Source organism: Nesoenas mayeri, assembly GCF_963082525.1.
Source record: "Nesoenas mayeri genome assembly, chromosome: 14".
NCBI lineage: Eukaryota > Metazoa > Chordata > Aves > Columbiformes > Columbidae > Nesoenas > Nesoenas mayeri.
The window spans coordinates 2,697,999-2,759,722 of NC_137556.1; the positions used below are offsets into that span (position 1 = coordinate 2,697,999).

Genomic DNA, 61,724 nt, shown 5'->3' on the forward strand with positions numbered 1-61,724 from the left:
TCTTCTTAAAGGAAAAGTTCAGCTGCTCAATGAAGAAGGACCTTAAGTAGTAAGTTGAGTAGGCATTAATTTATTCTACTGTCTATTTAAAGTCCAGTCTCACAGTAATGGATGGATGGCATAATATATGTGATAATAATAAACACATACTACACTGCAACAAGACTTACAACTTACTTTTTCGTTGCCTAGTATTTAGAAAGTCCTGTCAATATGTAGCTTACTAAAATCCTAAGAGGAAGGGCTGAGCTTTCATTACTGATTATACTTAGCACAGCACTTGTATTTGAATTCTTCACCTACATGCACATCCTGTTCCTTCAGAAAGATTTCCTCACATGATGTTATTTATATTTTTAAATGCCTTATAACATTTTCTCTTCATTCTCTGCAATGTTTTTTCCTTTTCCTGAAGGGCAGTTGTGTTTAATGCTTCATGCAGCCAGCGACACACCCTGCACAACACAACACATAATCAAGTAAACACGCCCTGCGAAGCAATGCGCTCACTTCAATACTCCCCAGCCCACCCTGACACAAGCGCCACAAGAATATCCTGTGAATAAACGCACGAGGGTAAAATCTGCCACAGAACATGGCAAACAAAAAGCCACAGTTTGGCTGGGAACAAACACCCCTCAGTAGCAGAAGGGGCATAAGTGAATAAGCACTTTGCCTTCCTCAACACTCACCGCACATTCCCGATGGATGAACGAAACCCAGTTGACCTAAACGATGACGGGACGTACCCAGTTCTACCTTTAGCAAACAAAGCTGCTCATGACCCAGTCACAGCACCTACAATACGTTCGCAGTGCAACAGCCAGAGGCGAACATAAAGCTCAGCCGTGTGTAAGGAATCACAAACACAACAAAAGGGGGATCACACCGGAGTGTTACAGGACGTTGTGTTACCCAAAATCACGCTGAGCGGGTAAGGAGCAAGGTGACAGTTTTCTGAGAAAGAGGAAATGTTGAGATTAGAAAATAGAGATAATAAACCTTATCAAGGATTAATATAAGCTCTATTAATGTGAAGTTAAAACTAAAGAATAGCATATCATCTAGAAATCAGGAACATCTAGGAAACATGAAGCCAAAACATTTTACCTGCATGACCAAATTCATGGAATAAATATCCAGGAAGATGATTCAAATAAAGTACTTTCTGGACTTTTTTTTTGTAATATGGGGAGGAGACATCAGTTTTGTTGCTGTGAGGCATCAGTTAGGAATCCAGATAGAGTCATCTGTGATCTGATTTATCTATAAGAAAGTGAACTGGAATGAGGAAAATAGTCTTTTTTTTTGCAAGAATTACGAACACATAATTAGGAAGGAAGGGCTTGTTTGCTAATTTCAGAGCTGAACCCAATCTGTTCTGTAGTTTTTGGTCAGCCAGTTCAGCCCTCTGCTTCAGCTTTTTCATTGATAAAAGAGTTCTGAAAATATTTACTTACTGACATCAGAGTAGCAGTTTGGTTCAATTAATGTTGCTAACGCAATTTCAAGGGGGAAAATAGATAGTTTCAGGGCTACTGTTTTCAGGAAAACGCTGGTTTACTGCTCACACGAAAAAGAGGGTTAACTTTTACATCAGTATCAGTTTACTCATTCCAGTTCTGCTGATGTGACAAGCACCTCAAATAAAGCCCTGCTTTTAGTTCCCAGCCTCATACACAACGTGATCTAAGCAGCCGCACCCAGCTGGACAGAGGACAAATTCCTGTCCTTATCTCAGCCTCGCTAGAAGCCTTATGTAATTAAACAATATTGTGACGAGGGTCTTATCTCAGGCCATTAACTTCTTCTTCCCTTGGCAAGGACGTGAGCTGGACTCCCTTGGAAAGCCGTCCTGGCGCTGCTCTGAGCCCATTACTTTCTTCAGTTTGACCTTTTAGTTGCAAGAAAGAAAAAGATAATCTTCCCAACGTGAGCTCTGACTGTTGTATTCCTGAACCTCGAGCCTGCAAAAGGAATGACCCTTCCCAGCCACCTCAGGATTTCTCTGTTGTACAAGTGAAGCGATTTTGTGACCACCTCAGGAATCTGTTGGCTCCTGAGTTTCTGCTTTTGCACAAGACAGTTAATAACTGCTAATGATACCGGGGCCTTGCCAGAAGCCCAGATGAGTACGTGGTTGTGTAACTCTAACCCGATAGGCACTGGTTTGTTTGGGTTTTTGTTCCACTACAGACAGTACCCTCTGGCTATGCCACTGTAATTGGTTTGACCTCATGAGAGATGAGAATTGTCTCATTAATTTCAGCGGGTTGCTCAGTTTTGGAGCACAATGCAAAGTGCAACAGGATTTCGCGGCTGATCAGTTAGCAATCTGCTGAATATGCTTGCACAATGCAGTTGGATAATCTAGATGTCTGAGATCAAAAAAACCCAATTAGGTATTTTTATCTATTCCCTGGGGGCTTCTGAGGGATTGTGCCCTGTTATCTCATCCCTGGGGATTCCTCCAGTCCCAGCCTAAATTATTCTCTATTGCTTTGAAAGACTATGGCATTGATTAACAGCTCTGACTCTTTGGTAGTTCTTCTTTGCTTGTTTCAATTTGATCTTTTTTTTATCCAGATATGGGCCTGGTTTCTGGGTCAAAGGAAAAAATTGAAAGATGTGAATTTTTAAGTACAGTGATGATGACAGCAGGAGGAAGAAAGCTGCAGAATCAATTAGAAAAGCAGTACGTTGCACACAGCATATTCAGATTGCTGTCATTTCCCTCATTTGCTTGCCCTGCTTTTAGACTTGAAAGGCAAGTTGTATTTTATTCCTGCATTGTAGTCTCATGTGCACCGTGAGTGACAGCTCTTCTTAATACAGTAGTGGTCACACTTTACCTGCAGCAAAAAGTCCCTGACTGATGCACTTAGTTGGCAATAATTTTAAGGGAGGGACCTGGGTTGGTGTATGGAGCATTGTGGAGTTTGCCATGTGCATTTCATTTAACCCAGCAGAGATGCAGCCAGACAAAAGCATTGGTACTTCAGGCAAAACGGCAAGACTGTGGAATCATCTCCCCTAAATAATGGGGAGCTTTTTCTTGTTTTAACTCCCTGGCCTTCAATAAAAATGCAGAAAGATTTACACAAGAACCACACTGGCACCAAAGGAGTTCATCCTCTGCGGGGGAGGGCGTGGGGGGCTGCATGTCACCGGGCTGCAGGGCTGCATGTCGCAGGGGTGCATGTCCCAGGGGTGCATGGCTGCATGTCGCAGGGGTGCATGTCGCAGGGGTGCAGGGCTGCATGTCGCAGGGGTGCATGTCACAGGAGTGCAGGGCTGCATGTCGCAGGGGTGCATGTCGCAGGGGTGCAGGGCTGCATGTCCCAGGGGTGCATGTCCCAGGAGTGCATGTCGCAGGGGTGCAGGGCTGCATGTCCCAGGGGTGCATGTCCCAGGGGTGCAGGGCTGCATGTCGCAGGGGTGCATGTCACAGGGGTGCAGGGCTGCATGTCCCAGGGCTGCATGTCCCAGGGCTGCAGGGCTGTTCCTCCTTCCTTTATTGGCACTTTGAAGCGTAAGACTTTCCCCAGTCTGTCACCACAGCCTGACTCTGTCTCGAGACAGAGAAAAGGCTCCGCCACAGACGCAAACATAAGCTGTTATTGTTGCGATGCTGAGCGTGCAAGAGATGCCCGACAACACCTGAACCACCGCAGTCCTGTCCGCAGGCAGCTCCTAACTAACACGGGCAGCAGCATCCAGGTAGCAATGATAGGACAAGAGGAAACGGCCTCAAGTTGCGCCAAAGGAGGTTCAGATTGGATATTAGGAAAAAATTCTTCATGGAAAGGGCTGTGGGGCATTGGAACAGGCTGCCCAGGGCAGTGCTGGAGTCACCATCCCTGGAGGGGTTTAAAAGGCATTTAGACGGGGTTCTTAGGGACATGGGTTAGTGCTGCAGTGAGGTTATGGTTGGACTCGATGATCCTGAGGGTCTCTTCCAACTGACATGATTGTATGATTGTATCCCCGGAGCCCTGAGGGGCAGCAGGCGCTGCCAGGGCCGGCCCGGTGCTGAGCACACCCGCGGGGCACCCGCAGGGAACCCGGACGGTGGGCTGAGCGGGCAGGCGGGGCCCGGGGGGCTGAGGGGACCACCAGAGGCCGGCAGAGCCGTGGGGTGCTGAGGGGATCCCCCGGGGCTCTGAGCAATCAGCGGTCCTGGGGCGCTCCCGGCGCTGCGGGTGCCCCGGGGTCCCCGGCTCCCGCCGCTGCCCGTAACCCGGCGGCGGAAGCAGCGGCCGAGCTCCAGCCGCCCAATGGGCTGGTGCTGCGCGGCGCCGGGGCCCGTCACTTCCTGGCCCTGCAGCCGGCGGCAGCGAGGCGAGAGCCGGGGCCGGGGGCGGCGGGGCCCGCAGCCTGCCCGGCGCCCGCCACCAACATGCCCTTTGACTTCAGGAGGTGAGTGCGGCCGGGTGCGCCCCCCCCGCCCCGCGGGCCCGGCCTCGCCCGCCGCTCCCCGCCCGGCCTCCCGCGGGCCCGCCGCCCCCGGCCCGGGCAGGCGGCGCAGGCGGCGGTGGGCGCCCCTCGCCCGGGAGCAGCCGCTGGGGTGAGGCCGCCCCGCAACAGCGAGGAGAGGGCCGGGCCCGTGAACCCGAGGTGGAGCCCGAGGGAGGGAGGGAGGGATGGGTGCATGGATGGGTGCACAAGTAGGTCTGGGCAGGGGAGGGACGTGGGAGACCGGGCGGCCCTGTTGTTATATAACGGCGTTGTGCAAAGCACGAGGGGTGTGTGGAGTTTCGAGCTTCCCCGGGCGGGAGGTGAAACGGAGAAATAACTGAGTCAATTATACTGTTAAGCAAGTATTCTTTATTTTATCAGCGCTGGAGAGCTCTGGGGATCATCCTCCATCAGTGCTCCAAAGACTGGATGCTCTTGTGTTGCTTATATTCACATAATTATCACATATACATTACAATTTTTGGAAATTTTGACATACAGTACATCTATACTAAGAAATAATTGATGATGTTATAATCGTTTAGTTTCTCACTTACAAACATCTGTTAATTATTAGTTAAATATTAACTAAGCACTCTGCTTCTAAACAACGTATCACGTAATCTCTTGTCGTGCAGAAGGAGCTAAAACTTGAAAAAGATCCCCTCGTTTTGCAGGTGGTCAGAAAGCGTTGGTCATGTCAATTGGTGAATGATGGGTAGGTCTTTTGTAACTTAATCACGGAACAGGTTAATTTAGCATCTTCAGAGGGGTGTTGGGGTGAAGGCTGTGGATCTGTTCACCTCCCACGGCAGCTTCCAGAGCTCGGTGGTTACCGTGACCAATGCTGGTGCCTCCAGCCTTGGTTTGGGCACTTAGGGCAGGTGTGAGTTGTGGGATCTGGCCCCTGTACCCTCGTCAGTTTCAGATATCGAAACAAACGAAAAACATCCCCTTGGCTCAAAAGGAGCAGAAATAGCAACTGTGGATTCAAGAAGTGTTCAAGAAGAAACTGGACAACATCCTCAGATACATGGCGTGAACTGCGGGCTCGTCCTGTGCAGGGACAGGAGTTAGACTCAATGATCCTTGTGGGTCCCTTCCAGCTCAGGATATTCTATGATTTGTAACTTTCTGAATTCATAGGTGCTATGGGGAAGACACACAGATGGGTCTTCTCATGTAGTTTTTACTAGAGCATTAGCATTGTAATAAAAAATGCATACATTTGGGGGAGTTGAGAGATATGGTTGTTGCTTCATGCTTCTCATGTAGGACCATCATGAACCATATGTCTGCACCCCTTTGAGATGACAGCGGGAAATGGTGATAATTGCCATTCTTTGGTTCTCTCGAACAAAAGTTGTGTACTGTATTTTTGCTGTAATTCTAAATCAGGCCTCTCATTTATACAGGGTGACCGGGTTCTTGTATGTGACCCATGGGGCACTAGTGAACATGGAGGCAGTTGATTCTGAATGAAAACTTGCTGAAGCTGGAAACAGCATCTGCTGGATCATGTGGGATCCAGGGCTAAGAGCCCCATTTCTGCTTTTGTGTAAAATTTGATAGAACGATTCTTCTCAGCTTTGGAGATGTTCTGCCGGCTGCAGATCCCATTGCCGTCTCTTTTCAGACTTGTACAATACATGAAAAATAAGGGATTCTGGGTTGTGCCTATCACTTTGTAATAGCAGATAAATGAAATGTTATTTCAGATGTCTTTGAAGATGTAATTTTTGCTGGGTCTCAGAATGTGCATGTGGAAACACCGGCTCACCAAGGGTGATCATCTTAAGAGACAGCACTAGTGCTTCACTTTGGAATGGAACAAAGCCATTAAGTAAAGACTGAGTTGCAGAGTTTGTGTTAATGAGGCACAAAAACACAGAGGCATCAGTTCAGATCTGCACTATAAGGATTCACAATTGCAAATAACTTCTTTGTCATTCAGGTTGGAGGATTAGAAATAGACACTTCAAAGCACCTTCTCAAATAACATGAGCTTACTGAAGTTCAGCTTTTCTGCAAAGCTGAATTGTTAAGAGACCACCATTGATAACGAGAACTTTGTATTTGACAGTAGAGGGAAACTATAGTCACGTGTAACAAACCACTTTCCTGTTTTAGAAGCTTGAACAGAGTTTAGGACCAAAAGTTTTACAAAGGTTAGAGGCTGCATTTAGCTGTTGTGGTTTTTGTTCATTGTGCAGTCAGTGGAACAAATCTGTTGAGGTTGGAAAATGTTACTGTCATAGGTAAAATATGATGCATACATGAAAAAAAAAAGGTACGGTTACTTCCTGACAACTATAGAACATACAATAAAGTACTCTTAAAGAAATAAGGTTACCACCTATAGTAAGTTTCTGAATGAAGTGATGTTTTCCATCATGTAACATGCAAGGATTTTCATTCAGAGATTTCAACCAGGTGTTCTCTGTGACAGGGACAGTTTGGTGCTCTGTCTTTAGCACACACTTTAAAGTGGCTGTTACGCCTATGGATGGTTAGATTGTTAAGAAACTTTAAAAAATGTCCCTACGTGTCTTCTGAAGTCCAAAATTCAGAGGTTCCAAATGGAAAGACATTGTGTTCTGTCACAGATTTCACAGGTCTGTGCGCTAATGCATTTGAAGAAATCACCGTCCTTAGCTGCCCTGCTCGGGAAGGCAAGTTGTTTTTCTGTTGCATTCTCCCCTCAAATAGAGCTTTTGTTTTTGGTATTTTAGAGTGGCTGGACATTGGCAGCCAACGTCAGTTGTACAGAGTGGCAGAGTAGAGCAGCTGGAGGTTTGGGACACAAAACAGCTGTAGGAGGACCAGACGGCCACAGGCTCCTCTGGAGAACATAGAGACATGAATGACAAGTAATGAAAACAGCCTGTGACCGAAAAAAGTCTCTATTCTTCCCCAACTAAAAGTCAAAGAAAGCATTTCCATCCATGTGACTAAGTCTGTTTCCTATGTCCTGGACTTACGGGTTCATATGTGGCCAGACGGATGAACACAAAGTGCTTGAATATGTTTTATGGAGGTTGTCTTTGGGCCATAGTCTGAGGCACGTTGGTTGGTATCAGATATGGAAATAGCTTGTTTTGTTACTTGTGCTTTTTTTGTGTGGTACTTTCTTTTTTACCTTGATTTTCTTGGTTCATTGATGGTCCTCTTTGCTAATATGAAATGCATTTAATTTATAAATAAAACAATATTGTCACAGTAAAGTAATTGCAAGTGAATAATAATTATTCTGTCCCAAGTATCTTTAGGGTTTTAATAATACTTAGTACTTACCTAATGCTTTTCATTTTTCAAAGCATTTCCTTTGCGCTAATCTCTACAGTCCTGCTGTGATGTTGGTGAGGAACCAAGTTTCCAGATTGGAGCCTTCAGCACAGGTCTGTTAAACACGTCACGAGACACCAGCCCTCCTGCAGAACCACTAAATCAGTTTGTATTTCCACAAGTCCTGGTTCTTTCTTATTTTTTAAAACCTATTTGGCTGCAAGAGAGAGACACGTTTTCCCTTGTTGCCTCCCCTCCTGGTTTGTTAGAACTTGTGTCAGCAAAGCAGCTTCCTACCTATTCAATTGGGGATTTTGTTGCTGGAGCTGAAAGGGTATTTCCCCCTTGAGCCTTTAAGACCCCACGCCACCTGCGTACTTGTGGCATCTGGAGATGGTTAAAATCGTAATTAGATTAAACTGTAAGCCTGGGTCATGTTGAGCGGTGCCTGTGGGCCAGAAGATTGCTCACGTATTGTGTGATGGGTCAGCGGGGAGGTTGAGCTTCAGCCGTGAGCGCTGGAATTCAGACTATGCAGGTGTTGAGAATTACAGAAATAAAGCCAAAATTACTCCTGCCCACTGGATGTGGTGTAGGGAGACATTGCTCCTCAGTCTGGTGGCTTTTCTTGGCATCTGCCTGTTTGCACGAAGGAGTTACCGGTGGCTTTGTAGCAGATGCTGAAACTTCAGAACTATTTTGGGAGCTTTAACTGATGAGACTGAGAAAAACTAAAATAGTCCACTCTGAAATCAAGTTTTTGTTCTAATTGTGGGCAATTCTCAGTTGTGCCCCGGACACATTTTTGGCATAGAGTGGCAAATATCTGTTAATCCTTTTTTTTTTAATATTTAACTGAGAAATTCAGAATTTATTTCCCACTGATCATCATGATGTTTTCATTGGGGTGGGTTTTCTTTCTGTTTTTCTTCTTCAGAGCTTGATAACTTAGTGAAATAACAGTACGTTATACCTGGATTTTGGAGGTCGTGGGAAAGGAGCAAGGCTTAGAAGGGATTTAGATTTAAATGCTGATTTAGAATGGCAGTTCTTTGCAGTAAAGACTCTTATTCCATCTGCACAGTACAAGGGGCCCCCACAGTCAGCTGTTCCTTGGCACGTGTGTGATAAATAATACTTTTTACGTGGATATTCTGATTCACATACAAACAACATATTTGTTTCGGGACATGGGCAGGTCTTTTCTTTGGTTCCCGTATGGCTTTTAAAATCAGATTGTCCAGTCTTAACTGGAGCTGACACAATTCCAACCTTATTGCTGTTAGGAGAGCCAGTATGTTTGGTTTGAGTTGGGATGGCAAATAGACAAACTGATGCTCAAGACACCTGACCTGGCCCAGTTGCGAAACCAGTGACACAGGCGGCTCCGGCAACACCGGGAGCTCTGCTTGTCCTCCTTTGATTCCTGACCGGATTAGCGAGGGCAAACCGGTGGATTGTAGGCGATTTGGAGTCTAAGGAGAAAAATCTCTTCCGAACTAAGCAACTCCTTGGACAACAATTTCTCATTCACTTGTGAGCCTAAGGAAAATAGCTTTATTCTAGTCTTCAAGCTTAAAAACTAAGGAACAACGCTGCCTTTTGTAATCATACTGTTTTTCTTTCTACTGCTTTGTGAGGGTCACAACTTAAAATCTTCCTGTAACCCCTCAAATCTCGCTTAAACTTGTATGGCACTTGTTCTTCCTGCTTTGGAATATTTGCCAGTAGTTAAGCAGAAATGGTGACTACATAATATTTTGGCACTGCCTAATAAATATAAAATGTTAGTGGAAATGTACATGTTCGCTTAGGAGTTTTAATTTGAAGCCTCATCAGATTGTGGTGCTCTGTACTCCATGCATCTGCTTACTCTCTCCCCGCACGTTGTTTAACCATCACAGATGCGTTAACACATGCCGGTTCATTTGGCAAAACTACTGGTTGAATGTATTTTAACAAATGAGCTCATGGTGCCGCTCCTCTAGAAGGTACACGGTGCTGATAGCAGCGGGTAGGTGTGTTCTTGGCTGAAATGTTGCAGGGAAGATGAGAGAATAAAGAGCCAAGGCCGGCTCGTACGGGTTCTTGTGCACCCTGGTGTGTAGGGCTGTGTGTGCGGCATTGGCATCTAAAGGTTTGTACGTGCCCTGCACTGAGCTATATGTGGTCACACTCACTCCCACAGCCGTAGACGTTGCCACTTGTACGATGATTTTGTTCAAAATCTTAAATCCTGCCTGTGATTGAGGTGGTAGCCATCGCTTCTTAAATTAAAGCCGACATTTATACCTAGTGCCTGTGACGTTGTTCTTTGTTGGTCCCTTTGCAGGGACCTAGACTTCTTCTCTCTCACTACTGAGGCGATTGCCGCTGGCTTCAGAGCACCTGGTAACTCCGCAAGCGCGTTTTCATCTGGAGCTGCAGCCACGTCTGGCGAGCGTGTTCCACTTCACATTGTGCAATGTCGCTGGTAAACAAGCCCTGTGAATGGTATTGCCGCCACCTTACGTAATTCCCCGAGTTGATTTTGGTGCCAGGCAGTACCATGACTAACGTGGTTTCAACAATGGCCCTTTGAGGGCACCTGAGCAATTATTCTGCAGTCACAGTGGACGGGCCAGCAGAGCTGTACAGACAGAGCCCATTGATGCTTATGCCCCAGATAACTCATTGTGCGTAGCGTGCATGTGTGTAAATATTTCTTCCTAAGTCTCCGTAAGACATTGTTTCTTTTAAAATATAGTTGGAATAGAAAACTTTCCCTGAGTAAGTATGGAAAATTAAGGTCTGGGTTTGCAGGAAAATGTTGTATTGTTCTCTCTGAACTAACTGTCCTCCTTTGTTCACTCGTTGATGACACAGATGCTTTCTCCATGCCATCATAGTTCGTGGCTGTGAAAACGACTGAATCACGCTGTAAACAGAGTTGCAGCAATACCAGCAGTGGAGGGAGAAGCTGTGGCAGTTGTTGAGCTTGTGTTTTGAAGCGTGCATGTGCATTTTTTTAGTCATGTAATTCAAATGGTGGAGGTGGTGAGGAAAGAATAGTCTTGCAATGAGAGAAGCAATAGTGGAATCATCTGGGGGTTTTTGTCTTCAATCCAAGCACAAGCCCTGAAGTGTTGTCTGGATATTCCTGTGCTGAGCCAGCTCTCCCCAAAATGGAAAACTTGTTCTGCCAAAAAAATATTAGCTGCAAGTTTGCCACAATCTACAAAATCTTCCCTATGCTGAAATGTTGCAGTGTTTTAGTATTGATCGCAGGAGACACACAGAGGTAGGGAGGGCAGTTCAATGGATGGACAGAGAAATTTGAGAAAAAACTTCTTCTCAGTAAGGGTGACAGACACTGGAACAGGCTGCCCAGGGGAGTTGTGGAGTCTCCTTCTCTGGAGACATTCAAGACCCACCTGGACATGTTCCTGTGCAACCTCACCTAGGCGTTCCTGCTCCAGCAGGGGGATTGGACTAGATGATCTTTTGAGGTCCCTTCCAATCCCAAACATACTGTGATACTGTGATACTGTGACAGCGAGGCTGCATTTGAATTGTGTGTGTTTGGATGTTTGCTTTGTTTGGTTGTTTTTCAAGGATGTTTCCCAATGACGCGTATCCAGTTTAATCCAGAGAAGCCAGAAAATTTGGCATCTAGTAGAAGAGCCTTCAAAATGCCATGTTAATATAGACAGGCATGTATTTCTACTAACAGGATTTCAGGCAGTCATGTTTGCTGAGTATGTATTTAACAGTCATATCCTAAGGCAGATCACTGGCTTCCCTAATTGCTGTCCATTCCTGTAGACTATGGTGTGTTGTGAATGAAACGAGGTTGGAGAGTCTGCTAAAACACCAGTACGGCAAGTAATGTGAATATAACTGTGTTTTCTGATAAAGGTGAAGTCTCGGAGCCTCACTTGATTCCACATCTCTCTAAATGAGCTGTGACCCTATTGAACTGAAATCTCAATCTGGCTGCTGCATTATAGCGTTATATCTGAACTACCAAACGCTGGTAAACCTGGTCCCCAAGTCCAAGTTGCAGCTCTGTCTTGGGTCTGTGTCAGACACATTTTTGGAGTGGGGTGGCATCGATATGGATATTTCATGGAAACTGAGTCAAAACCAGGACCCTCACTTGATGCCAAATGACACAAGTTGCACTTGCTTGTAGTTAATACAGTTATATACAACTGAAAACAGGACTGAGCTGTAGAAGCATAGACAGAAATTCTCATCTCCTTAGACTGGAATATAAATAGGAGAATCTGAGCTGGTCACTGCAGGTTTATTGATATTATTAGGTTAAATGCTGAAAAAGTACAATATAATTGAATCACTGCTGGATGCTATCTGAAAAGGTCTGGTTTTTCTGCCCCTTAATCTTGTGTATTAAGAATGGCTTTTGTCCTATAGAAATTGCTTTGAAGGAGGACTGTGTTGTGTGTACATACAGCAGTGAATGCCCTTGTTGTGCTGTTCTTAACTCCTTTCAGCTTCAGGCAAGTCGCCATCCCTTCCTGAGCCTCAGCTACTGATTTGCTTCAAGGGCAGATTATTCACTGATTTTGCAGAGCAGTGGCTGAACAGTTTTTCCTTGGGACGCTTTTCTTGGCCTGGTATGAAAACGGAGCTGTTTTCTTCAGCCGTCCTTTTTTCTTCTCTTCTCCAGATGTTGTATTTGTTCGTGCTGCTTTGTACACGTTTCTGATTTGGGTGCTGTGCTAGTGCAGCTGGGGCTCAAACCTTTCAGAGAGCAGCATCCACAAATAAAATGTACAAGGTTCTGACGCTGAGCCTTAGCAGATCTTGTTTCCATGTGTTCAGCAATATTCTCTTTGTGATTCCTAGAAGCTCTGAGAAAGACTATGGTACAACCATTTTATTCCGTAGCTGTGTCCTGGTTTTGCTCTGAGTTGTGTGCAGGTAATTTGTTGGAAATTGCAGCCGGAGTTGGAATTTTGTGAAGATCAGGACTCGGTGTGTGTGGAGGGCTGGAATGCGGAGGGACCAGCAGCTGTGGGCGGCCGATGGAGCCAGAGGAACCTGAGCTGACAGGTCTGGAATTGGGAAAGGGGGAGATGTTCAGGACTAGGGGCTCACAGAGGAGAGAACGGGCGAGGGACGGTGCTGCAGGAAGCAGCCGGGAGGTGCTGGGATGTGCTGGGGTGCTGCAAGAAGAATCTCTGAGCTTAAGGACGATGAAGGCTCCGGAACAGGAGGGATTACAGTTTATGTGGGACATTCAAGGATCCGAACAGTTTGCTTAGTTTGGGGAGCAGCCGTGTGTGTTTCATCCCGGTCTCTGGGCTCTCCAGAGCACAGCACTGCGCTCAGAAGCACCGTCGCTCTTGCTCACAGGCCAGCGAAGGGCTGGAGCCCTTTAAATACCAGTCCCCTTACTTGAACATTTTTTCTTCATGACACTTTTCTCCTGTTTTGATGAAGCAGAGTATAGTTTGCTCACTTTATTAAAAATACATTTCTCTTCCATCCTTCATTTTGACACCTGCTTCACTGCCTAAAAGGAAATAATATGCTTGCTGGCAAGACTCCACCGTTGAGTATTCAAGATTGTAAATACTTTCCTCCTCCTAATTACCTTTGAAATATGTTTAAGCCTAACACTTTTATTTTGAAAAAAAACCCGTGATGTACTACTCCCTCTCTTCCATACTTGAGTGCTGCCTAAAATAGTTGACACTTTTGGCCTATTTCAGCAATAGCAATTGCTGTGTATTCCTGGGCAATAGAGAACAAGCTTCTTACGTACCGAGAGAAAACGAGCACAAGATTTAGAACATGGGTGACAAAAAGGTGTTATGCAGGACAGCACAATGGAGTTGGGGAGGTTGGAACTAGGTCCTTGGAAAGAAATCCATTGAAGCCGAAGCAGAATGTATTCATTTTTGTGCCCTCTTTCTGAAGTGTTGTGGGGATTCATAGTCTCTTGTCCTAGAAATAAATGGGCTGTGGTTTGGTTGTTTTTTTCCTATACAAATCATGTACCTGCTAAGGAACGAGCAGACCCGAGGGTACCATGGTGGAGAGGCCGGTGCCTCTGACGTTATCGCCGCCCCTTTCCCAAATGTCCAGTCAGCCAAAGGCTGGATTATATAATGAATGACAGCCCTCCTGTCTAACCTTGTTTTCTTGTTCTCAGTACTCCTCCTTGTTTCAGAAACTTCCTCTCTTAGTTTCATTATGTTCTTGGAACTAGAATTAAAAGGGAGGAGCTGGCTGGCAAGGAAACCCATTCCTGCATTTCAGTCGCGGGCTTCAAAGTGTGGAGAGTCAGCAGGTCAAAAAACTTACGTGGAGGCTCGTGCTTTGCAAAGTGGTGTGAGTGGAAAGTCAGTCGTATAAGATCTGAAAATTGCAGTCTTCACCTGCTTGCAGGAGAGATAAACTAGTTTAAAATGCCATTAACCCCATCCCCTCCTGGTCCGGTCCTTTGTGTATCGGAGCTTGGTCAAAGTAGTTCAGGATTAAACAGTTTCCAATGCAATTTTGAAGACTTGAGAGTGTGTCCATTAAAGCTCAGCTTCTGCAGTATGTGTGTTAATATGCTATTGTGTGTAAATGAGGACTAGCTGATTACTTAATGATGTTTGCATATTATCTGCTGTTACGTAGGTGTTAATCTTATAAAAGGTCTTAATAACTGCTTGGTATTTACAAGCATTGGCTTATTAGCCCTGCTTTGAATCTATATTTGCATCTTGAGCTTGCATTCAAGGCCAAGCTTTGGTATTTGTATATTCAGTGTTTATTTTCTGTGAAACTGAGATTAACAGGATCACTTATTTCACTTTCCACATGCTTTGAAGTTTGCCAATTCGGGAAAACATTCCTAATCAAGATCGTTCATAAAGCTGCACTCTGGGCACAACCCAATTACTGAACAAGGCTCAGTGCTTGCAGGGCACGTCCAGTTTGTTTTCACAAGCTCTTCTTCCTCCAGCTTTCCTCGCACAGGCCTTCAAAGAAGTCGCAACTTTGATCAGTAATACTTCATCTATTTGCAGGGTTTTCATTTGTGTATTTCAATGTGCTTGATGAAGGGTGGGCAATGTCAGCAGGTGCCAGTCTGCAAAATGAAGACGCTGAAGAAAAACCATTTAATTGACTGGAAGAGGAATTCTGCAGTGAGTCAGTGCTGGGAGCAGGACAGAATTCGGATCTGTTGGCTCCCGCTGCTGCATCCCATCCCATCCCATCCCATCCCATCCCATCCCATCCCATCCCATCCCATCCCATCCCATCCCATCCCATCCCATCCCATCCCCAGACAGCCGCTGTCCCGAGCTGCTCTCTGCACATTATGTTCTCATCTCCCGGCAGACAGGAAACATAGAAATTTCATTTAAACAAAGAATTGCAGAATGGATCACTCGGAGTCGGTAATTCCGATTTTCCTCCCCGGCTGCTGACTTCCTGCCATTGTTTTCCTGGCTGTAAAACACAGTGATGGATTTCACTGACTTTGTTGGAAGGAGACACATTACTTTTCACCTGTGCTGGGTTGTGTAGGAGCTCAGTGTTCTTGCAGAGCTGTGCTTGCCTTTGCATGAGAAGAAGAGCAGCATGATCTAAAGAAAGGATTTAGGAATGAAATCTTGAACTAAAACTCTCCATAAAACCAGAAAAATTAGTGCTTTGTATACATGTCTAGGGAAAGGTGTTAGAATAAGGCACCTCTCCTCCCTTTGGACTGTTGAAGAGTGAATTTACTGGTGTGTAGAAATTCTTTCTTTGCCAGATCTGTGGAACAAAATTCTGGTTTTTGTCCAGCATAAGTACAGCAAGGGCCGTAAGAAGTTGAAAATGCATAGGGAGTTCCAAGTCGCTGCTTTTTTAAAGAGAGATTTTACTTAAAAAGACATGCTGTTCTTGATGTTTCCCCAATTAAAATAACCCCAAAGAGTTCATTCTGACAGAATTTGGACTCTGTAAATCTTATAATTGGCTTTGAATTATGTTTGCGGTGTCCCTGAAGGAGACTCTCCTGCGTTGTGACGTGGCTTCGGAGGGTCCATGGCGCGGGCAGCTTCCCCCGTGCTGTCGTTTGAAGGTCTCCAGCCCTCCCATAGGGGTTGCATCTTCTCTCAGGCCCATGCTTTCCTACTTCAGAGACTTGTTCCAAACCTCTAGTCAGGACAGGTCTGACCTTTTTTTGTAGCAGCTTTCAAGCACCTTCTGTCCATAATCCAACCCACAGAGCTGCTGAGCTCTCCTGTGTCCCCTGTCCAGCCGTCTGCCAGGGCACTCTTGCCCCACTTGTGCCTTTATCATCCTTGTGCCTTTATCATCCTTGTCCCAGATACTACCTGTTCTCCACCTTATTCCCCCTTTTGCTTATTTCCATTATCCTGTCGTTAGGCACATGGAGTGGGGTATCTTATCTTTCAGGCCATCTCCACATACCCCAGGAGACAGCTTGCTGTTCCACTCTTGAATAAAATCGATTCAGCAAGCAAAGAGGTTAATATTTTTCTCTCTGGACCTGCTCACAGTAGTTCTAGAGACGGTTTTAACAACTGGGAACATTAAAAGTCCCCCCAACAACTTCAAACAGGGATTTTATTTTGATTTTGTAAGTCCATGGTCTTTTGTTAATCAGAAAGCACTGTGCGTGCAAACCTAACTCAGCTGTGCTGTTTGTTCGGCTTTTATATTTCTCTCAGCTTGAGCAGTCACATTGAAAACTAAATTGGTGGGTTTAGTTTTATCCATTATACAAAAGTAACAACTTTGCTTTTAAAGATTTTACTGCGAGTGCCATGGGTAGGAAGGAGCACAGGCAGAGGGGTGAGCTCTGTGTTGCAGGTACCTGTGTGCCTTGGGCGGATGTATAAGCCAGTTTTGTTTTGTTTTATATTTTATTTTATTTTATTTTATTTTATTTTTTTTATTTTATTTTATATTTTATTTTACCTCTGAAGGGGTTAACAGCCACCCAAGGCTGAGTGCTGCTCAGGTGCTGTGCTTCATAATTAACCTTCTGCTACTGCCCAGCACTCCAAGGCTGTTCAGGCAGCTTTGCTGGCAACGTGGGGATGAATTGTCCCAAAGCCATTATTTGAGAGCAGTGACCCAGGAAAACAGAGGAGCAGTCACTGCCTTTTAAACAACTTCTTTTTTTCTTTTTAAGCTCTTAGCTAAGTGATTTTTTTGTTGTTGTTGGGTTTTTTGGGTTTAAAATCTTTTGTTCTTCTAGTAGTACTGGAGTATTTAATCTGCTTTCCTGGTTTCTTTAGCAACTTGCACCTTGATTTTTAATGTCTGTCTCAACTGAAGAAGCACCTGCCCTGTCCCAGGGCAGCCGTTTCTTCCCATCTTAGTCTAGTAGCTACAGCCTGAGAATCTGTTTTTCTTCAGCTTGGTGTTGTGGAGCGTGGGGAGGCGGACGGGGACTCGGTCCCTGCGTGTTTCGGTGCGAGACTTGAACATAAGACCTATGGGGAGAAGCTGAGGGAGCTGGGCTTGTTTAGTCTGGAGAAGAGGAGGCTCAGAGGTGACCTCATCACTCTCTATAACTATCTGAAGGGAAGTTCTAGCCAGGTGGGGATTGGGCTCTTCTCCCAGGCATCAGCAATAGGACAAGGAGCCATGGGCTTAAACTCTGCCAGGGGAAATTTAGGCTGGAGATTAGAAAGAAATTCTTTACCGAGAGAATGATCAGGCATTGGAACGGCTGCCCAGGGAGGTGCTGGACTCGCCGTCCCTGGAGGTTTTTAAAGTGAGGTTGGACATGGCACTTAGTGCCATGATCTAGTAAACAGACTAGAGTTGGACCAAGGGTTGGACTCGATGATCTCTGAGGTCTTTTCCAACCCAGTCGATTCTGTGTTTCTGTGATTCTGTGTTTCGGTGGGTGTTCCCATGGGTGCTCTCTCTAAACCAGCTCTAGCGCCGAGTTGCTTCATGAAACCTCAAGAACATTTTGGTGAGCACAGACCCCGTGGTGCCTCGAGCTGTTGGGGAAGCAGGTTTTCTCTTATATGCTTTGATTAGACGCTGGACATCTCTTTGCCTGAGCAGTCAGCAGGTGACAAAGGTACTTGTCACAAAGCAGCGTGCCTTTGGGGGGAAGGTTCCTCTGGAAATACCACCGGGAACTCAGAGAAGGGTGTTTCCCTTTTGCCATTAGTCTTCAGCCTCAATGATTTTGCCCACATCAGTCTCTTTGTAGCTTCCTTTTGATTCCATGAAGTTACATAGAAGATACCCAATATGGTCTCTTTTTTTCCCTTTCTGCCTCCAAGCTACACTGATTTTGGGGGGCAGAAGAAAGCTTCTGAGGCAGATGTTACAGAATTCTATCACCTCTTTGTAACACCAACCTGCTAAAGTTTTCCCTGGAGAGAAAAAACGGAGTCTGTTTGTGCATGGTCGTCTTTGAATGTCAGATGGACTTAATCCAATTTATATTTACCATGACTGAGTCCCTTCCCGCTTCCCATGTCCTTCTTACAAGTGATAAAGCATTTTATGCAAAGTGAATCACCGGATTCTCGACTATAAGTGGTATCTGTGTTAAGAGCCTTAATAGCAGCAGGTATTGAACAAATCATAGTCCATAAACTCTTCTGCTCACTCTAGGGATGATTCTTCTGTGGATAATAGCAGCAGGAACACGAGGAAAGCAAGTCGTGCGGTGGCTCCAGCTGTGGACTGGTTGCGAACCCTTCAGAGCCTCGTTCAGCTCATTTCACATGCACTTCAACGTGTTTCCTGAAGTGGGCCTGAGGTTGCTCATTCTTCTCTCCCCACTTCACACCCGCCTTGGTTTCCTGAACTGCTAATGCACCTCTTCTGTCGTGAAATGACAAACTTAAAAATAGATACAGCTATCCAGATCTTGTGGGAAGAGCTGGTTGTCTGGCTGCATCAGATCTATAGCTCCCGTGGGGAACCAAATAAAGGTGGCTGAACCAACCATCTCTGAATTCTATATCTGTAATACTGCAAAAGACCAGGAATGTTCAAAAGGGTGGATAGGAACCAGTAAGAGGAAGAATAGAAGTGTGTAGGGTGACAAATCCCGAGGTTATGTCTGTGTCTCCAGGGAAAATTCATCCTTCTCAAAGTTCAGGATGATTTGTCTCTTCAATGACAGCTGTATAGAAATAGTTAGTTGGCTGCATTCACCGATGTCTACATGAAGTACTTAAAGAGTCAGGTGTAATTCAGAAGGATGTGACCTAAAGTTGCCTCTGCTTGGTGAGCACCACTGCCTCTGCCTTCCTAAACACTCTGATCCCTTCTGCAGCACTGGGACATCCTGACAAGTGAACATGAACATATAATTCACTCTGAAGAACTATGTTTGAATAGCAGCAGCCCACATTAGTCCAGATACAGCTTTTGAAGCCCATCACTCACTGGCACTTGAAGTGTGCCACGCAGACTCAGGGTTCGGCTCCGGTGAGGTGCCCCATCTGCAGTGTTCCCTCGCTGTCCACTCATGCAGCTGCACCAAGATGGGACCGAACGTGCTTTCCGTGTTTCTCAGAGGCCTCTTGCACCCCTGGCATCGGTGAGTTCTGCCTCAGACCTCACGTCATCACGCTGAGATTTGCCAACTCTCTGTGTGAACCTATTGAATGATGCTTGTGCTGCTCTTTACAGCGCTGCTTGACCCATTTGCTGACATTCCCCACAGGCAGCCGGGAAAGTTTTTGATTACGTCCTCTCAGCGTTGGATTGGGAAAAAAGCACTGCAGCATTCCCTGATGTTAGTAATGGAAATTGAGTCCTGTGAAACTCTGACATGGCCAGACAGCCTTTTTTTATTTCTTTGTTTGCAACCATTCTCTCCATTGAAAGAAATGACAATAGATATGCTAGATGTGTCAGGAAATTCCTTTGTTATACTGATGACAGCCTGTTTCTCTCTTTAGCCTTGTATTTTGGTATTGCAAGGTCCAGCCCTTCCTTTATGAGGGTATGTAGGGGAGGTTTAGATTGGATATTAGGAAAAAATACATCCTGGAAAAGGCTGTGGGGCATTGGAACAGGCTGCCCAGGGCAGTGCTGGAGTCACCATCCCTGGAGGGGTTTAAAAGGCGTTTAGACGGGGTTCTTAGGGACATGGGTTAGTGCCGGAGTGAGGTTATGGTTGGACTCAATGATCCTGAGGGATGCGCTTCCAATGGAAATGATTCTATGATTCTATGACCTGGAGGAAGAGTTTGGTGTTTCTACTTTGCAGCCATGTTCAGGTGATGGACTCAATGATACTCCTTAGCCTTACAAGTCTTGCCTTTCTGAGCAAAGAAAGAAAGTTGCCAAAAGCAAGATATAAGTACCGTGCTGCTTGTCCTGTGGAAACTACATGTGAGCTGTGTGAGCATGAAGTAACGTATCCGTGTGTGAAAGCAGGATAACCTACTGCACGGTACCGCAGGGGGAGAGCGTTCACTCAGGAGTTGCTGCGAGGCAGCGAACATGCTGTAAATCTACACCCTGGTTTCTCATGACAGTTTTGCATATGACTACAAGACCCGAGCGGATATTCACAGCGCGGTACAGTGTGTTGTGCTGCGTTCTGAGCTGGCTGGTGTCACCTCCCTGAACGTCCCGTCTTCCTCCAGCGTTACTAATACCTTCCACTGCTTTCAATGTGCCAGTATCAGAAATCTGTAAGGCGGTTTTGCAATATATAGAGCATGAGGTTCCTCTCTGTTTCCAGGGTACAAATATTCTCGCAGGTGACCAACGCCTCAGGAACCTGGAGGCTTCTTGGAATTTTTCCTGCAGGTGCTTTGCAGGAACATCTGACCCCAGGGCAAGTAAAACCTGTTCCCCTTCACCATGCGAAGACTCCACGGCCTCCTCCCTCATACATTACAAATCATCTGTGGTGTCTAATCCTCATTCTTCTCTCTTCCCAGGACAGTGTAAATGATCCCTGGAACTGCTTTGGGCGCTGTGATGTAGGCAAGAAGCCGGTGGCAAAAGGGATTTGTCTAGTGAAGTCTAGAAGTGAATCAGATTTTTAACCCCCATAGGAGCTATGGCTTTCACAGATTCATGATTTCTTGGGGTTTAGGGTCTCTGTTACAATAGCCCTTGTCAACTTTGCAGATTTGTTTCAGAAGTTTGCTTGATTTACTGATTTGTTAGAATTATATGTAATTAACAAGGCCACCTTTGGGGTTCCATCCTCTACTTACTGCTGGGATCTCACATCTCTTGTGCCTCGCAAACATACTTTTCAAGCTGTCATTGAATCCTCTGCAATTGTTATTTTCTTTTAACTCAGAGTTTAAATCAGAGTTAACAAGATAGCCCTGGTCTCTGGCCATGCCTGCATCTTGTCGTTCTCTTCCAAGTTTAATGTCTTGCTGTCCTTTTGGGCTTCCAACTTGCCCTTCTCTGAATGCGTAAAGCCAACTCCTGTTTTCACCTTCCTGGATCTGACTTAATAAATTGTACTTTCTCAAGCTGTGGCCAGTATGGGAAGATGCCTGAAGAGTATTTTTCTTTTATCCTCCTAATCCAGAGCATGTATTTTCCAAGCAGATACATGTTCTCCCCAGATATGTGCGCATACCCAGTCCTTTTGCTTTTGCTTTGGGAGTCTCTTGGACTCACAGGTATCACATGCTGGTGAGCAGAAGCCAGCCAGCAGTGTTTGTTTCTTGTTCCAAACCTGTCTCATTCCATTCCCTTGCTGTCCACATTGTTTTGATCGTTTCAGCATCCTTCTGCAAGCTTAAATACATGTTCCCTGCTTGCCTTCCCTTCTGCTGCTTGAAGCAGATTGTGGAGTCGTCCTTCAAGCTTCTGCGTTCATCCGTAAGATCTCAGCTGAGATCTCCTCCTTTCTCCCACCCGTCCAGTCTGCTCTTCTTGCCTCTTCTGCATACATTGTCCACTCTTGATTCTGTTATTTTAGTGTCTGTCCTTACCTAAAAATGTGTTAGTTCTCCGAAACGAAGCCATTCAAACTTTATGCGGCCCTCCTGAGTTGTTCAGTACTCTTGGACGTGCCTCTGGACAGCAGGTTCTGGGCTGGGATCCTGGGCTGGGTGAGCCGCATACGCTCACTGTGCTCGTGCAGTGATCCTTACAGTGCATGAAGGGCCTCTCTGCTGCAAATGTGCTGCACTGCGCCCGCAGGGAGGTTTGAGCCTCTACGTATAGACCCAAGAGTTCTCATAACTCCAGGCAAATCCGAGCCTGAGACTTGCTTAAAGCCCTTTTTAGATGCATGTCACGGGAGTAGAAGAGAGACGGAATGTGACGTTGGGGTAGAAGAGATGGGAAGCACAGCAGCCCAGAGCGGGTGGGCTGCATTTTAAGCGCTTAAAGCCAAGCGATAAATGTGTCTGGGAGCCGTCGATCGCTTTCTTTAGTGTCTTTGCCTAATCTTAGCTGTGTAAAACTTAATTTGTGGGATTTGGGTGTTACTTACGTGATTAAAATGGCAGTTGGAGGCGGGAACTCGGCCATGACATCAACTTTCCACTGAGTTCTTTAAAAAGCTAGATGATTCTTTTTTCACCCTGTGACGGGTCATCATTTTCATCCTAGTAAATATTTCTCATTGTAAGAACAATCTTCCTTTTATAGTGCGCACACGCTGCTGTTTTTACTGAATCCAGCATATTTCCTATTTCCAATTGTTTGCTCACGCTCAGCAGTTCGTGCCTGTTCATGTGCTCTCTCTCTTTTTTCTTTCTCTCTCAGCTTTTTTAGCCTTGTTGATCTATTATTGTGACTTTGGCGAGACGCCGCCAGCTTTCAGCGTTCAATGGGCTGGGAGCAGGAACCATCAGCTGCTTCCTCTGCCTGGGACACCCTGATGTCACCAGCTCCTCTGGGCTGCGTTACCATCCACTGCTGGTGCTTTGGTGTATGTGGAAAGAATGTAAACAGCGCTTTCCAGATGTTCCCAGAGCAGCTGGAGAGCCATAAATGGGCTGTTTGCTTCAGGAATATTACTGATCTGTTTAGGAGATAACAGTGAATAGAGTCATAAAAGCATTTAGCTCCGATGCATATCCTGTGCAGAATGCTCTGTCGAGTGTATTGCCGTGGGTCGTTGGAGTGGTTAAGCAGTTACGAAGCATGGTCAGGACTTGTAAGGTGAACTGTCTTTATACCCATTCTCCTTCCCTCTCCGTCCTTCCTCCAGCTTCAACCTCCGAATGAAACACAACAATGTCCTTCTCATCTCCTGCAAGGCAAGTGCTGTTTTGTTCACCCCAAGTGCATCCCAGCTGTAAGTGATCTCAACAGACAAGGAGTGAAGAAAAGAAAGACAATCTAGTTTTTAAACTCTGAGTATAATATTTGGTGTAGTAGGAACTACTGAATAAAGGGTGTTTCATCGTGGTGCAGTATAGAACGGGAGTTTGGAAGCTGATGTCTCTCATGCCTCTTCGGGGCTGGAAAAAGCATCAAATCTCACCCACTTTTATATCCAAAAAGAGTCTGTTTTGGGGGGAGAACCAGTCACTTCCTTCTTTAGGGTGTGTGTGTGTTTTTAATACACTAATTAATTTTTATTGAGTGGTGGAAAAACTGATGTCAGAGCTGCATTGCGGCTGGACGCGCAGGAACACAGAGTTGTAGGAAATAATACCTCTAGCATCATAAGGGCAGTGAAAGTTTAACCATGGAGAGTTTAAAATAGCAAAGCTGAGCCATATGGATATTAAAAGATATGACTGAATCAAAACAACGGTCTAATATTAAACTCGATTTTGCTGGGGGAGTAGGTTTCTTGTCTCAACACCTTCATTTCTGACTTGGGTGTTGTCAGCTTCTGGCTATTGCAGGGTACAAACTAGAAGGGGCAATATAGGTTGTGTCTCATGGGTTATTTTTTTTTGCCAGGCCTCTTTATTTAGGAGTCTATAGAGTATCCGTTTCCTTTTATGGGGGTCTATAAACTTGTCCGGCGTGACTTCTTCCTTGGTGCCTCTCACGGTTCAGGTCACACAGATCCACGAGAAGGCGGAGGGCACTGGAGAGAAGCGCTTTGGAAATCGGAGCCAAGACGGAGCGCAGTTACATAATTGTACAAAGGAAAAGGGATATTTTGGTTTGCTTTGGTTTGATTTTCCTTCTCGTACCTTTCTGTGAACTGAAAGAATGTTGTTGGAAAGCTCAGTGGAAAAACTTCAGCATCGTTCGTCCCTGCGGGGACGTGAAGTGTATTGAAATGATCCACCTGTTTTATGGCTGTTGCTTTTTCTCTTTCAGGTTTGACATCTACAGGAAGGTGCCAAAAGACCTTACACAGCCAACCTACACAGGGGCTATTAGTAAGTAGCTCTTCTTTTTAACGTCGTTGCATACCCCTGGTCCAAAATTAAAGACCTTTTGGCTTCTCTGTCTCCAGGGAATTTTTGTAAAGGGATATTAAACACTGGTAGGGGTGTGATTTGTGGCTAAAACGGCTCATTTTGCCCAATCTGTGAGGTTATACTGAACAGTGGAGTAGTTTGCGTGGATTCAGAATCTCAACAACAAAAAGCAATAAAAATAACACTGTCAAGAAAGGGAGCTCCTAAAAGCCATCACTGAAATACCCACTCACTACTGCAGTAGCCAGAGACCTTTTTGCTTGTGTCTCCCTGCGGACAGAAGCTGTGAGGTGGCTCCACACACTCATAGGGGGGCTAAATGCAGATTTTTGTTGTTTACCTCTCTCTGGGCACCCCCTCGGTCAGTGTGAACATCAGCTGATAGCAGTCGCGTTCACAATTAGTGTACACAGGCGTTTGCTTGCTGAACAGACACGAGGAGCCAAACTCCTGTGAACAGGGAGTGCAGGTTGTGAATGAGGAGCAGCGCGGGTGCCAATACACGGCGGCCAGCGGTGGAGATGGTTTGGGTAGCACATATTTCTCCCACAACGTACTCAGGGGATTCATCTGATGTTGTAGGTGGGACTAATGAGCAGAGATCTTATTTTGTTGTTAGTTGTCATGCTTTTAAAGAATAAAAATCGCTTGGTCAGAAACCGCTGATGATAGCGATCCGCTCTCACTCCCATGTATCAATACCCAGACTCTGGCTGATATGAATCTCTTGCCTTGGGCCCCTTTTCCTTCCTTCCTCCTCCCGAGGGAGGCTGTAGGCTGAGTAACACGATTTCACACAATTACACGCAGTGAGTGCGCTGAACATCGATCAGGCTGATCCCGCCAGGCCCGCGATGAGACGCCTAATGCAGCTTTTCTGCTCCATTGACCGCTGCCCTCCTTTGATCACAGAGCTGTGCTCTATTCATCCATTCTTGTAGACGGGTCAGCAGCCTTATATGTCATCGCTGACGTGAGTGATGTCACATCCCTCGGTGACAGCAGGCGTCAAATAGAACTGAGTCAGTAGCAGTGAATCAATGGTCACGAAGCAAAGCGCTTGATGAGCTAAAGAAACTCCTCGCTGTGGAGATGGTCAGAGACCAGAACAAGTTGCCCAGGGTGGTGTGGAGTCTCCATCCTTGGAGACACTCAAGACAACTGGCCCTGGGCAACCTGGTTTAGCTGCCCCTGCCCTGCGCAGGGGAGCCGGACGGGATGATCCGCGGAGCTCCCTGCCAGCCTCAACTATTCTGTGCTCTTGTGCAGATAGCACATTACTCTAAATATTGACTTTCCGAGAGTCCTTGTCTTCCCTGTTCTCCTGACCACTGGATAACTCGTACGTTGACTCCCTTTTAGGTTTGCTGGAACTGTGAACAAAGGGCTCGAGTAAAACTGCTCATTTAGAGGTATATGAGACTCGGCGTTTTGAAAGAACACTTTGAACTTGTCAGTGATCCTGCCTTTTCTTCTGTTTTGGAAACGAAGAGTTCCCACACTATAACTGGGCTCCCTTTGAGAATTTGTCTTGTTATGAATCACCTGCAAAAGTGTATGTTTTAGAAACAAAAAAACCATCAAAGTTTTAGGCTTTCTGATCTGCAGTAAACAGCTCAAGTGATAAGTCTGTTGTGGGAAGGCTTGAAGGCTGTGACTCTTACTTGAAATTATTAGCTGACTTATTTCTCTCTATTGTTATTTGCACCTTCTCAGGCTTTGATTTTTCTTCTCTAACTGGTTCTCCTTCTTTTTGTCAGAGGTTTTTCAGACAGCCTGATAGAAGCTTTTGAACCACGCAGTCCGCCAACAAATCGTGGTGGCTTTGCATGTGAGGATCTTGTGTGCAGCTTTCCTAATGGACTCTCTGCCTGACCAAGCCTGGGACTTGTAATTTAAAAGCCAGTAATCCTGCGTGTTGTAGGAGGCCGTGAAGGAGACCAGCCCATTGCCGTGCTGGTTTGAAGCCTGGGAATGCTGCATGATTTCATGATAAATGCTTTAGAGAAGTCAGCCTGTAGTAACATTCGGGGCTTGGGGGTAGGGGAAGTTCTGCCTCATTAAAAAAAGTCTTTAGGGTCTAGTAAATACGTGAAACAACTATGGTGGCTACTGTATTTTGGCTTTCTTTAAGTCTTCCAAGTTTTTCAGGGCAGATATAAAATAGCCCATAGTAGCTGATTATTAATTTAGACCCTTCCCTTATGATTTCTGCTGGAACTTTAGTTCAGTGTCACTTGTGGTGCTGAAGGCTTTCTGGAATGGGTTTCCTGCAAGATTCCTACAGTTGGTTTTGGATTCTAAAAAGGCCTTTTTTTTTGAAAAGTTTGAGATTCATTAGAGAAGAGGGAATAGATCAGATTACAGAAGAAAACAAATGGAAGGTACCAACTGTGCTTCTGCCCACCAGGACTGAAGTGGCAGCTCTTCTAGGAAAGAGGCAGCTCCGGGAGAGCAAGGGTTGGGGTATTTGGTGTGGCTGAAGATGTCCCTGCTCATTGCAGGCGGGTCGGGCTGGATGACCTTTAAAGGTCCCTTCCAACCCAGACTGTTCTATGATTCTATTTTGGTGGAAAAGAGCAGATGATCTTGAACACAAACAACTTCAGAAGCCAACTGGTGAGTTATTTAATCTTTCTGGTCCGTATGTGTTTGTAATTTCAAAAGTTGAAGAGAATGCAGCATACAAGATATTTGAAATCTGTGAAGCAACCCCTCCGGCTATCAAAAACCAGTAGGAATGAAGGAATAAAGCACAGTCTGCTGTTCTTTAGTGGAGTGAGGTTTGTATTGGAACAACACACTCATTGCTGTGGACTTCTCCAAAAAGCGTGAAGTTACCAATTCCTTTTTTCTCAATAAAAATCTCTTCTTCTGGGCAGCGTTGTGATCCCTGTGTCACTCAGCCGGTCGTGCCGTTGTTGTCCCTCACCCACCACGGCTGCTGTGACAGCCCGGACGGACATGGGGACAACTTGGCCATGTTTGGGGTGCCCTGGCTGGCGCACAGTTGGCATCTGGCCGGAGAGGAGCAGTCTGGCTTCTCCAGAGAGGGACCTGTGACTGGGACAGCTGCTGTAGTAATCCTGCTATTTAGCAGTCTGGATGCATAGTTTGCATGCACATGTTGTATGCACACATGGTAATGTTATCCAGATATACTCTACGCTGCTTGGGGGCTGGAGTTCTAAAAACGCATCAGGAAATATCAGAGTTATGATTCACATGGCATCTGTAACATTGTGCTTTGTAGCAGTTTGCTCCATTGAACAATAAATGCTATTAATTTTATGCCTTAATATAGACATGGATCCATGTTCTCAGCCTGTACGATGTGTTAAACACTTTGCATTTCTCTCATTTCTTGTGGGGTGGGGAGAAAGAGTCAGAAATGTAGATAGATGGGGTATGTATTAGAAGGGATTTGTACGAAAGGTTAGCTTGTGAAAGCTAGTGTAGAAAAAAACACTTGAGAGCATTTCCCATCCTTTTGAGATCACCGATTAGCCAACAGCAATGTGTTCCAGCAACCTTTGATATATTGATCACATTATATTCGAGTTTTAAGAAGCCTGACTTAGATGGTCCTTCGAGCTCTGTGGGAACATCCCAGCGCTCTCGCACTTAAGCTGAGTTCTATGCATCAATGGTTTTATTCTGTCTGATCCTAGCCTTTAATCTACTTTCCCAAATATAATACAGTTGTCAGATGTGGGTGGCAGGAACTGCACATTTGCATGGAAGGAACTAAAGGCCTTCGCTATGAAATAAGTAGCTGAAACACCGTGTACATGAATTCTTATGCTGGGAACATGGTATATGCCTGCAGGTCCATGCTAAGGAGAGGAGCTCACATTCTGTGTCTGAAAAAATGCTGGCTCGAGACACAGTTTAGCACATAAGTCTCACGCCACAGAGCTGCCAGCCCTGAAAATGCATGTGGATAAATGAGTTTAACACAAGAGTGGCTGTGCAGGTAGATCAGTGCAAACATCTGTGTGATTGGTATCGTCCTCAGAGGAGCTTGAGGACGAGTTGAACACGTCACTGGGTTCCATCATTTGGCAGCTCTGAACTTCTTGAGCCAGCGGTGGTTGCGTTGTGTTTAGTAGCCCTCAATGGATTTCTTCTTCAGGGCACATCTGATTTCTTTTTTGAAATCTTATAGGCTTTTTTTTTCCCCAAGTATCCCCAACATCCATAGTCAAAAATCTTCAGAATTTAGTTAGGTGCTATGTAGAGGAAAACCTGTAGTTTTCAACCTCCTCTTCCCTGCCATGCCCATAATGGAGAGACAGTGAGTGCTTGTTCCCCATTCACCTCCTTCAGGCTGCTCATTATTGTATAAACCTCTCTCATGTCCACCCTCAGTAATCTCCTTGACAGGTTAAAAACTGAGTATGTAGTTTGAAGACTGGCAAAAGTGTTGAGGAGATTTGAAAGTCAGTCCTTACCAGGCATTTCAGGGCATTCTTATAGGATTTGTTAAGATATAGGTTAGTGGAATTTTACTGTACTGTATTGGGTAAGTGCTGTCACAAGCCTTCACTGCAAGAACTGCATTGGAAGACGGACTTGAGGGAGCGAATACTTTGTACAGTGGAAAAGCAGAAGGTAATTTGGTGGCAGAGGAACAAGTGTAAAATAATTGGGAGAGCGAAAGCCCAGTGAGAGAATGTAGAGTTAGTAGTACCAGGCTCGCATAGCAGTGCTGGAGAACAGAGCGGTCCAGCTGATGCTGTGGAAAGATGATAACGAGCAGAGGGGAATATGGGGAGCAATTAAAGGAGAAAGGGTTGTCTCTATGTCAAACACTCTCCCCTGCGTGCTGCCGAAGGTCGGAGATCTTGTGTGTCTGCTGTTCCGTGATTAACAATAAGAAACACCGAATCAACTAGTCTTGTGCCTAGGCTGCTTTTTTGAGCTCTTCTGTAGGTGTGTATGTTCTTCCATAGGTGTGTATGTTCAGAATTTGTTGGGGTGCTTTAGGTAAGACCTTTCTCCTCCCTGGGCAGTAGAGAAGACAGTGGAAATACATAATTTTTTATAAATATCTTTTTCTGTGCTTTTCCCTGTGTTATTTGATGTAATAGCTCTAAATATAACAGTTATCAAGACAAGTTTTGATCTCTTGGATTCTGCAGAAATTTAACGTTATGTTTTATAAGCAGTGGCTCAGCCCAGGCCTGGAAGCAACTGTGACCGGCTGAGCTTTCTCTTTAGAATCAAATATCCCCTCTTGCTTCCCATTTTCCCTGTGGTCTTTGGCTTCGTTTTTCCCCTCTTCTCTATTTCTCCATCCTAGCTAATGGAGTTTTTGGCATCTCTTTTAATCCCTTGCACTTTTCCGAGGATCAGTAAATGAATCCACCCTTGAAATGACTCTGAGGAAGGGGAAGCAACGCATTTCTCTTTCCTCAGAGCTATAAAGTGACTAATCTGGAGAGTGAGGCACAAGGCTGCAGGTCACCGGGGGTCTGTCTCGGTGTTTGCCCAGCTACCTCCTCCTTCCTTCCCTCGTCTCTCACATTCTCTACCAAGGGAGTGGGACAGGCGCAATTGTGGGATAAAATTGCTCCCTAGCCAGTTGTAGCAAGGAATGGGAATTCAGGCTGTATAGGTCATGGGGAATAAAGCTGAGGAACAGGGTTTTTCCTGCGTGTTTCTCAATCCTAATTAGCGGCTGTGGCAAAGTGCTGATTTCCAAAGAGCGCTCGGTCACTGTAACTCCGCTGGGATTTGGGGGTGAGCCGGTTGTACTCCTGGCGTAGTGCGCCGTTTCCTGGTGTGCTCCTTTGTGTAGTGATTCACGGTGAACGTGGCTATTTTATTTAATACAAATACACATGCAGACCTGTCTCCTTGAGTGGGCACATCCTTGTCTGCTCCAGTCATCCCTGCTCAATGGGATGTACAGCTCTCCTTCCTTCCACCCCTCCGGCGTGGGTCAATGACTCGATTACTGCTATGTGAATATCACTCTACGATGTTTTGAATAGTTTCCTGATGAAGAATAAACTGTAATACACCAGTTACTTTGGGTTCCTTCCTTTTAACTTTAGGTTGGCATTCTTAGGAAGGACGTGGGAGTTTTTGTCCAGGTACTTTGCGTTTCCTTCACTGGGAATTTTCCCCCTATGAAGCGTCATGTCAGCAAATGGAGAAATTAGAGCAGTATCGGGCATTGACTGGATGAGACCCTTATCGCCATGTCCCTGCTGTACCAGCTCTATCTAGTCAGTGGTGCAGGCTGCGAGATGACTGACACAGAGCCTTAGAACTGGAGAAAGAACCAGAATGTCTCCTAATCCACACAACACTGCATGTATGCTTTTGAAGCAAGGAGGTGTTGATTCTTTTTCCTTGCTGGAGGTTTGTAGTAGTAACACAATTACATCTGGAGAAAGGGCTCCAAAGAAATCATATTGTCAAGCAGCTTTGTCACGAAGGAGGGAGAGCGGGGGGAGCAGCATTGTGTGCTGGAGGTGGAGAACGCAGAAGCCATGGGCAATGGAAATCGTGATGGGAAGGGTGGCCCAAGAATTATGATACCCTGCAGGATGTTGGGTATTGTCACGCCATTGAAGTCATTGCTCTGATGGCCTCGTCTGGGTCTTTGTCTCTTAAAGAGTGTTAGTTCGCAATGTGGCTGGGTGGCAAATCCATGGGGCGAATAATATGTCTGTGTGAAAACAGTTTATGTCTTTGTTAAGAGATATGAAACTAACCTTTTCCTCTCCTTGCCTGTTTTTCAGTCTCTGTCTGCTGCTGTCTCTTCATCCTGTTTCTCTTCCTGTCTGAGCTCACCGGATTCATAGCCACTGAAATGTAAGTAAAAGTCATGTTTTCCTTTGTTTGGATGTATGTGCGTATGTGATTCTTTACAGCTTTACTCTGATATCATGGGAAAATGTGTTTGTGATTTCACTAGGCCAGTTAGTTGGCTAATGGTCTTTGGATTCTGTTTGATTGAGTCTGAATTCTCAGTCATTCAGCTTTTTAATTCACTGAAGTAAACCAGGCAAACTTGGTTTTAAAATACTTTATAGAGAAAACAGTTGCAGACCTTCCTGCTCCTGGATTAGCTGCACCCTGGATTTTTCTGTTGAGCACAGTGAGTGTTTTTCATGTGGCCACGGATCACATCAAAAGCTTCTGACCCTTTTCAGTTCTCTGGTGAGCAGGTGTAAGGTGCTGTGAATACTGAGAAGATCAATATCAGTCAGTTGCAGGTTCCCTCTTCCTCCTTGATTTCTTGTCCTCACCTGAGATTGCTTTCCCTCTCCTCCTGAATAGGCACATCCCTCTGTACTTGCTTGATTCAAAGCGATTCTCCAAAACTCAAGTATTTTTCATTAGTGATACGGAATATTTAAACGTGCGGTGCCTGCTGCTGAATCCATGTGCTCTGTGCTCTGAGACTGTGGGGTCCCGTTGCAGATACGGTGGGATCTCTGACGAGACGTTTTCTTTTCCCCTCGCATCCCTGTGAATAAAATGGGTATTGCATTCTTCCGCTCTTCACGGGGTGGTTTTGCAGATGCTTTTTGGAAAAATGAATTGCGTAAAATAGGAAAGATGATTAGTTTCATGTTAAAATACCTTTTTTTGGTCATGTCAGAGCTGAATCTCTGATCTGTGCAGATAGCTTTACTCACATGTGGGGTTTATCTTCTTTCTTTTTGGCTGTTGAGTCTTATTTGGAAACTTAGCTGACAGGTTTTGTGCCTGAAGACAAGCAGCCTCTTTGGAACCTGGCTTTGGGCAAAGTGCAACTAATTTCCACTTGAAAAATTGCTCCAAGAACAAGTATTTTAGTTAAGTAGCTTTTTTTCTCGTGCTCCTCTTGCATGGAGTAAACTTTTCTTAGTAACTCTTAGCACAGGTGCCTTTGTTTTGGATTCTAGGAAACGTTCTCCATGGTGCTGTGATGTGGCGGTGAGCTCAGCGGGCTGGGATGCGCAGTTCCTGGATAGTCAGGAAGGGTGGAACATCTGTCAGACTCAAGGGATGGTCCAGATAACAACAGATGTCACCGCTGAGCAAAAAAGCTCTGAGACAAGTGGGGCTCATGTGCTGTGTTTAGATAAACCATGCTTGACGTGGCTTCTGATCACCATGTGGCTTTTCCATTGTTTTTGCGCAGCTCTGACTTGGGTCAAGAATGTAATTTCAAGCATAATTTTAACCTTGAGTAATATTTCACCTTAAGACAGAAGTGTAATCTAGCTCTGGCTCATTTTTTACGCCCATTGCACACTTAGTTCAGAGATGGTATCTTAGGCTTCTTACTTGCAGTTTCTTTGAATTCAGTTCTGTGCATTTGCTTGTAAAGTTCCACAGTCATCTCATCAACCCCCTTCTCTCAGGAGCTGAATTTTCTTGGTTTTCATGTTTTAAAATGTAAAGCTAGACAAATTGTTTCGAGTTAAATAGTTCTTGCTCTCCTCTTTGATTTCATTCTTGCATCTGGTTTTCTTTTTACTTTCAATTAATGCTTTACCAAAGGAATTAGTTATATTTACCTAATTTTGATCCAGTTATTTGAGTGCACATGCCTTTATGTAGTGGTAGTTTCCCGATTAGAGATTTCTTTTTGAACAGCAAAACCAGATGATTCTCAGAGGGCTCTTCGTACTCTTTTCTTAACAAGATGGTGCATTTTCTGCAGATAGAAGTGCTGTGAGTTCCTGCATGCCCAGCTGGCCAGATTCTCATTAAAACCTCCAAGAGGTGGTAAAGTGCCTTTCCCAGCAGGAACCGCGTGGGCAGGAGGTGTTTGTAAGCAATAAAACAGTAAAATTTTAGAGAGGATGTCATGGAAGACGCCGAGACAAATGAATGCAGGAAACCGATTCGTCATGGACCGTCCAACACAGTAGCTCACAGAATATGAAAACCTCCTTCTGATGAGTTGTAGGTCATCAAAATCTCTGTTGCTGGGAACAGATCACCCACAGCATTTGTGAACAGGCTCCCCCTTAACAGCGGAAATCCTTTGGAGTCACGTCACGAAGTGCTTCCCGGTTCAACAACTTCTAAAGCAGCAGTAAACTTCTTTTTCCATTTCTTACTCATTGCTTTCTCTTCTGGGAAAACCAGTACCATAAAAAGGTGTTCAAAGGTGTTTCTAAGCTCTTGTGCTTCACTTTCAAGTGTGTATCACTGGCAGCGCATTGCGAGGCTGTAGAGTCTCATCGTTCAGAATAAGGGCACAGGAGTGTGAAGCTCTATGGGGTCTGGAACAGTGTGAGAACTCTGTGACACAACTTAAACTGGTTGGTAGCAAAAAGAGGGGAGATATTAACTCACAAAGATATTTTCAGCCTAGTTTGCCTATTAACCAAATACTTTTGAAGATATGGAGGCTGGCAAGCTGTTCAATTCTCATCAGCTTCTATTGCAAGCTTCAAGTTTCTTTAGTCTTAAGAGTCTCCTACAACAGATCCCTGTCCCAGTTTGAAGTTTCCTGGTGTCAGCCGCATCTGAATGATTAACTGGAGCGTGCACTTGGTGCGGTGAGCTTTCCTGCTTCGCCAGTGCCAGCCGTACCGTGAGACTGCGTCAGCCTCTCTCCTCTTGCGTAATATTCCCCTTAAAGCAGTTATGCACTTGACAAAAGCTGGATTACGTGGGAATAGCTGCACATTTTTGCTGGCAAGGTGAAATGGAGAGCGCTTGGCCTGGTGCCTCACATCACAGACGTACCCGTTCGCCGGTGCGGACTCACGCTGACCTCATAGCCTTTAATGCCGAGTAATTGTGCGTAGTGTGTGTGCATGGACAGCCTGCTCCAGGGCAAGTCAGCAGCAGTGGTACCCACAGGATTAACTGTCTAACCCTCACCGACAGGAGGTTTCTTTGGTATCTGCATCTAAAGTTGGAGGCTGGTGTGGTTTGTTGAACTCAATGATAAAATAAGGTCTGCTCCACACCACGCTAACCCTCAACACTCGCATCTACCCACTGTCGGACTTTCTTCTACATTCATATGGCTGTAGCAACAATTCCTCGTATTACTAGAAATCTCAGTTTGGTTGCTCTTGCCCAACTTCAAAGCTGTTTTTTCCTTGACCAACCCATTGCCTTCACGTTTATAGTCTCACCTGCTAAAGACTTGTCTGGGTGGCAGCAGGCCAAGAAACGACACCCTCATCTTGAGGATAACAGTCACAACACTAGAACCAAACATTACCTATGTGGGGAAGACAGCACACATCACAGCAGCGGTGTCGTAACTCGTGTGGGCATTTCTAATGAGCGCTGAGATTACGTCTCTGCACGGGAGCTTGCTTCACTTAGGAAACAGACCTAAGACACGGCGTGTTACAGCAAATGTGCGGGAAGTTCATGCGGAACCAGCACACGCTGTCAATGTACATCCTATTTTGCTGCTGACCAGGGTGGAAAACTCCTGGTTTCTCATCTAGATTTGTTGTGTGACCCCAACAGAGACACCTCTGAGCAGCCACGAAGGAAATCAAACCTTGGGTCTGAGCTGGGGCTACATCCTTTTCAGGGACAGCATATTGAAGGCTGCTGAGGGAAGAGGTTTTTCTCTCTTTGCTCAGCCACAACCCATCATTGCAATTAAGGACAGGGTGAGTTTAACTCTGGAAATCAAGAATCTTCTGTATTTTTTAATATATGTTTTTTTTGTCCAGACTGAGAGTGACTGAAGGCTCAGTACAAAACACGAGCTTAGATTAACCTCCTCAATTCTGTAAAAGACAGATGAAGGAGTTGTGTGCTCCACATTTGAACCTCTGCAAAACAGACTGTGTCAAACCCAGTTGTCCCACTGACCAGATGACTCAAATGGCTGAAGAAACGAAGCTAAAGTGTTCAACGTGTCTGGCATTTCCTGGGCAGGATCAGTAGTCGGTTGAGAGCTAGAAATTGCTTGACGTACCTTGAGCAGCCTTCCTCGTCCATCCTGCTGCTACATTGCAAATAAAGAATGTAGAAATCGCCTCTCTCTTTTCTAATTGACTCAGATCAATGCTAGAAGTTAATAGCTGTCAAGATGATAATCCTGCAGTTTTATCGCCGTAATTAGGTCATGAATTATGTTCCATCGGATCAATATGAGTTTTTCCAAGTATTCCATCATCAAGGAGGAAAGATGTAATTAACTAAATCTCATCTGCATTGCACTGGTGGCCAGGAGAAGGGGTAGGAGGGTATGAATGTGATACTTGGGGTGTGAATGTAGCTGCTCAACAAGAATTCATCTGCAGAAAGCGACAGACCATTCCTGGCAGTGTTTTTTATTTAATGAAGTAACTGGCACTAAACAGGCTGAAGTGACAAGTTTGCCGCTTGGAAGGCTGTACCCCCCTGCAGGACAATTAATTACTTAAGCAGAATATCTGTAATAAAAATACTGCCTTTGTGTAAAAGCATAAATCATCAGCAACATCCAAATCACTTGTTCATTTAAGGTGACCAGATTGCTCACTGGGGACACTTGCTTTCATCTTTGTGAAAAATACCTTGGGCGGTCTATGAAGCAGCTCCTGTGCTGGGGTCACATTATGTGCAGCACAATGTGACTGTTCATCCAGGCTGGCGGGGACCCCCAAAGTGGGAGGAAGCAAAACGGTAGGAGCTTTTGGGGCCAAGACTGATCCTTCAGTGAAGCAGAATTGTTACTGCACCTGCCTTTGGAGCTTTTTTGCCTCTTGGCTCTCCAGGGTATATGGAATGTGTCTTGTGGCTCTTGGTCAGTGAAGATCTCTGGTAATGACCTGCAGGATCCAGCCACACCTGCTGTGAGCAGCGGAGCGTGGTCCTGCTGGAACAGGAGATCCTTCTGCTGCAAACTGTAACCTCGGAGCATAAACATCTGCACCGGCTGCTGCAACTTGTGTGTTCTGATCCAGAGACCGAGCTGGAGATGCAACTCCAACCCCACCAGCTCATCCAGTTGGGGCAGATGAAATGCTGGAGCAAGTGAAACCAGCCAAGCAGTCAGAGGGAATGGGAATTGTGAGCTTGCTCTTGCCATGGACTGACCTTGGACAGATGCTTTTTGGGAGAAGGATGCAAGACTTAGCTGCCTACTTCTCAGGGGTACTAAGAAGCTTAATTAATGTTTGCGTAGTAACTTGGAGATTACCTAATAAAAGGTGTTATATATTTGTGAACTGTTGTTATGCCGTTTGTCCTAATGTACGTGTGTGGGTTAGCAGGAAGCGGAAGGTCATGTCATTTGCAATTTCTGACTCAAATCTACCTTGACGTCTTTCAAACCCTTCTTCCTGCCTTCTGGAGAACCGTGTCTCCTTCCTTTGTACGACAGTGTTTTCTGTGCTGCACGGCGGAGCCAAGACCCAACCTGGCACAGAGACCTTCCCAATGAAGAACTGATTGAGATTGAAGGCGTAGAAGGAAGATCACAAATGGTAGAGCACAGACATATGCACAGTTTATTACACAGTAGAGAATTTGCTGACCTACTTGTTGTTTCTTCACAGAAATTGAAAAGAAGATAGGTTGATTGTCCTGTGTTGGGTCTTCTCTGGTCTGGCACAACTGAGAAGGTAGTGCAGGAATCTCAGCTTCGGATCATTGTGTTTTTGGAAGGTGGTTGATTGGAGCTGAAATGGCAAGCGGAGCCAAGAGAGCTCGCCCGAGAAAGTCTTTTGAGAAGCTTTGGGCTCCCTCAGGAAAGAATCATTATTTTCCCTCTTAGGCTTAGGGTCCTGAGGACCAGAGACTGCCTCCTGCAAGTTGGAGGACAAGGTAAAATGCAACTTGCTGGAGTAAGGAGAGGTATTTTCTGTATGGCTCATGACTGGGGAGGAGAGTGCCTGGTTCTTTGCTGTGAAAGAAGAACAAAGGCTAGAACTTGTAGACGCTGGGACAAGGAGGACAGAGAAGATGTGTTCAGGGAGCACACAGGCAGCGTGCGTGGCTCTGAAAAGTCAATGCAATGTCTCCTCTTGTATTCCAAGGGCCGCAGGCTCTTCAGCTGTTGAAGTGCTAAAGTGTCTAATGTTAGTGGCCGGGGCTGCTGGGTGGAAATAAGTTACTGGGGAAGTTTTGTTTCTGGGGAAACAAAACTGTTGTGTCGTAAATCTGAGTCCTAAAGCATGGAGAACAGGTCTGGCTTTCTTTGGATAAAATCTTAAAGAAATGCTGAGCCCTCTTGCCGCTGTTTCCCCCTTTGGTTCTCTCTCGCGTGCCTTTTGCGTGATCTGCATTCTTAGCCAAAGAGTCCCTCCAACTTTTTCTGTGTAATGCTGCAATTTGTAAGCAAAGGGGGTTAAGGAACTGAGAAACCCAGCAGCACCGCTCAGGAATGTGAAGTATTTCGAAGTGGCTCTTTCTAGAAGTGAAGCAGATTCTTTCTGTATGGATCACGGCTCCTGCTGTGGGGAGAAACTTTCCTTCCATTCCTTGAATCCGTGGTCAGAGTCCCCATGGAGGGAAAAGGTGCACGGCTCACCTGTCCTGTTCCCCTCATTGTATTTTCACAGCTCTGCACCTCACCCCTGCTTTATTCTACCACTTTAATTCAAATAGTCTTTAACAGCAACGAGTAAAATACCCACTCCTATGTGCTTAGGGTCTGCAGAGGAGGTACGTCCCACATTTGGAGTCACAATACAACCCTATACACCGCCTCTCTGAACAGCCATCAAAGCAGCTGCAGTTCCAGTGTCCTTCTGCCTGACCTTGGGTTTTATTTCCCTTGCGACCATCCCAGATTCGCTGTTAAGCCCCGTTACTCCTGGGACACTTTATATTCCAGGAGGGCCAGCTGTAAGTTAGAGCTGACCATTTCTTCTGTTGGAGACGCTAATGCCTTCAGGGAGAGTTGCTAGAGGTGGTTAAATAGCACTTGTTCCCAACATCCCAGGGTTGTCCGATGAAATAAAAGGAAAGGTGTGTGCGATTTGGCTTCTGGGCCCTGAGGAGGGGGATAGCAAGGGAGGCGTGAGTGCCAGTTCTCTGCCAGCTCCATCAGACATAGGTGGTGGTGGTGCTGGAGGAGGTTCTGGGAGGAGCAGCATTAACCCTGGGAGTTCGCTTTACCCGTGAGGTTTCCAGAATGTACTTTGGGAGTGAAATTTCCAGTTTGTTGGAAACAATGATGTTTCTTCTGAAGTTTGCCATGGCAAACGTAGCCTGTGGTGTGTTGTCATTGTGCTTCTGCTTCTCCATCGTGAGAGGAACCTCAGGAACGGAGCAGGTCAGCGCAGAGGGTGCGCTTGCCCAAGGGCCACGTTGGGAACCGTTGGTCCGGTGACCGGATCACAGGACAGGAAACCAGTTTTGTTAATCTGCAACTAATGGGCTGTGTGACGTGGACAAACTGGCCGACTTCTCTTTGCCACAGTGATCTGGTCTGCAACCCAGTGAGCTCACCGCTCGCCCTCCTACGTCAGAGCCGCCGCAGGCTCCACCCGCAGCCGCTTCGCACTGAAAAGCTTGTGAGCCTTCGCTTACAGACCGCACCTGAGCCCGCCTTGTCTGACAGGGGGAATGGTGGAATGTCCTGAGCTGGAAGGGCCCACAAGGATCATGGAGTCCAACTCCTGTCCCTGCACAGGACACCCCACCGTTCACACCGTGTGTCTGAGGACGTTGTCCAGTCTCTTCTTGAACACTGTCAGGTTGGGGCTGTGACACCTCCCTGGGGAGCCTGTTCAGTGTCCAGCACCTCTGAGTGAAGAACCTTTTGCTCACGTCCAACCTAAACCTCCCCTGGCACATCTTCCTGCTATTCCCTCGGGTTCTGTCATTGGTCACTAAAGAGAAGAGTTCCCTCCTCCTCCATTTGTGAGGAACCTGTAACCTCCATGAGGTCTCCTCTCAGTCTCCTCTTATTAAGGCTGAACAAAGCAAGTGAACAAACCAGGTACAGAACTGGGAATCAGCAGATACAAATATTGACCTTCCTAGAGCCGGATGCTCAGCCGCGCTGCCGAACCCAATGCACTTCTCCGCCCGCCCGAATCCTCCTCTTGGCCGGTGACTTCCAGTTGCCCGTGGCATCTCAGGCACAGGGAGGTGGGACAAGCCAGGTGCTGTTATCAAAGAGGTCGGCTGGCAACTGGGATCTCGATGGGGGGACTCAGGGATTGTGGAGAGGTGTGTTGGTTTGGGGGGTTCACGCCCGTCCTTGCTGGAGCTGCTCCTCAAAACCCTATTTGGACATATGGCTTAATCCCAATCTGCCAGTAATAAACACATAGAAAATTTAATGCATTCCACCCAGGAGAAGAGGGCTCAGCCAAGAAGCTTCTAACTAGGTCACTGATGAGCAATCTTTCCCCTCCCTCTGTGTCATTTTTATTAATCACTTGAAAAATACGTTGAGTAATGATTGCAAGCAACTTGTCAAGCCAATTAAAACCAGAGAAAGGTAGGGCTGTGAAGCTGAAGACAAATGCTGTGCTGGTTTTAAATGAGTGTCTGTAAACCCCACTGACCTGTGAGTAATTACCTCCAAAAAATTGACAGCTATGTGTTTCTCAGAGTGAAGGCTTGTTTCTTCTGGATCTACAGGGCAAACAGTTCATTATGGTCCAAAGATGTATCACCAGCGCAAAATCACTTTGTCTTGTAGCTGCCCTTAGTCTGCTTCGTCTATTAGCATAGAGACTCTTCGGCAAGGGCTTGTCAAAGGGTTTCATGCACTTTGAGCATCAAATAAAAATAATACAGAGCACTTACTGGTGAAGGGAGTTTATTTTATGTAGCTTGCTTGAACATACATTCCCATAGCTTTATAATCTGTCTGACTGGAAGATAAATTGTCAAATCTTTTTATTTGATGAGGCTGAACAGTGTTGGACTTTGTGGTGAGTTTCCCCGGCGTGGATTCTCTGGGACTGTTCAGCTAACTCGGCTGTGCTTGCGTTGGGGTTTTTTTGTTTATGGATTGTAGGTGCCAACAATAAATATTTATACTCTTGTATTCCTTTTACTCTAATCTGTATTTTGCCTCCTATGAAATATGTGCCAGCACTGTGGGTGCTGTGAAACAACATCACTCTGGGAGACTGTTGCGTAGTGTGTTAGGTCCTGCTGCCCAGGATGTTTCTTCCCATCTGTTCCTGGCTCAAATCCTCTTCTCCTCAGTTTTAGTCGTTACTTTTGGTTACCATTCATAGATTGAAATGAGATATTCAGAAGAGAGACACGGGGATGCTGTGCTGCCTTCTCTTGCTGCTGCTCGGTCAGCGGTAACGAAAGGTGATCGGTCACACAAACAAGCTTTCCAGAGGGATGGTTGAGAGCGGCCTTTCTATTTATGAAACAAATGGCAAAGCACGTACTTCCCTCTTTCCTAAAAGGAGTAACAGCCCATGGAGACAGGAGCTGTCGCACCAACCTGCTGTTTCTTCAACATTAACTTCTTGTTCTGTATCTGCTCTGGAAACTCGGGTTAGGGAAGGGGGCAGGGAACATAAATCGGAGCAGGAGTTCTGTCTTCATCTGGTGTGAGGGACGAGTTTAAAACCTCCTGTGATTGCCAAGCAAGGAGTAAAATGAAATCACGATTTGCCCCGCACAGTTTTCAGGCTGTTCCTGCTCTCTGTCTGGTCGCTGTCACAGCTGTCACACAGCCAAGCCCTCTGCTCCAAAGTCTCCTTTTCTCCTTTCCTGTGCAAGTTGGTTTTATGTTCATTTGTTTTGCTGTGGAAAGCAGCAATGTGCCGGAACCCACCTGTGTTTTCTGTCCTCCAGAGTTAACGAGCTCTACGTGGATGATCCAGACAAAGACAGTGGAGGTAAAATAGAAGTGAATTTGAACATCAGTTTGCCAAACCTTCATTGTGAATGTGAGTACCCCTTTTCACTTACCGGTTTTTCTTTGTATTTTAAGTAATACTTGCAATGGGCCCAAACTGATATAGTGACCCTTCTTCAGGGTGGATGGAGATCAAGTAGCTGCAGCCTTTGCCAGCACCCCATGGATTTGTGTCCCGGGCCAGGACACCTGTTTTCTCAGCCCATGTGGGTGGCACATGGGTCCCTGACTTCTTCCTAAATCTCATTTCCTTTATTCACAGCAACCTTTTTGTGTCTGGGAGCAAGAAACCTCCCAGGTTTCACTTGAAACTCTGAATGCACCAGCTAGTCGTTGGCTTTTCACAAATCACCTGCCTTGTCTATCTGAAGTGTTTGTGTATCTGAGGTTGCAGTGGGCTGGCCGGGTGTCAGAGGTACAGTTGTGTCAAATAGCCAGTCTGAAAAGTTTGGTTACAAAGTTCATTATGAAGAACTGGTGTAACAATTAATATTTGAGAAAAGATGTTACTAGCACAGTTTAGTGGAACGTCAGGAAAAAAGATGTGGGTTTTTTTTCCCAGTAAAAGCAGTGCATACCTTTCTTATGCAACCTTCCTGTTATTTCTTTTGGTTTGATTTTTTGTCTCCTCCCCTCCTACCCATGCAGTAGTTGGACTAGACATCCAAGATGAGATGGGAAGGCACGAAGTGGGTCATATTGACAACTCGATGAAGATACCTCTCAATAATGGGGATGGCTGCAGGTTCGAGGGCCATTTCAGCATCAACAAGGTGAGCAGGAACGACAGCAGGTGAGCGTGTTCTGGCTGGAAAGACGCTGGTGAGATCCATTTGTAAAATGCTCATGAAAATCTGCGTGTAGGTGTCTCCCTGTTAGAGTGTACGTTCATGGTCCTCACCAAAGGTAAGGTTGAGTCTCTGGGTGCTGCAGATCAGCATGGGGAGAGGAGGCTGCGTACTTAGACCCACAGACAATGTCTTAGATCAGGTTTTTTCTTGATGTGCCAGAGCACGTTGTTGAGGTAGCATCGATTAACAGCAGAGAGCAGCTCTATGTTGCGGCCAGTGCTGTGTCTCAGCGCAGCAGCCTCACGTTTCGGGGATGTATGAACTCCCTACAAATGCCGAATGACTTCTGTGTTTACTCGTCACAACTTTTGCACCTCCAAAATGTGACTCAGTGTGCAGAGGTCTTTGGCAGTGTCTCTGTCCAAGTGCTCTTTTGTTCCGAGAGCCGCAGAATGACAGGAATGTTCCCTACTAGAAGGTGCTAGCGTTACAGAAGCGGCTCCGTGCTGAGATGTTTGCAATCGGTGCACGCGGCCTCCGCGCATGCTTTGTTGGGATGTTCTGCTTCTGTCTCAAAGAATGAAAATCCAGGCCTGGAGGAGGCTCCTCTCTGGGCTGGGTGTGTGCAGAATTGAATAATCTTGCTATGTAATGCTGGAGATGACTAGCTGGGGTGGGGGAGGCAGTGGTGGGGCTCACTGATGTCCTAAGAAGGGCACACCCTTTATTCACGCCTCCTCATGTACCACAGGCTACAAAATCCTACTTCCTTCTTTTCCTCCCAGGTCATGTTAAATCGCATCTAAAAATAACAGGCAGAACCTCTTACTGACTCTGTGGCATGGAAAGGATTAGGGACTTAAAAAGAGGACGTTTCTCTCCTCACCTCTAAGCCACCAAGATTACTGATAGCTGATAGTCCAGAAAACTGGGAAAGGGCTTCTTGGAAGATAGTTCTTGTTCTGTTGATTCCCAAAGCTCAGAGTTGAAATACTTGGGGGTTTATCTGCTGGATGTGGTGTGTTCTGCTCACCAAAGCAACTCAAAAGGGGCAGTGAGGAGCTCTCTTCACAGCTTAATCTGTGAAAGGCCATGAAATTGCGGTGGCTGGGGCTGCTGTCAGATGGAGGGGACCTGCCCCGGGACTGAAAACTTGAACTTCGTGAGTATGAGCTGGAAGTCTGTAGTGCCTTGGCAGACACTGCACAGGCTTCTGTCTGAGCTGGTGCTGGAGCACACACGGCCGGGCTTAGAAACCGGACCAGAGCTTGGACTGGGGTGTTACTCTCCAATCTGAAGAAGGAGGACAAGGTGACAGTGGGATGACTGTGTGTGCTGCTTACTGCCACCCTGTTTACGGAGCTTGTGGATGACACAGCTTGTGTCCACACCTGAAAGTGTTCCTGGGAGCACACTGCTGTTCCTCAAGTCATTTCAATTAGCTTTCCTGAAAGCACATGGAGCCAGCATGTGGCCTCCCGTGGCCCGGCTGCTGAGGTGACCCTGCGGAGAGCACAACGGGCACCACTTGTATAACCATCCTCCCACTCTCCTCTTAGGCCATGTCAGGTTGCTCCTCAGTTGTGTTGCTTCATTTCCCAATAGGAAAAAATTCTTGCACCCTCCATAACAGTGACTGAGACAAACCTGCTGCCAGACTTCGTGGAGTAGCGTTAGTGACCTGAGAAGTGTGTGCGTGCTAGAGTGATCCCTTCAGAATGGCACCAGTGCTCAGTTTCTGTCTTGGAACCGAGGTGAAATCTGTATTTTTCAAACTATCCCTCCTTTATAAAAAGTAAAATCAGAAAATCTTGTATTTGGAAGGGCTATTGCCAGGGTTAGAAGCTGGAGATCTAGATTAGTTTGTATGGGAAGCCCCATTGGTTTTGGTGGGGTTTTTTCTCTTTCTACATAAAACTTACGCACAGTCTTCTCAAATGTAACATTGACTTTGACCAGTGCTACAATAAGAATATTTCCACAGTTTTCTTGGCTTGTTCTGCAGCATTGGGCCCATTTACAAATGCAAGGTGTGGGAGTAAAACATTAAGCAACTGTCCGTTGCCTGTCAAAGGCATGAACCTTATTTTAATGGGGATGAAAGACATAGCCTTAAGTGTTAGGAATCCCTGAAGTTGGGACGATCTACTCATCACCTGGTCAGCAGGAGCGACTGGGCTGTGGGATGTAACCGATCTCAGCTCCGTGTGCAGTGTGGTACTGTTGGTCAAGCACAGGAAGGTGTTTCAGAGCCTTTCTCCGATGTGTCCCCTGCTGAGCAGCTACAGCCCGCCCGGCTGGACGGATCCAGGCATTTCTGCTTCGTATCACGGAGCCTGGCGGTGCCTTGAGGGGTAAAATGTGAAATCCTGTCTTCCTTGTCTTGACTAATTTTAGGTCCCTGGCAACTTTCACGTGTCCACGCACAGTGCCACCGCACAGCCGCAGAATCCTGACATGACTCATGTCATCCATAAGCTCTCGTTTGGGGACAAGTTACAGGTGAGTTCTCTTCCCGGCAAATTCCCTGGCTCTAGGGGAATGAATGCAGTGGCAGTGACTTTAATATTAGGCACTTAGGTTTTGTGGAAGGGCTATGTACAGTGTGGGGAGGACATAAGAAAGGACTGGCTGGATAAGCAAACCCATCCCTTACATTCATGCGATGTACACTCAGTTGAGAAGAGTTCACAAACTGTTGACATGCCAACGGCTCAGGAGGGACAAAAGTTCAGCCAGAGAAGAACTCAGCGTTTTTTCATCTGAAACTGAAAGTGCTTTTGGCAAACTGTGGTTATCTTCCTGCAGGGAGTAGAAACGAGGATTCACGGATTTGCAAAATCCTGTTCAGTGCTGTTTTCAGTATTAATGCAGCAAACAAATCTTGACAGCCTTTGCAGAGGAGCAGTGAGTAGCCAGGGGAAGATGTGTGCTTGCCACTGCCTTTACCACGGCACCACTCAAGTCCTTTTTAATTCACTTCACCGTACTTGTATAGCAAACTCCTATTAGTCAAATTTGTTGTATGAAACACAAGTTGGACTTGGAGCTGCCAGTTCCCTGCTGGGAAGAAGCTGAATGTGTGCACTTACCCGGTGGATAGAGTTTCACCAGGTGTTGCAAGTTATGTAATAATTCCTGATTTCTCAATAAGGACGGATTACAGCACTTCTCTAGCCTACTTCCAAGGAGCTAGCATCACAGGTGGGAGTTTTATATGTGCACACCCAGTTTGCGACTCACCCTAAACATTGCTTACCCGTAGTCTCTCTGTAATCTTCTTTCCTCAGCACAGACGTCTCATTAGTCTGCTGCTTGTACACCCACTTCCAAAACCCTTTTTCATGCTAACAAGTCTAAGCGTTGCTTTGTAGTCTTCTGATTCTGCTCCCGGCTTCTTTTAGGAAATATCTTGTGTGGGAACGCTGCAATATTAGCATATAAATAAGCTTGGCTTAATGTCTGTAAAGCACACTGAGATTATGAAAAATATTAGGTAAGTGCTAATAGGGAGTTCTGCAGTTTGCGTGGGAAATCGGCGCTCTGAGGGAGCATTCCCATTGTTTTATCATGGAGTCTTTGAGTAATGGACTCAAAGTGCGAATCAGCATGAACGAGATGAGCAGCCTGGACGGTTGGGGGCAAAGGAGCGTCTTCAGTTCTGGTGGTGAGAAACCTGTCTGGCAGAAATGCAGTTGGCTCCTGATTTGGCCAAGTTCTGATTAGTATTTTCAAAGCTGAAAGTAACTACTCATCATCCCCACACACAGGAGTGGAGCATGTAGGTGCTGCTGACCCTGTAGGCAAACATGAATGCAACAGCACAAATTAAAGAAGGATGTGTTCACTAAACAGGTGCTACCGAGACTCAGCAAGCAGTGTAGAGAACCAGCAAGTATGGAGAGCTTTAAATCTGTCTAGATACACCTTTGAATATTTTGGGTTGTCTCCACCTTCAGTTCTTCAACAGTAGTTCACGCACAGTAGTGGCCAGTTTTTCCCTCATATAGATGAGACCAAAATTCAAACTAATGAGGTTCTTGCGTGTCAGGTAACTTAGTAAAGCAAGAGATGTGGAAAGTAAGAGTTGATACATTTTTAGTCATAAAATTATATTGAGTGCTAGATGATGGTGTTCAGTAATCCTGGTTTTAACCTTTGGGAGAAGTCTTCTCTTCCCTTCACAGTTATTTCAGCCTGCTGTTGGACTCTGCCTGAATTACACGTCCATTTATTTGTCTTCACATGCATTTCTAGGGGCTGAAGCCCACGGTGTTCAAGGCCCTGGCAAGCAACTTATTGGGATCCATGTCACAGGAGAATTCTGAAGTGGTGGCACTGTTAAACTATAGACTGGCCACCTGGGCCGCTACTCCAAGGACCAGATTTGGCCTTGGTATTAATAATACAGAACAGCCCCGAGAATGTCTGGCTGGACAGCCTTGCATAAGTTCACTCTTGCAAAGCAATTTTGTTCCTGTGGCCAAAAGCTCATTCCTTGTTGAAGTCCCTCCGGACACTTAACGAGGTGCAAACAAGTACGTTCCCCCAAGGAACACACCTGTGCGCTTTGTAGAGCAGGTATTAATTAGCAGTCTACGGACAGCAAGCGTTGTAATGGGACCCCAGAGTATTCCACAAGGAAAATCGTGGTAAAACATCAGACTGGGAGTTGCAAATGCCATTGCTGTTGCAAAGGCAAGGGAGGCAGATGCACCAAAGGACCTGATGGCACCGAAACAGGCGGTTGTAGGAATGTCTGGTGGGTCTGTCTGTGCGGGAGCTCTGTAACTCACACCTTTGCAAATTCACCATGTAGAGAGATGCAGAGCAGACAACCTTTATCTGTAAACAGAAGTGTGGCTGTTGTGGAGTCAAGGACAAGAATGTAAGTCCAAATATACAAGCACCTCACAGGATAGATACAGTCGTTTGCTGAGCAGTCACTCAAATATTTACTGTTAGAGTGTTTGAAGGGGACCTTAAAGTCTCTGGCCCAAATATGCTGTAAGAGACTCACTTCTCAGCTGTATCAAGAGTGGAGGATAATACTGTAGCTCAGCCCAGGGGCTTCTCATTCTTCATTTGCTTTTTTACCGTCAGTAAATAATACATACAGTCTGCATGTGAAATGCAGAAATGGTTGCTGTTGTGTAAAATATGTGAAATGCCAACAGACTGAAAGGCACCGTAGAAGGTTCAGCTGTTGCTTTTGCTCTGGTCTAGTTACCAGCACCTTGCTGATGATTTCCTCTCTCTAGAGAATTTCCATTCTTAGAAGAGAGATGGGTTCAGTTGCTGCTTCCTTCAGACCACCGTCCACTCCATAGCGTTCAGGACAGGGACGCAGCCGTTAGGATGAGACAAACACATCCACGTGCTATCAGCTCTTGAGAGGGTCTGGGCAGGCAATTGCATTGCCCTGGTGATGAGGTGAGACTGTCACACCTACAACCAGGCACTTCTTCCAAACTCTTCTTCCCTCTTGTCTGGCTTGAGGTCAGGAATTTCTAGGTTGTGGAGTTATTTTTCCTTTGTGTATAGCTTACTGTACATTACGTGAATCTACAGCTGTTGCTGTGGGGTTTCCACTGGCTAGAGAGTTCCCAAATAGATGATTCTGTTGGTGGCCATCAGACTCTGTACCACAGTATGTGGAAGGCATGGGATGGAAGTCCTGTTATTCTGGGCACACAGATACTTGCATGCCTGCAACCAGCGGCAGGAAAAGCTGGATGGGTGGCGGCATTGGGACGTGTCCTTCCCACCTCCAAGGGCACAATGTGCCAGCTGGGCTAGTAAGTTCCAGCTGTACAAACCCAACTGCTCTGATACGGACTGCCTTTACAGGAGAACTCTTGAGTTTTAACCTGAATATGACTCCCTTTTATTTCTCTTGCAGCCTGATAAATGAATTTCACAGTTAACTATGCAAAACTCTTAGGAAATGTCTCACAATGAAATTTCACAACCGGCCTCTTCCAACTGCAATTCCTTTCGCTTTGGAGTGGTTTTGGAGTTTCATCTTGTAAGATGTTGTGAAATCAACTTTTTTACTTGGAACCAACCTCTGTGGTGATGGTCACTGAAAGATATTTCAAGTCATCTTTTACTAGGTTGAGGCTTTGTTTTCGGAAAGGTTGAATCAGGCTGATGTCCTTGTTATAAGAGAGGATAGGGAAACAAAGGTCAAGAGTACCAGGTCGTAGCATAGTTTCTTCATACCCCTTTTTGCTTTCCAGGTCCATAATGTTCATGGAGCGTTCAATGCCTTGGAGGGAGCAGACAAACTCAGCTCAAATCGTACGTATTCTTGGGTATTACAGGCCTTAGCCGCTCTCTGCAGCAGGGGAAACAGCCATTCATGCAACATTGCTGTATCCACAACTCTTTAATTTGCCTCTTTAACCAAAATGATCCGGACATTGCTGACCCACATTTCCATTTTCTCCAGTACCGTAGAGAAATCTTAGCCCAAAAGGTTCTTTGCAGCCCTTCTGCAGCCTGGACATTGTCTCCAGTTCTGTTATGACCAACTCAGTTAACTGAGTTTTTTATCCATATCCTATTCCTCCAGCTCCCCTTTGCTGCTGTCACCACCACCAGAGCCTTTCGTTGACCTTGTGTAGTAAGTTAGCTCCTACCTCAAGTTCTGCCCTGTGTCTGGAAGAGTTGACATTTTCATTGCCCTTATTTATGACCAGCACCACAAAAAGAAATTCCCAGTGCGTGCTACAATTCGGAGTAATTTTTCTCCTTCAAGTGTCCTGCAGGATACCAGTTTTGTCCCTTTTTTGGAACAAAATGTTGATGGCTGTTCCTGAAGTTAGACAGTTGTGGGATTTTGATTTGCTGGGGCTTTTGGGGGTTGGTTTGTTTTCTCCAGGAGCCAAATGTCATTGTGTTATACTTGGCCAATGGATCCTCCACATAAATCCTTTAGAATTCTAGTTTAGAACTGTTTTAGCAGACACAAAAAATGACTGGCACAAGCCATTTAAATAATGAAAAAATGAGTTAATAATTGTTGAGCAGCTGTAGGAGAAGGAAGAACATAAAGAAAGAAAGCTGAATGCACAACGAATGAGACTACACAGGTTGTAATGCCTCAACTTATTCTGGCAAAAGCAGCTCAGTGAGCTGCAGTTCTAACCTTGATTAATTTCTTGATTTAACCAGGACAGCTTTTTGTGCTGCTGTAAGTCTTATCATTCATAGCTGCAAGCGGTTCGGAAGGTTCAAGTGGCCCAAACTCATCTCCGTGGGTCCTGGTGCTGTAGAAGCCTTAGAACGGTGGGCAGGTTCTGTGTTATCAAGTACCATACAACGTTTTGTACAAAGGGCATGAACGTAGGATGTCAAAGCGTCTCTTTGTCACAGAACCTGACATACGGAGGAGGGAGGCACCTTTTCCATGGCTTGTTTTAGTAGATTTTGCACGTTTACTTTGAAATGTTACGTGGGCTGCGATTCCTTTTTCTGAATGCTAACTTCTACTTTCCTTTCCTGACCGCAGCTCTTGCATCTCACGATTACATACTGAAGATAGTCCCGACGGTGTACGAAGACATGGGCGGCAAGCAGCGATACTCATACCAATATACTGTAGCAAATAAGGTAAAGCAGCAGGTAGATGTGAGAAAAGCTCCTCGTGTCAGCCCAAGGGTTGCACGGAGGATCTCCAGCCGCGTTCCTGCGCCGTGTCCCTGGTTTGTAGGTGAGCAGTAGCCTCTGCTGGGAGAAGGAGGAACTGAAGCTCTTCCGAGTGGGGCTTCCAGGTGGTGGCATTGTTTTAATGCTAGAGAACGCTGGTCTCGCTCCCAACGTTCTCTTGCGGCTCTGAAACTCATCTAGATTTGCTGTACGTTGTGTGGGAAGTTTTTACGTGCCGCAGGAGCTCTCGTGATTTGTGTCAAGATGCATCTGGATGGAAACTGCAATCCAGCTGAACACATGAAACAGCACTTACATGAGGTTTTGTTAATGAAGCAGCCTCAATTGTGATGGGTGTATCAGATAAATAAGCAGAGTTTTTAGCTTTTTACAAACGTTGACTTCAGATATTAAGCCACTGAACCTGCAGCAGCGAATACGGACTGCTTGACTGTTTCACAGTGCCTACTTTATTAGAGTGGATTATGATAGTTACTGTAACTTTATCATTCTTAAATTAATTTACATTAAATGTGAAGATATTTGTATCTTAACAATACGATGTATTGAAATTTAAAAAAAAAAAAAGACCCTATTTATTTTTGAAGGTAAAAAGGCTCTTTCAATTTAAAACGATTTGCCTGTCAGGTGCTAAATGAAAGCCCAGAATATGTTTATTATATCTAATTACCGCTATTTTGCCATAGCTGAGAATCAAGCACACACTCTCATTGACTAGTTCTCAGATTAACGTTCCTGTCCAGTGACTTTTGGAGTGGCTTGTACAGTGTGTCCCAATGGTTTGGACGTCTCCCCCTATTCAGATTACAATGTGTTCGTTCTGCATAATGTCACAACCGTTGTTCTGATAAGAGTCTTGCGACACAAGTTCTGAAAGTAACTTGGAAAACAGCAGGAGCTTTTGACGCTTCAATGAGATCGTTGCAAATGGGGCCGTTCAGCCAACACTGACTCAGGATTGCTGCTGGGAGGGAAATGAGGTCAGTTCTATCAATCACAACTGAAACGCAGAGAAGCAGTGCTGCCTCGGCCTTTTCTTCTCATTAGACACCAACATTCCCTTCTTAGTGCTTTAGTCCTTGACTCCCACACTGATCAGTGGGAAACAGAAGTCAGAAGCCACTGGAATAGTCCGGCACAGGCTGAGTAGTGTGAAGAGATGAATAGGGCTTGAAGTGCGGACTGTCCATCTCTGCTTCTCTTCCACCCCCTGGACCCTTGTTCTCCCCACTTCCCCAGGCAGCCACTGGCCCAAGAGACGCTGAAGAACTTCTGCAATAAGAGCTTTGAATATATTACAACTAGAGATTTCAACTACATTCTGCTTCTCTTGTCATCCCTGGAAAAAAACCTAGAGGGGAATTTGGGATTTAGATGAGATTAATGAAGGAGACAGATGCTGTTTCACTAGCTCCCTCTGAGCTCACTGAAAGTAAAATCAGCTCTTTTTGTAGCATGCTCATGGGTGACCTGTTACTTCTCCTTTCTTCATCCGTCTAAGTATTCGAGGTTGTCTTTGCCCCTGTGTGAAGGAGAATTAAACCAGCAGCGGTTATCAGAGTCGGCTGGAGTGTCACAGGGCTCAGGAAGGGAAGAGGTGGCGTGTGCCGTGCTGGTGGCTCTTGTTGGGCTGATGAGTCCCCAGCCTCCTTTTCTTTCATTTTCTTCTTCAGTCTGTCATGATAAATGTCCTGATCCTTGAAAACTGATATATATTTCCACTGAGAGCACAGACAAACTATGACTTCAAAAAAGATGTGACTTGTGCGAGTAAATTGATGTCAGTATGTATTGCCCATTGGTGTTGTGCAGTGTGTCTTGTCGGAGTGTTGTCCTGTGGCTGATTGATTGCGCCGTACCTGTTATTAAAGAAATGGATTAAAAGGGATTATCACCGGCAATCTGAAAGTGTCACTTCTGAACCAGCTTGGAATATTTTTGAACCTTTGCGAATATTTTTTCTGTCTACAGTTTCATTTTGGCTTTCACCGTGATTTTTAAGCACAGCTCTACATGATTCTTAGTGAGTGGGCAAAGCGTTCGCATTGTTGGTCCCAGTGCGGAAGGAGCTGCTGCTTTCTGTTCTGAGTGCAGGGGCTAGAAGGGATTTTCACGGCCTTGCAAACTAAATTGCATTTGTTTGATGAATATCCCTGTGTACGATTTACGTACTGACAGTACAAAAAATTCCCCTGCAACCGCTTAGACATTGCTTGTATTTAAATAGAGCAGATCTGAGCTGGAGAAATCAATGCCAGCCTTTCTGTTTACTTGTGTAACCTTGAATGAAGATGGGAGTGAGCGCCATCGCTCTCTGTTCCCAGCAATATCATTGTGAGATTGTAAAGAACTTATTTTCCTGTTTGATAAGGATAGGCCCTAGACAGTCATGCAGGAATTAACTGCTTGCTTCTTTCAGGCTGATCAGTAGTACAAAACAGTGGAGTAAGGGCCAGATCCACTGAAGTAGTTTTATTGCAGGCACTTTATCTGGAACAAGATTACTCACGTTTTCTGACGTTTTCCCCCACTTTCTCTTCTAGGAGTACGTAGCCTACAGTCACACTGGCCGCATTATCCCAGCTATCTGGTTTCGTTACGACTTGAGCCCCATCACAGTGAAATACACAGAGAGGCGACAGCCTTTATACAGGTTTATCACATCGGTGAGTTACTCTAAACCTCTAATTCTCCCTCCTCCTGCCTGCCTTTCGTTTATTTTCTGAGCCTTTCTTGTCCGGGAGAACTGAGTTTCTGCTTCAGAGCATTGTGACATGATTGAAATAAAGCAGCACATCGCCACTATTGTACTGAAGTGTGAGGTAACTGGCAAGCCCTGTGCTCTGACAGTTTGATTTAATTGCTAGGCACAAGAAGAAGGGAAATTATCCTATTTCCTACTCTGTCTAGACAGGATGGGCACTATTGCAGCATGTCGGAAACTTGAGGTAGAGCTAATGTGGTATGCAGTGAAGCTAGCTGCAATAAACCATCTCTAACGATGAGATCTGCCTTGCAGAGGATGCAGCACAGTTGTTTTACTCGGTGCTGCTGCTTGGCTTAGTGCGGATATGCCAGTTCCAGGCATTTCCTCCTGGGTAGAAGTGAAGAAGAGCTTCGTTATCGAATTCCAGAGGTGTTTTCCCGACAAGTTATGTCTTGACCTATGCAGGTAACATCCTGCAGTACTGATCTCAGCGTCTGTAACAAAGCTGTGCTGTCCAAACTGCTGGTTAGGCAAAGAGCCATTTAAAGGTCTTCTAGAACACCTGAGGGAGGTGGCTTAAAATTGAAGCTGCAGTTTGCTGTGCCATGGTAGAATGTAAAGTAGTTGATAAACTGGCTGGAATGAAGACCTCGGATTTTGATTTGTAAACTGGTTGAATATTTTGATTTGAAGTAACGTAAGCAGGGTGGCTGTGCTGCACTTAAAGATTTTGACTTTGCAGCCTCCGATAAACACCAAGTTCCCTTCACTTCACTTTAGAAATGCGAGTGATCCCTGGGATACACAAATACCAAGAGAAGGGAACTTGAAGCAAAATCTAAATGTCATGGTTTAAGACCTTTTCTTCTTAGTACATCTGTTTGGTTTCAAACCATAATCCTAAAAAGTCAAACACCAGCATTTTATGACTTGGCATCTCATACTGCCTCTACTTCTTTCCCTAAAAATATGCTCTCGTAGGTTTCTTACACATCTTGTTGGGGCTGAGGATGCGGAGGTGTTTTTAATGGGAAACAGCGTTTGGCAATGATTGATAGCTGGCATTTCTCTGTGTCGTGTCTGTTGCTAGCATTGACTTACTGCTGATGTGCCATTGTATGCATATAAATAGCATCTCTGTGGAATTTGATACTGTGCTTCGGAGTTGACATAAGGAGGCTACCAGAGGAGTTTTGCTCACTGGTTGCCACAGTGACCTTTGGGATTTGCAATGGCCCCAGCTGGAATTTTGCCCCATCCTGTCTGTGAAGTTAACCAGGCACGTGCTGGCTGCTGGAGTCACGGAGAAGAGTTTTACAGTTGTTTTTTGCCCACTTTGTTCTTATAAATGGCTGTAGTCCCCAACAGCTCACTTGAAGCCGTTCCGATGGAACGTCCTTCCTCTGGAGATGTGTGGGTGACACCGATACCTGCAGCAGCTGGTGTGCAGCACATCAGCTGTGCCAGACCCTGGTCAGACGTGGCCAATTTAGAGGCAGGTCCTTGTTACAGATGCTGTAACCGTGGGTACCAGTGTGGACCATCTGGCCCTGGTACAGGTGACCTGCTCGTGGTCTCCTTCAGGCTGGGAGTATTTGACACAAGGGCAGCCTTGGCTGGGTATGCGCTACACTTAGAGCTTTCCAGCGTTCAAGGTGGCATTGAAAAGGCTGCGGCGGGGGAACTGTGCTGCCGAGGATCAAAACACCTTTGTCCTGGGTTTCCTTGCCCTTTTTTAATGACATGATCTGTTCCGTTGTCCTTTCCGCCGCTTTAGCCCTTTCCTGTGTCTCCAGCGTGGCCTTTTGCATCACGGTTGCTCCGGAGACCGGTTAGTGATGATGGGCACTGGGCTGAGCTCCAGGTGGAGGTTGCGCTGGTGCCTCTGGAGTCGCTGCCGAGCGGGGCCATGGAAAGCGTCGGCTCTTTCTGAGCAGCAGCTGCTTGATTTAAAAACCACAAGAGGGGCTCTGGGGTAGGGAAGATCCCCTGCAACTCCTTTTAGGAAGCACATCGTTTAGGAGGGCACCCACGTGGCTTTCAGTAAATGTAAATGTGTCCCGAGGATGGAGGAGGATCCTGTGGGCTCCAAGACACTTTAGGAGGGAGAGATCAGATGGGAGGGTGTTGGCTGTTCAGCAGAGAGCCAAAGGATCATGCTGCTGCGGGGAAGGTTATCTGATGCTCTTTGTTAGTCATGAGTTTGCCCCTCAAAAACTTCAGCGCCGCTAAGAGCAGCATTATAGCCCCACAGCAGCGTTCCCAGGTCGTCTGTGTTCCCAACTCGTGCCTTCTCCTCGGGCTTTTGTGGAATGAAGAGTTACCGTAATTTTCTGCACCATGTGAGAGGACAAAAGGTGTTGATGTAGCGTGGATTTTACTTGCCACGCTTCAAAAAATTCAGTGCTAAGTAAGATTTTGTGTTGCTTGTGGGTCAATGCTGCCACTGTCACTGTCCTGTGGATTTCCCGTGGATCCTGGGGTTAACCACAGACACTTGGCGGAGTGTTAAATACAGTACTTTTTGCCTGTTAAACTGTACTGCTTAAAACCAAGGCATCTCATGTACAAAGAAGCCATTCATGGCCTCGTGTTTGACGTTATGGAGCAACAAGGGAAGTTTCACTGCCGAAAAATTATGAGTTCCTGTAAGTGGACAAACTGAAAGTTGTATCGTGAGGTCAGTGTAAGGACTGGGAGCGGGCAGAGAACAAGCGGAAGTTCTACTGAAGCATTCAGAATCCAAAGAAAACAAGAGAATGTTTTTGCTGACATGAGAGGACCCGTGTGCCCACTAGGTGTGAAAAAATTAAACTGGAAATAATCAGGGGGCAGGGAGAATTATTTCAGTCATGGGATGTGTTACCTGCAAGTATCGTGGGCTCAGTCCTGTGACATGTTTAAAACCAAGATAATGTTGTTCTACAAGAAGTGCTGCAGGTCGGCTGGAAAATCTCTGGTTGGGATTCCACATCTTACCTTACTAGGAATTACCTGGGAGTCCTGCTGGTCGCCTGTGTTTGTTAAAGTCATTTTCAGATTTTAAGGCATCCCGGAGGTCCAGTCACACATCTGACACTCACATTTTGTCACCTCCTACATATCCACTCCTGTTTTCCCTTAGACTTCAGCCTGCGCCCCAGCCACTATCCTACAATTGTGTTCTGTCCAAACCCCTCGTGTGTGCCCCACATCGCATGGTCTCTCACTGTTGTCACAGTATCACAGTATGTTTGGGGTTGGAAGGGACCTCAAAAGATCATCCAGTCCAATCCCCCTGCTGGAGCAGGAACGCCCAGGTGAGGTCGCACAGGAACATGTCCAGGTGGGTTTTGAATGTCTGCAGAGAAGGAGACTCCACAACCCCCCTGGGCAGCCTGGGCCAGTGTCCGTCACCCTTACTGAGAAGAAGTTTTTTCTCAAATTTAAGTCATTATTACACTCCTGTATTTCTTTTCCACCCTCCTTTAATGGTTGGGCCTGAGTCAAATTGTAACCTCAAGGAGCCAAACGCACATCATTCCCAGTATAAAATCCCATTAAATATAAACAAGCTCATGATGCCCGGCTTCCTTCAGTGCTGCTGAGGAGCAACACTCTGTACGTATTAGAACGGTGATGATGGAGAAACATGATGGCGCAGCCTCTGAGCTGGAGACCAACCCTGGTGCTGCCTTTTCTTTGTCACAGCAAGCCGAGGGCTGTGTGCGTGCTGGGACGCGGCTGCCAGGTGTGTGTGACTCACAAACCCTCCGCAGCACGGAGCTGTGCGGATGAATGTACGTTTTTTCTATACCCCACCCCCTTGCACTGCTGCACTGAAATCAGATTTTCCTACCGGCTGACGTGAAATCTTGGTGTTGGACGGTTTTTGTGTTGTTTGCGGTGTAACATCTCCTGTCAGCTGAGCTGCTGTGGACTGAAATACCCCAAGTCCATTGCGGCCGTTGTCCCTGAAAAGTCGCCCTGCGTCGTGTCCCGAGGGACAGCGAGGAGGCGGCACGGGGGGCAGGACCTCTGCTTGTCCCCTAAAAATACTGACTTGGCCTCGGGCTGGTGCTTTGGTTTTTGAAGCCTTTATCTGCTGGGATGCCAGCTGTCCTGCAAAACCCATGTTTACTGCAGCTCCTCATTTCACCGAGCTCACTAAACACATAAATCCCGGCTATAAATACACATGTAAATGAGCGCTTTGTTTCTTGCCGCCCTCACTCACCATTAACGAACTGCTTGTTCTATTGCCCCGCTAACTAACTCCCTGCCCAGCTGAACGCTGCTGCTCTTACGTTACTCCTGTATCTGTAACTTTGCCCATGGTGTGTAGGGCTGTGTGGGAGACACAGCTCAGCAGGTCCCTTCTGTCTCAGCTGTATTGCATTTCCCTGCTGCCTTGGCTTGGTTTTGGGTTCCCCTCTCTATCTCCCTTGGCTTCCAGCTCACAGCAAAATCCCCCTTTTCCTGGGCAGGAGATAAGTTCTGTATCACGCCCCCTTCTCACTGCCCCGCTGTCTCTTATTCTCAGAGCCGCCTGATCCTGCACAATGTAAAAGGCCAAATTAAAAGAGCATCTCGGTTACGAAGTAAAAAATATGGGAGTTAGGAAATGCCAAGTCCTGTGTAATGGTACCTTGGCTGTTAAACGGTACGAGGTGACATTATTGTGTATCATACTTTCCATGTGCGGGGTGGGTGGCACCTCAGAGCAGCGTTTCTGCCCATCCCACGGTATTTGACTTCTCACTAGCAGGTGGTTTGTATTAACCCAGCCCTGAGTACAAGTCAGATGTTTCCACGAGGACTCTGAGACACCTATTGTCGTAGTATTCAACCCTTCAAATGTGTTTTCCATTGCAGTTTCCCGGGGAGGCAAGTTTGGCATCGTCTCCATTTCAGAGATAAGGGAATTGAAGCAGTGTATTGGAAAGTCCAAAACTGATGCCTCCTGAATTTGGGTTTTTCTAGCACCTGAGAGCTGAAATAAGCTCTTCTGTGAATTAGGGGATTAATGTTTTCCCTAACGCTGTTCTTGAAGATGGTTGCATGTTTTTACTGGTGTTTAAGTCATTCAACGTGAAACATCTTGCATGGAAAAGTCCAGCCCACGAAGGGTTAAGCTGGCAGCGCTTTTGTAAGCAGCCCTTGTAATGGAAAGTGTTAGAGAGCCCTGGCTGGAGGTGTCACCGGGTCTCTGTTAGTCACTGTCCTTCACATGCTATTGAAGTGTCATTCGCCGCTTTGCGAACGCTGTATCTTGTGAAACAGGGAAAAGACTACAAGGCCCTGGTATTTATAATGGAAAATAGTAGTAAGAAGATATGAGCAACGCAGAGCTTCTAGAAAGCTTCGTTAGGTGGAGCTCAGCCCGGAATGGAGCAGCATTCGTGCCGTGGGCTCCTCGGAGCTGGGATTTGCGATGAGTTCAGGACAACACTAAGTTATTCCACTGTAGGGAATAGCCTTCCTGAGTGGTTGTCATGTAGTTACATCCCCAGTGCTATGACATGGTTCATACTGTGCTTGCAGATATAGCAGTGGGCAATAACATCCTTCCCCCCATTTCAAGCTGCGTTAAAGTTCCCCCCCTGGCTGACAAAGCTGTTTGTGTGTGTTTCAGATATGTGCCATCATCGGAGGAACATTTACTGTAGCTGGGATCCTCGACTCCTGCATTTTCACAGCTTCAGAGGCCTGGAAGAAGATCCAGCTGGGGAAAATGCAGTAGCGGTGAAACTACCCAAGTCTCGAAGGACAGGAGCGAAGATTGAGAAACCTACCACTACCTGTTTTTGTCTTTATTTTCTATTCGATTGAATCAGTTGAGTTTTTCTCTAATCAAGCTGTTCAGTGAAGACACCTTCAACAAATCAAAGAAATCTCCATGCATTTCAGAGCTCTTGAGAGCGAAAAATCAATGGAATCGGGGTGTGGATTTTGATTCTCTCTGCCCAGGAAGAGAGGTTGAAATGCCGTGTATGAAATACACTGTCAGGTCTGTGTAAGGGTGACAGTCTGTTCTCTGGGAGGTTCCTATGGCAGTGTACAGATTAGGTAGTAGATTGCGAAGAGTTGAGCTGTCTTGTGGCACTTTTTGGAATTCTGTTGGGTTTGCATGATTAGACAATCGACTTTTGTATAAGGCAAAATGATACATTAGGAAGAAATTCCACCCGTGGTGCCAAAAAGGTGGCGTATCTGTTGGTGAGGAGTGGAAAGTGTTAGTCCCCGTAGCAAACTTTAGAGACAGAGGGCAGAAATCACATTAAAAAGATGTTTTGTGCTTTTATTGAAAGCTGGTTTGTTCAGATATGACCTTTCTAATGAAATGAGCAAAACGAGGGGAAACCTTCCCCCAGGTACCTTGTCCTGGGCGATGTTTGGTCCAGGCAGCGAGGGCCTCGCTTTTACTCTGGATGTAAAAGTGGTTTCATTTCTTCCCACAAACTGAATATCCAGTCTTGTGTTTACAGGTGGCATGAAGTAAAAACCAAACCGAGCAACACAGTTTTATGTGGCCTTTGCTTTGAAAGGGAATAGTTGTCTTTACAGCATTAGCTTTTATTCGTTCTTATGCTTTTCTTTTTTAAAACACAGACCACCCAACAGTCTGGATTCTGCACTTCTGCTTTATTATTGTTGTTATTTTGAAAAGGGGTTATATATTCTACGTGTTCAGAAAAACGGTGCAGACGATGAGCACCTTACTGTCTTGCTTTGTGTGTGTATATTGAAAACACCTGTCAAACACAGGAGGTCTCTCTTGTCAGGGCTTAAGGTGCCTCCCTTTTCATTTAAAACTCAGTCAGGCGTCTTTTGGGAGCCCCAGACTGACACTGTTCACCACAGGTGAACCCCTGCTAGCAGTTGTTTTATATGATTCCTTAAAATGGTACGTGAGCTCCCATGGCCATTCATTCCAGCCTCGTCTTCTGGGGCCTCCCAAAAACGGAGGCGTGAGGGGAGAACCCCCGCCAGGGGTGGTTGTGTGTGATGGTAGATGCAAGTTCACTGAAATTAGACCAAACCCCACCAGCGCGTTTGCCACGGCCTCCTAAATGTTTCTTGAGTAGTAACAGTCTCTGCATGCTTTGTAAGTGTCTGAGCCGAGGATACACAAATTTTAAGTGTTCCGGGATGGTTAAAAATCATAAAATAAAAATCCTTAACTCAATCAATGCTGTAAATTTGAAGATGGGTGCCAGATTTCTCTTGGATAATATTTCCTGCCGACTGCCCTTTCCTGGAGGCAAAAGCATCCCCAACATTATGCTGTAATAATGAGAATCTTGGAATATTCAGTGTTAATGCTAGAGTCAGATACATTTCAAAAGTATTGCTAATACATGTCTGTTGGAATTGTCTCATTGCTTTGGAAGCAGGGAAGGTAGCCAGTTTTATCCACACACCAGCCACCCTCCCCGCCGTCCTCTGCCCTTTAGTGACTCCGGACAAATTACAGCATTGGAATTTTTTCCCTGTTCTTATTATGGACTGATTGCTATTACTTTTAGGTGTAAACTGGATTGTGTAACTTCCTGTATCTGTTAATGTATGGATAGATTTTATACTTTTTTTTGTTGTTGTTCCCCATTTACAAAAATCGACTTGAAAACGAGCTGCTTGTCTTCATTTCGGTGCGCGCATCCGTGTGCCCGCGAGCGACACCCGCGGCACGGCGGGACACACGTTCCCATCGCAGTCGCTTCTCTGGCTGGCTGGAGGATTCACTCTGATCCACCGTGACCAGCTGAAGCTTACGGCAAAAACATCCTAGTTTTTCCTCTTGAATTTGTTGAGTCTTCGCTCCCAGCTTGTGAAGCCGGTGGATTACATATTAGAGAGCAGTGTAGGGGAAAGGGACCTGAGGGTCCTGGTGGGCAACAGGATGACCATGAGCCAGCACTGGGCCCTTGTGGCCAGGAAGGCCAATGGTACCTGGGGTGTATTAGAAGGGGGGTGGTTAGTAGATCGAGAGGGGTCCTCCTTCCCCTCTACTCTGCCCTGAGGAGACCACATCTGGAATATTGTGTCCAGTTCTGGGCCCCTCAGTTCCAGCAGGACAGGGAACTGCTGGAGAGGGTCCAGCGCAGGGCAACAAAGATGATTAAGGGAGTGGAGCATCTCCCGTGTGAGGAAAGGCTGAGGGAGCTGGGGCTCTTTAGTTTGGAGAAGAGGAGACTGAGGGGTGACCTTATTAATGTTTATAAATATATAAAGGGTGAGTGTCACGAGGATGGAGCCAGGCTCTTCTCGGTGGCAAACAATGATAGGACAAGGGGTAATGGGATCAAGCTGGAACACAAGAGGTTCCACTTAAATTTGAGAAGAAACTTCTTCTCGGTAAGGGTGTCAGAGCCTGGCCCAGGCTGCCCAGGGGGTTGTGGAGTCTCCTTCTCTGCAGACATTCCAACCCGCCTGGACATGTTCCTGTGTAACCTCATCTGGGTGTTCCTGCTCCAGCAGGGGGATTGGACTAGATGATCGTTTGAGGTCCCTTCCAATCCCAAACATACAGTGAAACTGTGATTACAAGGGTGTCATTTTTAATATCTTAGCAGTGCATCCTTCTCCTGGGCTGTGCAAGAGAAGCTCTTTGCAGCGCAGTGGTTCAAACTGTTGGGTTTCTGATATTTCTTCCCTGAGACAATTTTTGAGTGCAAACAAGCCAAGCTGGTTGCAGATTCTTTGTGTCGCCTGACGTGTTATTTATGCCCCTCTCCCCATCTGAATTAAACGCTGCCTTCTGTGCAGTCCAAGCCAGTTCTCTAAACCCGACCAGTGAAATCGTTTGGCTTTCTTTGGAATAACAGGTGCATACTTCAGCGTGGCTGCTTTCCCTGCCAATACATCCACAGCAATAACCTAAGAAATCACTTTTTGCTGGACGTGGAAACTAAATTGTACTCAAGTTCTGGCAAAACTCTGCTGGAGAAACAGTCCACGCTTTAGTTCGCTAAGCCAGGTCTAAGCATTTGCATGCGGCCAAGCCAAGGCTGCCTCTTGGGTCTGCTCCCAGTTGTCCAAGCGTGTCCTTCAGCCCTGGGTCATGTAATGATGCTGCATCGTGTGTTTGCAGAAGAATTTGCTCTTCATCTCTCCAGATGTGGCACTGAGGTTGTTCCTGCCCCGTGCACACGCGTCTCATTAGATTTCACTTGTATTTTCAAACACTGCCTAGAGACACAATGTGCTCAGCTGTGCTTTTAAACATCAATGCAAACAAATTCAAGCCATAGCGGAAGGAAAAACATCGATCGTTAGGTGTTCATCCATATTCCTGACTTTGCTCTTTCAAGTCAATATTTTGACCGAAGTAATTTGCGGTTTTCCAAGAAAGACATCCCTGTAAGAAGTAAAATATTTACAATGTGTATATGTTGCAGTCTAACTAAATCCCTTTAAAGCTACATCCCATCACACAGTGAGAACTTGTGGCATTAGGATGCTTTGCAGTGGTAGAGTTAAAGTGTTTAGCTATAGGGAAAGCTGTGCTTAGGTACGTTTGCGGCAGCATGTGGACCGCTGAAGATTATTTTTAATGAAATATGGAAATGGGGTAAGAAAAGATTGGAAGATACACATTTGTGAATGATCTTTATCAAAGGTTTGCTTTAAACTACTCTATAAAAGTGAAATCTGCAGTCTAGATGGTAATGTCTGTAGTTAATTCCTGAATATTTCCCACGTAAGTTTTTTTATTTGCGTGATACACAAACTGT

The 61,724-nt window shown here is 45.8% G+C and overlaps 1 protein-coding gene across 1 annotated transcript; it reads left to right on the top strand.

Annotated features, from left to right (window-relative positions):
- Positions 1 to 4,277: 4,277 nt before the first annotated feature.
- Positions 4,278 to 57,776, top strand: ERGIC1 (endoplasmic reticulum-golgi intermediate compartment 1; the record flags this gene model as incomplete). Its single annotated transcript, XM_080353308.1, is given in 11 exon segments — positions 4,278 to 4,385; positions 4,388 to 4,419; positions 23,965 to 24,026; positions 30,824 to 30,897; positions 40,735 to 40,867; positions 41,485 to 41,609; positions 44,025 to 44,129; positions 47,870 to 47,930; positions 49,144 to 49,244; positions 51,845 to 51,967; positions 57,623 to 57,776. Coding segments are annotated over 11 exon segments (1,032 nt in total). The 3' UTR covers positions 57,731 to 57,776.
- Between the last annotated feature and the right edge of the window lie 3,948 nt (positions 57,777 to 61,724).